This window comes from Myiozetetes cayanensis, unplaced genomic scaffold, assembly GCF_022539395.1.
Source record: "Myiozetetes cayanensis isolate MyiCay16 unplaced genomic scaffold, myiCay2020 scf21, whole genome shotgun sequence".
NCBI lineage: Eukaryota > Metazoa > Chordata > Aves > Passeriformes > Tyrannidae > Myiozetetes > Myiozetetes cayanensis.
Genome location: NW_026087423.1, coordinates 11,570,669 through 11,631,869, shown reverse-complemented (window position 1 = coordinate 11,631,869; position 61,201 = coordinate 11,570,669). Strand labels below are relative to the sequence as shown.

The window sequence follows — 61,201 nt, the reverse complement described above, 5'->3', positions numbered from 1 at the left end:
AAGGGTCAGCTCCTCAGACAGAGGCTCAGAGACCTTTCTAAATCATGGAGAGAAAAAAAAAATCACATCCCTTGTTGAAAAACTATCCACTACTAACATCCAAGGAAGCAAACATTCTTCTGAGATCATCCTGTGCATGAAGGAAGATAAAAAGAATTGTTGTCACTTTAAAAAGCTAAAGAAAAAGCAAATTAATTTGTAACAAACCCCAACAGCAAGCAATTAAGGACTCCACAAAACCTCCAGCTAATGAAAGATGTTTCCTTCTTTATTATTGTGTAATACTTTTCACAGAAACATAGTATTTACAAATATACACATATAGACTGCTGATCATAAAATGTTACTGAAGAATTAGTCAAAAAAATCAATTTACAAAAACCAAAAACTTTCCAAAGATATTCTGCCTGAAAAAAATCCCATGAAATTTCAAGGAGATGCTTCTGTACACAAAGATAGGTTTTAGCTCCTCGAGTTCTGATAAATCAGACGAGTTGTGAACCAGGTGAGCCAAGCTCAGCTGTACATTTGAGATGAGGCAGTTTTTGTTTTTTTTTTCCCAATTGTTCTTTTGTCACACAATTTCTTGATGGTCAGTTCAACAGGTCTCAGGAGGCACTAGTTTGGATGTTTTTGGAAGCTGCAAGCATTGCTCTCACTTTGGCCATAAGATCCTGCAGAAAACAGAAGGAAAATGATCAGTGGTGTCTGAGCTAAACCTGCAAGGAAGGGGTAGTTCATGTTCCAGTCACACTGAAAACCTGGATTTGTGATCATTAAATGTTAAAACAGTCCCCAGGCTAAAGGAGTGAAGTAATCTGGAGAAAGCTCCTGTGACAGCAACTGAAGTTGGGATTTACCACAACGCTACAAAGTGCTCTGCATAAATATTTAGAGCAGTTTCTACACAACAAAACACAGAAATCACATCAACTGAAAGGGAAAGCAATCTTAAAAAAAAAACCCTCCTGTAATGAGCACACAACTAACCACTGAAGGCTTAAAAAAGGAAAAAGAAGTGAAAAGAGAGATGGAGAGTGAATGTCACAATTACTCTACAATAGAAAGCTTTTTTGCTTGCTTTGTAAATCTGAACCAAAAATTTACACAGCAGAGGCATTTTCACAGATGACAGTGACATTATTCTGAATTTGTCTACTTGTACCTGAGTGATTTTACTCTGCACTGAAGACACAATTGCTGAAGAGATTTGGCCATCTTTTTCCTGAGAAACTCCCCTAAAAAAATAAAACTAGAATTAGAAATTTAGAGCAAGTGTTTTAAAAATGCATTTCACTCACCACCACAATTTTGGGTTTTATTTTACATCTTTCTCACATGTTAAGTCAACAGCTCTCTCAATCAACTAGAAGCCATAAATCAGAAGAATCACTTGTACAACTGATCAGGCACATCTGAGGAGCAGCCTGGGAATTTTTTTACAAGACTGTTCTATATTCTGTAGAAATAATTTAATTATGAGTCTTGTGCATGCATTACAATTCAAACCACTCCATTAAAGTTCTACTTCAAAGAGTCACCCCATTTAGTGCAAGTTTCCAATTTCTGACTCGGAATGAGGTTGCAGAATTTTCTGCACCAGTTTTACTGGAAGAGCACGTAGAGATGTTTACTCCACTTGGCAACAGAGATCCAAGATCTTCATCAGACTGATGCACACAGTGCTGTGCTCCCAGTGCCTTCCACTTTTGACAGGCACACACAGATTGCTCCTCACCAAGTCTGGCCAAAGGACACACTCCCAGTGAAGAGACCCGAGCACTGCAGGGTCACAGAGCACGGTACCTGGAGCGTTCCTGGCTGGATTCCCTGCTCTCCACAGGAGAGACACTGGTTGAATGTGCGGAATTTTTGTGTGTGGATGGTTTGCCTGGTGACATGGATGGTGAGGGAGACCTGGCTCTGGATTTGGTACGTGATCTAGACCGCCTCTTCTTCTTCTTTTCATGGGGACTTCTGTGGGAAGAAGATATTTTATTGAGGGATATTTAGAGCAATATTACACTGGCTCAGCTGGAGATACTTTTCACACTTGTGAAAGATGATGTAGCCCTCTTCCTCAGGATATTCTCCTGCATTCAGCAAGCATCAGCCTTACTCCAGTGCTGCACTTCTATAATTGTGCAAAATACTTTCTCAGAAGCTCCTTTTAACATATCACATTAGGCAACTACCAGCTCCTGAGGTTCGCACTTGGAATGCTGCTTCAGGGGTACACAGGAATTACTGGCCACTGTTTGACAATTTTCCCAGCTCATAAATAGAAAACCACGGAAGCACAGCTGTGTAAAACATGTACAAGGCAAATTCATGGTTTGTTTGGTTTGGAAAAGAAATTACTCCTTTCCTTGTGATCCATCTGCAATGCAACAAGCCACAGGCTCAGAATTATCAACAACCTGCTGTACTGCACTCAAACCAACCTGGACCTGGCAAGACGGCTCAAGTGCAAAATGTTTGCAACTTGGAAATCGGATACACAAATATTTGTCACTACAAGAGCCAAAACAAAGGACTGATGGGCACCTGATGTGTTCATTATTGACAGGAAGGGAACAGAGGTACTCACCTCCCAGGCAATATGAAGCTTGAAGATAATTCAATTAGTAATATATTAAAAACAGAACTATCAAAATTTTTTACCTGGTTATGAACTTATGTCTGTATGATTTACATGCCAGTATTGATATTACTATAATAACTAGAGAAATGCCTTAATTAGAGTTAGGCAATGCCTCATTGTGGGATCTCTCTCTAGTGTGTAACTGCCAGAAGTCTATTCAGAAGAACGGTGTTGAAGCTTCTAGAACATCTTAAAAACACTGTAAAACTTTAAGCCATCCTTTAAGTATCACATTATTTGTTCCTTTCTTTTACAACTCGGAGTGAAATAATTCTAAAAATAATTTATGATTTAAAATGCTGAATGGTCAAGCGGGAGACACACCAACACTGCATTAAAAATAGCACAGGGCTGTGAAAATAATTCCTGTGAGTGTTTATAGGAAGAGAAACATTTTAAGCTTCCCTATCTTTTCTGCTTAACCAAATTTGCATACTGAATTCCACAGAAACCTCTATTATCTTCAACTGATGAATGTTAAAAACTAAATCACAGAAGTATACTCATGAAGTTTTCAATTATACCTACCACACATCAATTAATTAGAGGCTGTCAAGAGATGGAAAGTTATCTTAAGAAACAATAGGAATTTTTTAATAAAGCTGAAAGTGATCTCTTTGCTTCTCATTCCACAAGAGATATGCAGAAAGGATTTAAAGACAAAGTGGCTTTTTGGTAATAATAGGTTAAAACAGACTATATGCATTGTGCTCTCAAAAGAGGTACCTCGATTCATACCTCACATTCCACTCTGTCAGTAAAATAACTGCAAAATGTAAATCAAACTGTTTGCTAAATCGCAGTTGCCCTGATTTGTGCTGATGTGATATCAAGAAAGCTGACATCACACTTGCACTATGACCAGTGCAGGCCACAGAGCTTGCACGAGCACACCACGAGAAAATGACCCAACAGGAGGGAAATACAACATTCCAAGCAGAACCTGAACTCCCCTGGCCAGGAGGCAGCAGTTTATCAACATTCACCAGTGTGGTTGTACATCTGGTGTTCAAACACATGCAGGAACAGGGAAGAAGGACAAGAGCTTCTATTACTACATTTATCTGCACAGAAGTTTTTTTTCTATCAAACTGAAGGCCCAGAACATAGAAAGGTAAGTTGTAGCTGGGGAGTGTACAGCACACCAGGCAGTGTTTCAGTGTGCCAGGTGCCAGCCCTCTCCAGGCCTGGGCACACTCACTTGGAGCGGGGCCGTTTCCTGCTGTTGCCGGGGCTGTTGCTGATCCGATAGGCTGTGGGGACGCTCCTCTCCTCCCGCCGCCTCTCGGGGCTGTGAGCCCTTCTCCTGGGAGACCTGGATCGTGACCTGAGCACAGAAGAGACACTCAAAGGTTTGCTTTTTGTCACTTATTTCATTCCTTCTACCTCAGTGGGATTGTGCTGTCACCAAATGCAAGTATAACACCTTTCAAATGCCTATTTTATACCAGCAAGGGGTATTAAGTCTCCAGGACTTGTCAGCTGCATAAAAATTTCTTGTCCATCCAAGACATTTTAAGATGAAGTTACCCACTGCTTTTCACTCCCAACAGGGAGGTTAAAAAAAAGGAGTTATTTTTTCGGTATTGTCTGTAATGACAACTTCTGTATTAGTTAATGGAAAAGTTTTCCTTTAGTCCAGCCACCTTTTGTGGTAACAAAGATCTAGCGTGACCCAAAAGGTTGTAACGTGTCAACACCTGCTCCTGTTAGTGCAGTTAAACAAACAAGGAAAGCACAACGAAAATACAAAATGAGAAATTTTGGCACACTGCCACTGGGGGCTGGCAGTTGTTTTTCAGGAAGGAACATGTGCCAGAGGCATGGCCACAAAGGGAAGGCAGTGCACAATTCCACATCCTACTGACCCCAATGACTGCTCTGTGGCAGGGCATTCAGATGTGACAAATTTTACAGATAGCAAACTTTAGAGGTGCCTAAATCCAAATAGCTGAGATGGAATTAACAGTATCAATGTAACACAATGCATATCATCTTATAGCTGGATAATCAATACAGTGCATTTAATCCCATTAATCATTAAATACAGAGTTAACTGGGTTACATTCTTGTGGTCTCTCCCTCATCAACTCTGCTTTCACCCTTCTTGAATTCCTGTCATATCTCTCCTCCAATTCATCCATCATATTTTTTCACATGCCACCCAACTGCTTTGTTTCCTTCTGAGCTTTGATGTTCAACCACTCAGTTCTCTATTCCCCATCTTAATACTGTCTACTTATTTTCCTCCAGCAACAGCCACAAATTTATTATCCAAGTTCTCTTCTTGCTATCATCTCATTCCTACATATTATCACCAAGTATTTTACAGACTAGAGTGAAGAAGCATTTATTGAACAAGTCTACACTCTGTAATTAGAAATTAACGATTCGTTATTTCATTAAAAATGTTTTCCAAGACCTGCCACAGTTGATGATATTTATTTATTGTCTTCAGGGTGATTGTATCAATGCCTATGCATATTTTGGTATATATCTCTTTAAAATATCTTTGCACTTCTTAGTGCAAAGATATTTTAAAGAGATATATACCAAAAAAGACTGTTAGCCAATTGATAGCCAAAAGTTTTAAAGAGATGTATAGCCAAACATAAAGAACATAAACAGTATTTTTGAGCACAAAGAACACGTTTGGCCTCCAAACACACCTTGAATGCCTGACAGTTCTGTAGGCAGTGGGAAGTGAGTGCTTTGCTTTTGAGTGTGACCTGGATCTGGACTTAGATGATGAGTGATACTTGAATGGCGATCGAGATCTCGACCGAGATCTTTTCTTGTGTTTTTTCCTTTTCTTCTCCTTTTCTTCATCCCTGGGAGGATCTCTGCTTCTGCTTGAAGGCCTTTCTGCCTGTTTGACTTCCAAGGTGGGTAAAGTTCTGACTGCAGTCACAGGACATGGTATACTATTGACAGTCTGGAATCAAAGGTAAACAAAGAACAGTGTTCACTTTGCAAGTCAGTCGTGCTTCATGGGGATTATGTAAAGGGTGCATAAATAAGGCTGACATCTTCAAAAACATCTATCTAGCAGAATGTACCAGAGGCCTGTGCAGTTCCCCAAAGATACATATGCAAGTTGGTGTATGCATGCTAAGACTGTCAGCTTAACTAGGACATAGTTCTGAAGTTTGCGTCTTTAGTTTTCAGAAGAAATGTGTTCTAAAAAGTGGGTGCTATCAGATATCTTTTATTTAAAAGGATGAACCTGAAAATGCAATCAGGAACTACTGACATTCGAAGTTAAGTTTTCTTTCTGAACTCTGCAAAACAAATGTTTTGAATATAAAGGGTTTGGGAAGATCACAAAAATTATTAATCTCAAAGACAAACCAGCTCCACGCACAGTTAATGATCAAGTGAGGAATTCCAACTGCAGGAGGTTAAGCAAAACCACCCCGAGACATTTTCAAATTATCAGCTGGTACCCCGGAGAGTTCTGCTCAATACCTTGTTTAGAACAATTCAAGTCAGGCACTACAGATATGCTCCTCATTTCAAAGCCTGTCATTCCCCCAGCTGCCGTTTCAAGGCAACTGGAGAAATCAGTTTCCCTCTGTCATAATTTCTGCTCCACCTGCTCTGACACTTTCACCGTTTGATACAAGGATACTTACCATGACTGGAATAAAAAATAACACGTTAAAACCTGAAATAAGCAAATTAGAAACAGGTGATCTGTTCCTTTCTTTTTGCCCTTCTCCCACCATGAATACATCATGGCAATAACTGGCCACATTTGAATAATCAAAAAGCCAGCTCTGCTTCACATTACAGAGCCAGGACACTTCTCTGTGCTGTAATAACTGCTGTCACAATACTCACAAAACCAGCAGTAAAGCAGTACTAAGGTAGTTTGCTTCAAAGATCAGAAACATTTTACAGCATGATCATTTGAGTGACTGGTTTACCAGAGGCCCATTTCCACTTTCACATATTCCACATGTAACTGCAGACACCTCCTCTCCAAAACTTCAGTTTCCTAAGAGGCCACCGCTGCTGACTTTTGTTCCCTGACAATGTTATTCAGCTCTTTATACAGCACCTGATCCTTTGCTTTGAACACTCCTGAATATGTAATAGCCCAGTTTGCCTTGAAGTAGACACCTCTAATAGCTTGAAACAAAATAGCTGTAGGCAAAGTAGAGTTAAGAGGAAAACAAGAGAGGGAAGGAAATCCCAAAGGTTTTCGGTGCCCGAGTTCATTTGGCCGCATAAAACACAAGCTCTCATTAACTCCCTTTTCGGCAGAGGTATAAATGAGTGACACATTTACTTTTGGTTCTGCAGTGAAATTCAACAGGTGACACACAGGGAGAAGTCCCCCTCCTTCATCACTGTGTCCAGGAGCTGCGGTGACAATTGTCAGGTCACAACAACAGGATCACCGGAACAAAAGGGCTGCTTCCTTCAGGGACAACTCTGGTTGCCTTCAAACTAAAAAGCACCAGCAAAAGGACCTGATTCACCATCAGAGCAGGAGAGAGAGGCAGTGAAAGCACGTCAGCAAGTTGCTAGGCCACAAAGCAAGTTTCTAAGTGTATAAATAATGCCGGTGAGTAAAAATATTTGGAAAGAAAATAGACTGTCTGGAGCGTCTGGCAAAGAGACAGCGTTGTCAGTGGTTTGTATTTTCTCTTGTGGAACCTCATCCAGGCAAAATAAGGTAATGGGAACTAAAATTGAAGGCATGATGCAGCAAAAGATAACTTTTGAAAAATGAAAAAAAGAAAAAAAATCACATGAAGCACAAAAGCATTTCCAAAAGGCAGGAACACTCTGCTTTACTGAGCAGGCTCTGCCAATTCGCAGCTCATTAGAAGAGTTTTGGAAAGCACGGAAACAAACTGGTTACCTGATGAATTTTATTATGCATCTCAAGGGGTAAGAGATTGACATTTTTTGAGAGCTCTTCTAAGAAGTTAAACTGCAAATGTTCAGATAGCATTCACTGAATCTCACTTGTCTGTCCATTTTGGGTAACAGCACATTTTTCTGGGCCATTACTAAATGCTACAGTGACAGACAAATTCACTGGCAGAGTTGTTCTTCAGCATTTTATTTGCATGACTGAAGCAAGTCTGACTAAAATAATGCTAAAAGATGATTCAACAACTCTTGTTTAGCAGGAATGGCTTAGGAAAGAGCTCTGTAATAAGGAGAATTTATAGCTATATGAGAACAGAAACGAGCACTTCAGTTCATTACAAGTCATTTGCATATTTGCAGTATTCATAAGCCCAGAACACACATTAGTTATTCTGGGGTTACAGTACTTAATCAATACACAAAGCCAAAATTAGAAGTGAACCAAAATGTGCTCATTGCAACAGAACAAAACACCAGTATATTCAAACAAAACCAACTGGCAAAGAGCATTGTCGATAACATTACTAACACTGCTATAATTGGCTAATACTTCTTTTTCAGTAATTTGAATCCTATATTACATCAGAACTGAAAGAGTTAATAACAGTTCTTTTACTTTAGTAAAATCTGAAAATACTCCAGATTCTTTTCTACCACTGTATCTTTTTTTACTGCAGGTTCCCCAGAGCTTACAGTGAAGTATTCTCTGACTGAGAATTAATAAGCAACTGTCCACCAGAAAATGGGAGTGTACTAAGTTTTGTATTCATTGCTCTGAGCAATAAAGTAAGCAATTACATCTTTTTAGAAGTCTGTCAGTCCTAGTCTCAATTAACTGGCCCAAAATTATTAAACAGAAGAGATAAAAATATTTCCTGTAGAACAAATTCAATCCTCAAAGACTCAACAGTTCCATCAGGGTTAAGGTGCTGCACTGAAACCCAGCTATTGACAGTACACTGACCATGGTAAGGTCCTCAAAAGCAGACAAAATTTGGCACCCTCGATTTTGAAGGGCCAACTGTAAAGAAATTGGTGGCTGTGAATCAGTTTGCTGCATGGATCAATATATGCTTTTGTATCTCGAGTGCTCTGAAGACTAAAAATCAACACATAAACATTCTTAACTCCTCACCTATCTTAATTAAAATGGCAGATCCTGATATTTACCTTTTTCTCCCTGTTAAATGATGATTAAAGAATTTATACCATGAGGAATTACAACTCTCAGGTAGTTTTTGGTGGTAGGGTTACTGCAATAAAAAGAATTTCCAAATGCCATCAAGTTATCTACCCCCCAAATGCCACATTAGTATGTGACATTTTATGTTTTTCCTTTATCTCATTTTTTCAGACAGATAGATTTACAAGCAAGCAAACCCATCCTCCCCTTTCATGCTAAACAGAAGATATAGATACCTATAGATTCTGAAAAAAAAAAAAAGAAGTAAAGGTTCTGAAATATCCTCGAGCATTTTTTCTTTAAGTACTTATTGGATGGTTTTCATTAGACAATTTCATTTTGCTCAAAAATTAACATAAAGAAAACAGGCAAACAGAGAATGGTGTTCCCATTATTTTTCCAAAGAGAGGAATGCAGCAGCATCTGCAGTCCACTGCTAAAAAAGTAGGATCAACTACAGCAATCAGTGTGAGAGACATGCACTGTCTGCAGTCGTTGATTGCCCTGTTCTGCTTGACAGAACTAGAGGAGCATCTCATTTTTAAACATGGCACACTTGTATTTCACTCGTAAACAGACTTCTTTCCACAGGAAAAAAAAAAGAAAATTGTTACATACAGGACAAAAGTAAGGACAAGCCATCTAAAGAAACAAATGATAAAACAGGGCTTCAAAACAGAGAAGATGAAAAAGCCAAAAGAAGGAAAGTTTTGCTTTGTGCCACAGAATCTTTATGTTCAGAGGCACAACAACAGATGACATTTGGGACAAGGCATTAAAATACCGTCACTTTCAAATCAGGTGCTTGTCTGACTTTGCAGTGTTATGACTGTGGATTTCTCTTCTTGTTTAAATTGGACTCGAAGGTTTATACAGGTAACAGTTGGGTATGACCAACTGTCTTACAAGCCTATCAAAGCACTATCAGCCCTGACACAGGACTAAATATGAGAGATTAGCAGGATAATCCATGCCAAGGCCTACTACCAAGGATACACAAATATCATCTTAGTTTTAAAACTGTAAATTAATTTTAATAATTTTGAATGATATTTGCATTTCAGATTCTGAAACACCTTCCCTCATTTGTTTTAAAATGAAAAAAGCAGTTCAATGCAGCACTCCAGCTAACCTGGAGTACTCCAGCTTGGCGTGTCTAGAACTGCAGTAGTTGGAAATACAATCTGCTTCTGTTGGAGGACAAGGAAGCTGCTCTCACTGCAGAGTGACAGCAGCTCCTCTTCAGTGACACCAGCAGATGTGCCACTTGGTGTGATTTTCCTGTCACAGAAGAGTGTCCGTGAATGATCCACGTAAACACAAGCAGGGAAGTGTCACCCGGTCGCTGTTTACCCACGTCCTCAAAAAAGGGCCCAAACTTCACCAGCCACAAGGTCACTGGGAGTTGATCAGCTGGGCAAACTGAGCTAAAGCTCCACGTTTTCCAAGTACAGGTTTGAGGAAATATTCTGCACCACTGTACTGCTGTAATAATGCATGCAAGAACAGAGAGGAGCCATTTGTGAAAAGCTGTGCTGCTTCACTGCTCCAGCTCATTTTTCAGCCTTTTTGTTTCTCTTGCTTCATTTCACTTCTAGAAAAACAGGAAACCATATATAAGAAATAATTCAGCTATGGAAAATGTAGAACTGACTATTTTAAAGATTCAGCTGAAGCCAAACCAGTTTAAAAGTGCTCTGCTGTGTGGTATTGACTGTCCTTTACCTGCAGTTAGAAGAATGGATTTCTTTCAAAGATATAATGTATACTCAGTACCAGCCTTTCTTTCATGAGATACAAGGTATCAGGAAAATGTGAGAGAGGTCACAAAAGCTTTGCACATTTAATGCATTTCTGCACAGTGTGATAAGCAGATTCTCAGCACCAATGTGCACTGTGTGTACACATAAAGAGCATTACTAGTTTTTACACAGCTATTAGGCTGGGGCAATGTCATGGAAAAAATGCTCCTCCCATGGACATTCTCAACTCCTCTTCACTCTTTATTGTACATCTCGGTCCTTACTCAGTTTCTGAGACACATTTTAAGCTACAAAAATCACACCACTCCATTAACTGTAGGACCAGTGCATACCAACCTTTTGTTTCCTGGATTCCTCATCGGATGCTCCTTCCACAAAAACAGGAGATGAAATACAATAGAGTGACATCTTTGGTGGATGCAAATATTTAATTTGTTCCTCTCTTTTCAGGTTAATTAATTTTCTGATTTAATTTCCCCAACTAGTTCCACTGGCCAAACTACAAAACTGATTTTACACTTCTTTCTCTCTCACCTTTTTACCCAATTTCCTTTTTATTACAGCCACTGTAGTCACCCTCTTGTTACTTCTGCAATGAGCGTTTTCAAATGCATCTTGTTTCTGAAACACAACTGAAAAAGCTTCCAAAAAACCCAAACCAGTGGTACATGTTTATTTACAAGCTGATTCAGACATCATGAAGCTGCTTTCTGGACTCTCAGGGTATATAAAACAGAGGTTAACAATCCTGCAATATGATTTCACTCATCTTTCCCCAGCACAATTCCTTAACTCCAAATGGGCTGTTACAAAGAGGCAAAAGCAGGCAAGGAGGGCAAAAGGCAGATTGTTTGGAATGAATGGAGGTGGAAGCTTTTTCAAACACGGCAAATGGAACAACAGCTTGGAAAACATTCACGTTCCAAAATAAGCTTTTATATGCAAAAATCCATATGCATATATCTACATAAGCAAACCACACTTTGGAATATTACTTCCCAAGACATGATGGCATTTTAGACTGTTCATTGAAACAGGACTGGCACTCCCAATGCAACAGCCAATTTTATTTTAAAAGGGCAAGGTCACATCACAACGGAAACATTTAAATACAGGACTGAAATTCTAAATACCATTTAATAAAGAAAGCACCTCCAAACCATTTCTATTGGTGAGAAGCAGTGAAACAGGTTATTTTAAAATTCTCAAATACACTGGAATTTTTTGTGTAAGAAAAAAATAGATGCCTTCTCTGAAACTGTACGTATGAGGGAGAAGGAAAAAGAAGTTTCTAGAAAAACAGCTTTCTGAGAAGTGGGAAAGGGTGTGTTTTTTTGTTGAGAAGTTCACTTGCTTTTTAGTAAGTTCAGCTTAGAACTTCAGTAAGTTCAGATGTGAGCAAGAACATTCACCTGCTCTTCTGAAAAAGAGTCAGCTGTCACTGGTTATTTCAGGCATTCTCTTAAAGAAAAATATCAAAAGAACCTTAGCTTAGAAATATCTGTCCTTGGTAAATTCCCTTGAGAAGGGGAGCAGAACTGCAAGTCTGGGGAGTTTTGCATTGTCACTGTCTCTTTGCATTCACTCTTCGGTCTGTAACTGAGAATATAACTTGTGTCAGGGAAAATTGGTCAGCAGGAGCAATGAGAGACCCAAGCAGGATCTCTTTTGGGATGTGACCACACATAATTCTTACATCTGCTACTCTGTGCTGATATGGATCATCTAAACTGCAGGTATGTCCCTTTCAGTTGTTCTCTTGAGAGTGTTTTCAGGGGTAATCCATGATTTATTTGGAAAAGAAATCAAGAACTGGGAAATTATTATTTGTTAGGTACTGGAATTCTTGCTGTGGGAAAGAAAATGATGGAAATCCATGTCATCATCCTTGCAACCAGTCTGTCACAATCAATATCTAAAATTTTCTATCAGTATCCAGAGATGACACTTGGCTTGATTAGTGCAACTGGATTCTTTGTTTTACTGGCTTTCCTGGAAGCAATGCAATTCCAAACTCCAGGGAACTGAGGTTCTACTTTCCAGTAATGTTTGTATTTGCAACATGCATCAAAATCATCAACATATACATTAAAGAGGTATCACAACTGATACCCAACACTCCTGAAAGGTGAGCACTCTAATACACAGACCACTAGTACAGAGTTAAAATGTGGAAGGTCCTTTTCCTTTGTGTACCTGCCTAACTGACCTCAGAATTTGTGCAGCACATTCCCCTACCAGTTCTTTAATGACAGATGAGAGACATAAGTAAGATACCTGAAGAAGATTAACAGTGTTTAAAATTCAAATTTCTCCCCATTTAGAACCCCTTCCATGTCTTCAGTCACATCCATAACACGCTGTCAGATTCACACTGCAGAGGGAAGTTTTCTGCCAGCTTTATGGAAAAGAGAAACTTATTTCCTGCTTACCTCGTTACTGAAGGAATTCTCCTCCATTTTCTCAGTCTCTGCCTCTGCCAGAGGGTTTTTCAGGGTCTGCAAGAACAGCGCAGCTTTCCTTTTGCGCTCTGCTTGCAGCTGCTTCTCCTTGGATTCTTTGGAAGCCTGGGCAAGCTTCTCCCTTGCAGCAGCTGCTAATCTGTCCTCTAGTTTCTGCTTTGCTAGGAAAGACAATTAAACACAGAGTGAGAAACAAAGATCACAAACCAGCAAACAGCCTCTCCAGCCATTCTCAGCCCTTTCTAATGCATCCATTCACCGACACGATAAGGACACATCACATTGAAATTAGGAAATTCCAAGCACCTTAATTCATAGATATACATCATTTGCTTGATGAAGAGCAGTACAGGGGAAGTAAAAACTTTTAAAGTTAAAAAAAATCTCGAATGGGGGAAATTTGATTCCTTTAAAACATCTTTTCATTCAAATTCACACAGCATACCCTTCTGCCCTTATACAGCAACAAGAAAAACCCACACAAAGACTTAATGGCATTGCATTATCAGAGTAGCAAAACATCAACCAGGTGATATTTGTCTATATGAGAGTGCTATATAACTGAAAAACAGCTTGAAGCAATCCATTGTTCTCTGAAGAAAATGAGAAACAAGATATGCTTTTGCTTGGCTCTGTTAATGCAATCTGGAAACCAAAAGGTTAGTGTTTTACTGAAGGTTGTAATGGAAAACTAAAACAAAATTCAGAAAGATCAGGCATTAGGGCAAAGCACTCGACACCAGTCCGTTAAAAGCTTGATTTTTAGATGAAGATTCAATCCTTAACAATAAGGAGGAAACTGTGGTAGAAGAACTCTGATTCCTGTTAATATCAGACAGAAAAGATTCAACACACTAAAAAGTCACACATTCCCATGACAGTTCTGCAGCCTCCCTGAAGGACTCGATGCTTCATTTCGTTTCCAGTGCCACATGGAATACCTTGTTTAGCTTCCAGCTCCTCCTGTGTAAGCTGAGGTTTCTTCTCTTCTGGAGCAGCACAAGGGGTGGTAACTGCTGGGGTGTGGTTTGAAGCACTGTTTGCATTCTCTTGGCCTTCCTTTCCCTCCTCTTCCTCCTCATCGCTGTCATCATCTAATTTAACCCGGTTTTTCTCCAAAGGAAGGAGGTCGTTTTCTTTGGCCTTGATTGCAAAGCTTATTGGAGCAAACGATGCTGTGAATGAATGGGGGAGAATTCACACATCATTAGACAACACAAGCATTTTTTTCTTTTTTTTTTAAACAAATTTGGTTTTAAATAAACGCTGGAAACTTGGTTTGTCGTGTACAGACCTGAAAAAAAATACAGCCTTAATTTCTAACCCGTTTATGCAAAATGAAACTTCTATGAATAAAGAATGGAATCTCTCACACATTTCAAGCAAAGCAACCTACTGCCATATGGTCTGCTGCAATGTGTATGTTCCTCAGGATGCCTTTTGCATACATATCCTATAAGATTTAAATACAGTCATTAAATTACATACCAAGGTCTATAAAATATATGCTTTCACTTAGGTTATTCTGCATGCAGGAAATATGCTCAGAAACAGAGAACTCGAGCATTCCAAGAGAAGAGATAACAGCGATTTTCCAACCTTTTCATGTGGCAAAACAAATCCTAAAAAGGATTTTACTTCCTCAGAGGCAGAAGAAAAATCTAGTGCCAATGTTATGTCTGTCTCGCAGCCAAGTCCTGTATTTAGGTTACAATAAAGTGGTATTTGTACCATATTAAAGGAAATGAAAATAAATATTTATAGGAGCGCGACTGTCATGAAATGACTCACTGGTTATATTCCATCCTCAGAATTTGAGCAGATTACTATTATTAAAGCACAGGCTCCAGTTTGCCTTTTATTAATAACACAAGAAACAAACAACTAAGTGAGGTGGCAGGAAAGCAGCTTCCATCCATGGGAACACAGGTCAAGAGTGATTTCTCTGTGTTGTTTTTTCCCCAATGGCTTCCAGTTCTAGTTAAAAGATTTAATTTTCTAGTTTTTACTGCAAAAAAGGGGAATTTTTAAGGTATCTTTTCCTGATAGGCCAGGAAATCAGTTCCCAGATATCAGTTCTCTCTTCCAGAGAATCTTCCCATTCTGTCCCCCTGCTGCTACAACTGGAAAAGGAAAAACATTCCACTTAGACATGAAAAGGGGTCTTTTTTTCCACCATGACTGATGTCCAACACAGGAAGACTGAGCAACAGGCCTAAAGTACTTCCTCCATATGTATGATTTCAAATCAGACCACTGCTTTTATTCCCAACAAATGACTTCTTTCTTGCACAGAGCCTTTAACTGTCAAGTTCAAAATGACAAAAATAAGATTCTGCTGGGGTCAGTGATGAAAGCCTTCAACGCAGCACAAAACTGAAGTAAAACAATTTATTCTGTCACACCATAAATACCTGAGAGTCTGATAAGAAAGAAATATGAAAGCAATCAAATTACTTATTTCAGTCCCTTTTTGATGTCTTCAGTGCAAATGTATTTTTTTGCATGATGAAATTCTTGTCCCTACTTCCCCCCACCTCTCTCCCACCTTCCTTTTTTCCCTTATATATATATGTTAACAAACACTTTCACGCCCAATAAATCACTTTAACATACCTTTCACCAGTTTGCCATCACTGACAGCTTTAGGAGGAGGAACATCTTTTTTAGTTCCTGGAACTCCTTTAGAGCTTGGCTCAGATGCATCCTCAGGTGCATGTTCATCTGCAAACTGAGTCTCACTTGGTGTATCACTGGCAGTGTCTGCTGGAACATCTTCAGAGGAAGATACTCCCTTTTCAAAAGAAATGTGCAGAATTACTAACTGGGTGGTTATGAAACAATTAATGCAGTGTCTGTGGAGCTGCAGTTTTGCCAGCCATTTCAAAAATCACATTATCAGCTAATCACATAACAGCTATTTTTATATCACTGAGCACTCACGACCGTAAGTCTGCCTCACGTAAACCCACAGGCTGTAAAACCTACAGACCTACTGTAAGAACATGTGATTTTACAGCAAAGAGAATGTTCTTCAGCTGATATACTTTTGCCAAAAACTGCTTTCAAAATTGCATTTTTAACATTAGTCCCTAAAAGCATATGCTTTTTTTTCCCAAAGATTATTCTTAAGGTCTTGACCTTCAGGGTCAGAGACCAAACCCATTAACATTGATTCCCAGGGACAAAACACAAGCTTCCAACATGTTTTTCCTAATGTACAAATGCAAGATAACTTCTTCAACAGAATTAAATTTTACAGGGGTCAACATAGGTTGATTTGTTCCAACATCTTGCTGAAGAACATTGGGCCTAGCAATGTTTTTTGATACAGTACAGATGTGCTGAGATCTCTCAAGGGGAGTAAAGAATTCCTGGTTGTGCTATTACATGACTGAATCATTCAGGATGATCTCTGAACTCACAGGATAAAAATTTCAAGATGGATATTACAGAACATTCAAAATATTTGCATGGTGAGTCAGGTGAAGACATTAAGTAATTTAACACTGAAATGTGCCTCTCAGTAAATAGGTTGGTTGCATTCCACTGTTGTTCAGTGCATTTGATGCTGAAATTGAGGCACTGAGCAGATCTTCCCTGCAGCCACTCCCTGACCAACAGAAGTAATTTCTGGAAATCCTCGAAGGGGTAAAACACAATGAAATCAAAGACTTTGTCCTGTATTTACTGGGGCCAGCAGTACAATTTCTTATTAACTTTAATGGCCAGAAGGAGAAGCATCAATTGCATTAGTTGCCTGTACATGTATTACTAAAGCATAAAGATAACATTGAAATCATTACTTTTAAAAAATGAAGAGAATGGCATTATCTACAAAGCCATGCAGTACAAAAATGTGCATTGCTACACTTGACCTCGAGGGACTTAAGTCAGCTTCTGTTGCTTCTTAGCTGTACTCATCTGAACATTTAAAATGAATCCTTTATTATTATGCTTTGGTTAGTGTACAATTTCCCCCCAAATAAGTGTTAATTAGTCCCTATTAATTACACAAGTATTAAGAATTCAACCCACTGGTTTGCAAATAAGACATTCTAGAATAACAGTCGACATTGTGGCACAGGACAATTTTGCTTGCAATTTATCAGCTGAGTAAGATAGTATTTACCACAGCTTATCTTTAAAAACAGTATTTTCACAACATTGTTCACTATCAAAACAAAACATCAGACACAAGTGTTTCAAACAGCAATGAGTATTGAATTTCTTCATTTTCCACAAAGCAATTCCGAGGAGTTTACCCACAGGCCTACCTTCTTCAGTTTAAGGCTCCCCAATCTAAGCCTTGAGATGACAAATGACATAGGGCCTAAAAAAAAAATAGCTCTTTCCCATGAAAAGTTAACATCAGATAATGTAGTTCTGATACTATTTGCAAATTTCTTTTCAGTAAGAGAACAATCTAATGAGCTAGCACGAGAATAGTTACAGACATGGATGCCAAGTCTGGCTATCACCTTCTAATAACATGGACTAGGAGAAGCAAAGCAAGTAGGAAACTGCTGTGAGATTCTGAAGCTCCAGTATTGTTTGCAGTCATGACAGGACTCTTTAACAAAACCTTTCTTAGAAAAAAGCATGTCAGAAAACTAGTCCAGCCTCTGTGCTACTGTGGTAGAGACAACCACGAGGCACATGAGAAGGCACGGGTGGTTAAAATTCGTACCTCCCCTTTCTGACAGCACAACACTGATCACAATCCTCCAACAGCTCTAAAGCTCCACAAACATACATCCCCTCCTAGAGAAAGCCCGAGGATTTTAAGGTTGTCATTTTATATTGCAACCACAGTGAAGTGGCTTATAGTAAAAAAGAATTAAATACCACTCCACCTCACTATATCCTTACGTAAATGACGTACAAAACTGAAAAACAACAAAAAAAAGCATCCCATCCTTTGCTGCACAATCTCTCCATAATTCAGTGTTCCATTTTTAAAATGTCTCATGGTAACATAACAGATAAACCAGTCCTTTTCCCACTTTCACTGCATTTTTAGTAGGAGTATATACAAACACACATGTACCTGGCAGTTGTCACTGCTCTCTTTTTGAAGGAAGAACTGTTTTTTAAATTCATAATAAGCATTATACTGGTGCCATGGTTGCAGGAACTCAAACCTGTGAAAAGAAAACCAAGTATGTGAAAATGCACGTGAACATAGTGAATACCAACAATCCCTTGCCATCTACTTTTCTCTAGCAAATGGAACATTATTTGGTGTTTGGAAGCACTCTTACTTAGCCCTGAACTTCAGAGGATATATATTCAGAGTATGCTTACTGGAGACATTTTTGATAGGCTGGGGTTTTTTTGAGAATTTGGGCAATAATGCTTTGGCATTACTTTTAAGTAGGTCCCTGAATTTCAATTTAAAAAAAAAAAAAAAAACATACAGTATTTCTCTACTTGAAACCCACATGCCCTGGTAATACACTTAAAAACGAAACCCTCAACTTTTCAAATGCAAGTTTAAATAACATTTTCTCTTACCTGAGATCATTCTTGGCACGAACACTGGTTTCAAATTTTACCCCATTCCTAGCGACATACTCAGCCAGCTTATCAATGACGGGTTGGATATCTGGAGGCGGAGGTATAATGGCAACCACTGGAGCAATTGTGCTGAAAACATCAAGAGTAAATGGTTTTTATAAATAGAACGTAAATACCTTTCAGACTCTTGCTTTAACAACAACAAAAAGGTACGCAGAGGTTTGTTCTCTGTGCGCACTCCATTCAGTAACAGAACACTCCATATACTAAATATTCCACATTGAAGGGCAGGAAGACCCCTGATACGGATGAGCAAATCTGCACAAGGTACCTTGTAGATGTTGTGGTGGAAGTCAACCCACTGCTGCTGTCACTCGTGTCTGGGGGAGGTGGGGGTGTGGTGCCAGGGGGGAGGCACTGCTGCTACCCCTGTAGTGCTGGACACAGTCACCCCTGCGGGCAGGGCGTTGTAGTAGGTGGCAACATCTATTCCTGGAGGCGGAGGTGCGAGGCAATAGGTGCCGTCAGGGAGCATGTAGTAGCTGTAATACATGGCTGCCACCGTTGCTGGAAAAAGACACATTTAAGAACAATGTTCTAATTAGAAGAAAAACACCCAGTTAGAAAAACAGTTATTGCAACAGTACACACGCACAGGGAATCCTGATTCACACCACACACACTAAGAAATGGCACTCGATCTCTTGTGTAAAAAGAAAAACTGAGAAAAAGAAGGTGGCTCATATTAATGCACTTAGGCTGACTAAGAAATAGGTGGAGTAAGGGACAGAATGCACAAGTACTGAAGGTTAGAGGTAATAAAGAATGCACCTTCAGGAGACTGAAAAAGAATAAACACACAGGATGAACGTGAAGCCAACGTGTTCTCTTCCCACCAGCATCCCCACACAATTCATCAAGACACTCCAGCAGCTGCCTAATCACAAAGCACTTACAATCAGAGGAGTATTCTGCCTGTGACGTCTGCACAGCTGCCCCGTCTGCTGACTGTGCTGTGGAGGAGTTGTTGTCTGACTGCGCTTTGCGCACCAGCGCTGCAAGGGGGTGATCGGGGTCTACCACCTTCAAAGGCTGGAAAGGTTTTCAGAGGAGAAAAAGAGATTAAAATTGGAAGTACATATTTAAGGCACGATAGCACCAACATATTTGGGAAGGCATATTTGTCTGAGTTAATAGACACTGACAATTCTGTGCAAACTTCCTAATAGAAGTTACTCTTTTTGTAGCTCTCATATCAGAATCAACATTTCTGAAAATTAGTGGAAAACGAAACAAAAATAATTCCACGTGAACAGAAATGCATGGCATAAAAAAAAGTGGTTATTTCTGTTAGCCATTTACTGCCATGGCTGGGATAAGCCACGGAACTGCCTTGTCTGAGGCAGCACCAAAGCCATTCCTCTGAAAGGCTCAAATACATCCAACCATCTGTCAGTCCCATTATTCTATCACTGCCCAGACTCAGAAAATAAAAATAACTAACACATCCAGCAAAATTTACATGTAAAGAGTAGTAAATTCTAGTGAAATATTATTTGCTGAAAGTGCTACTTCATGTCAATATTTTATTCACTAAAATCTAAAAAGAAAAATTCTCAGTTTATATACAGAAGGCATTAAATACCTTAATCTCTTCTGCTTCAACACAGGTTCTGTGGGATAAATCCTTGAGTGATGCCCTCAATACCAGAGGGCATCAAAAATAGAAATATAATTCCTTACAAATGGAAAAATAACAATTTATGTACTAGAGAAAAGATAACTCAAAAGCCTATCAAAACAGACTTCAATTACAGTCTGTAAAAAACCCCAAACCTTTGTCAATAAAAGACACGAACATCTGCATATTGTAATTTCTGTGTCCATGAATCAGGTGTTTTACAAAATAGAAAGTAATTTTATTATGGTCAAGTACCTTCATGAGCTCTTCGAGCCTACTGCATTTTTTTGATGCAAAGAGACTCGGATGCAGATAATTTCCATCATCGTCGTCGTCATCATCATCATCTTCCTCAGATTTGACTCTCGAGTCTAAATAAAAGCAATACCTGAACTGTATTTGGGTTTGCTCTGAGTTGGCATTGGGAGAGAAAGATGATACAGCAAAAGCACGAATTCTTAAGCAAGCCTCAATTATATCAATTGGCTTATCCACAACAACACAGATACAAGAAGATACTGCCAGACATCAGCAAGACATCCGTAAGACTAACACCAAAGTGTTGAGTCCTTCTGCTGAGCTATATGAGAGCTTCTAAAACCTCCGAAATAACAACAGCTCCAGTAGCTGAAAGGTTTCCAAACCAGTATCTTTTTTAAAAAATCTCCTCCAATTTAAGGGAGGTTTTGAATCATCCCCTCAACCTCAGCTGGGGGGTAACACCAAAGGGACGTGGCCCCAGCGGCTGTTCGGCTGCCCCAGGCCAGGCAACAACTCACGTTTCTTGTCGTCCGCTTTGCTCTCGGAAGGGGCCGCGTATCGTCCCTCCTTCATGGCCTTCTGGATGAACTTGTAGTAGGGGTTGAGGTAGTGGTCGAAGCGCAGGAAGTCGAACTGGGAGTTGCGGGCCTGCTTGGCCTTCAGCATGATCTCGAACTGCGCTCCCTGCTTGCACACGAAGTTGGCCGTCCGCTCGATGATGGCGTGCATCTTCGCTGTCGGGGGCTGGGGGAGGCAAATACCACATATCTGTGTTTCCACAGGCAGCTTGTACGGCGTGTTACAGCTCCAAAGGGAATTAATTAGAAAGAGCAGGAGTTCCCCGCCCTTCTTAGATTTGTTTGGCAGCTCAGGTTTCTGGGGGTCTCACAGCTAATGAAAGCAGGTGAGCACTACAAAATCACCAACACAGTCTCAATCCTTCCCAGCTGCTCGCTCAGTTCCTTTGGCAAGATCAGCACAACTGTTTCTGCCACCGCACACCAAACCGAAGGGGAACAAATCCAGGGTGAGTTTGGTGTTACAACACCTCAAGGTAATCTGAAGACTCACAATATATGATCTTCATCCCCAGAGCTCCCCTTATTTCTGTTATCTCTAAGCGTGCAAATATTGTTCCCTAACTAGAAAAGTTTGTTACTTTGCATTTGCTTGGGAGGAACACGTCGCCTCTCAAGACCAACACAAGAACTGTAATTCCTATGTGCTGTCACATTGCCCTAAAGAGTCATCAAACACCTTAACAATTAAAGAAAACGTAAAATTAATAAAGTTAGGCAGCATCCATGCATTCCACTCCTGAAATCCCATCTAGGGAGCACTGCCATATCAAACCCAAGAAGAGAAGAGGAGAACAGTTAAAGAATGAATGAACATCATTCACTGTCCTTAACTTCAAACTCAGCTGTTTGTCTTGTGCTTACTAAACTGCAGAAACACATACTCTGTGTGCCTACAGAAACTGAAGTGTCACACTAATGATTCGGTTTAGCTTTGCATTTTTATTGGTTTAAATACAGAACTATGCTGCAAAGCCCAGAAAATGCTTTTCAGAGGACTGGAAACATGGTGCTCCATGTAGGGAAAAAAATCTGAATATAATCAAACAGCCCATTTTTAAAGGCTCTTTTCAGACAACTGGATCCACCAGGACAACACATTCACCATGTCAAATAACTAGTTGTTACAAGTTTTACTTGTCCCTTTAAAATCCTAGCACAGATTATTTTAATTAGACGCAATGAAGTTCTTAATAAACTGATAACAATTTGTGCATTATCATTTTCACCAGACATATCAAGTTTTTGTGATTCTATCTCTCCTCAGAAGTTATTAACTGATAATTTCCTCTCGCAGCCCACTTTCATAGCATCCACAGACTACTTGAAATGCACCGGTGAAAAAGTCATCTCTGCCCATAATCACAGTTTGAAGCAGTGGAAGAACTCCAACTGCTGCAGTTGGGGTTGCCACACACTCAACATTCTCCATCTCACTACAGCCTCTGGACCTTTTTTAGCAGTTGTGCTGCCTGACTCATCTTCAATATTTGCATTTTGTATTACAGAAGATATTTCATATCTGTCTTTGTTGAACTGCACCTTGCAGGCTGTGAGCAAAACCTCCACATTAGCAAGCTGACTCTCAAATTTTAAGTTATTTCCAAGCAGCTTCCTCCCCAAAACGATTTAAAGTCTACAAGTGACCTTTACCAGGCTTCTGTTCCTCCCAGCAGTCGAAATAAAAAAATACAAAATAAATATGTTCCCTGGTAAAGCTGAATGACTAGAACAACAACAACAAATCAAGGCTTGCAGAAAACCAAATCCTCACAATTCCCAATCCAAGGTCAAGTATACACTGTTTTCAGAGCTGCTGTCTGGACATTTTGATGTTTGCTGGTTTGTTTTCTTTTTACTCAAAACCAAATACATCTACATTTTGCTTTCTGTTTATGTGAACATACTGCAGTTCAATAACTGACTGGGAAATTACTTCAGTAAGTCCCACACTGCATTCTGCAACATGCATAGAAAATATACCTGAAGTTTCAGAACAAAACTCGAGCCAAGCAGCTGCCTAAACCAACAGTTACTGCTTGGAAACAGCATCCAATTGCAAAATAAGCAGCTTCTCTCTGAGAACTCAAGGTTCTTATACATTATAAGGCTAAAGTGTAACTCATTATTTAAAGGTAGCATATAAAAATCTTCCCTGAATTTAGAACTAGGTTGGTGAGCACCTCACTAATGAAATGCATTATAAATTGTAAAGAGGAGGAAGTAAAATTAGAGTAAGTTGCACATTAGTTTGGTTAAATAGCTCTTATTTCATGTAAAAAAAACACAACAGGATAAATATTTTTAATTAAAAGCTAATGAAGTAGAAAAACACTCTTACACAAATATCCTGTGCTCACTATTAGTTATTCTGGCAGAGTGTTTTGAATCCTTACTGGTCAAGGTTATCAAGATGAGAATATCAAGTTGAGCCCACACATAAATTAACACTTTCATGACCATGGGTATAGAAGAATGAATATTATTTGATTTCCCAGTATCTTTTACAAAAATTGATATAAACTGAAAACCCTCATGGTTAGAACTGTACTCAGGCAGGTGTCTGTTCAACTCCCTTCAGGTAGCAGGAAAAATACACAAGTTGTAATTAAGTTTAAATTATGTAGCAAATTCTGGTGACATCACAGGAACGAAAGAGCTTCTATAAACTTCTACAAGCTAGTACTTTCAAGTTATTTCACACTTAGGCTAGTTTCAAACCCAGCCTTTACACTTGGCCAATTCCTATCCCCTTCAGATTGGGACTCAATTAAAAAGAATCCAGAGAAAACCTCTTGAACAGAAGCAATCTTTTGGTTTAATGGTCCTTTACGTTCAGAATGTCAACCCTGACATCTCAGCAAGAATCCATTCCAAGAGCAACTGCCCCTTCTCTGCATTATCTAAAAGAATATCACAAGTGATACTAAATGCACTCAGAATAAGCCCTGCAATCATTTCAGCGAAAAAAAGAAGATTCAAGAGTGTTCACAGAACTCAAGAATTCAAGAAAGAACATTTGAAATTAAGCCACTCTTTTAGAATAATTTAAAATATACCACAGTAAAGTTAATGGGAAAAAACCAATCCAGTCACCAAACCATTAACTCCTCAAAAGTTGGCAGAAGTGCAGCTGAACTAAATTTACACACTTACCAGTTCCACATCAGAGGGTACATTCAGTCCCGGAGGGGCAACGAAAGGTTCTTCATTTTCCTCTATATTTTCTGTCTGAGCTGCTTCTACAAGAAACAACAGAAGAAAATACTATAGGACAAAACATGTCAAAGCACCCAAATGTTCAAGAACAGTTATTAAAATAAAGTATATCCAAAAGGATGTGCAATAAAGGAATTTATCAAGTGCAACTGTAAATTTGCACTGAAGACATTTAAATATGGTTATAAAGGACAATTTGTTTAACGTTCTGTTATTTGCTACAGCAAAAATGTCCCCCAGAAAATATTTTGCTCTGCAAAATTTTATAATAATCGAAGTGAAAAGTTTACTTTAGAAAGTAACTCGTTGTATTATCTATTCTACTGGTTTTAAGAGAAATTGTAGTCCAGTTTTCCCCTCACAAACTAGGTAGGACCAAGGACACCTGACCATGGGAATTCCGGGCACAGCAGAGCAGCCTCACCACGCACACAGAGCAGCCAACAAAGGGGTTTTTGGTTGTTTTCTGGTGGGCTGGGTTTTGGTTTTTTTTTAAATGAACTCAATTAGTTTAACTCTCCAAAGACACAGAGAAATTTTAGCATTAAGGAAAGAAGGAAGAAGCAGACAAATCAGAATGGGAGGGTTTCTTTTGGTAGCAGCTCCTGCTAACACAATTTGGGGATGGAGTCTAAAACAAATGAATTAAACCCCAGAAGAGAAAATGCAATTCAGCATGAGATAAGAGTACAGAAAAAACCCTCTGTGGAATGCAAGCAACACAGACACTGCCCTGACACAACCTCTCCCACACAGCAGCAAAAAACACTGAATAAGCTTTAGCACCTAAAATGATCCTGCACTGCAGCACACACACCTTGGTAAGAAAAGCACATCTCATACCACAGAACACATCCATATGTACTTAGGCAACCCAACTGTTAATTAAACAATCCTCACTCAACTTAGTTCAAAAACCATTGAAAGCTTCTTTAAGGCTTCATGCTAAAAATACAAAGTCATTGTAATTAGAGATGGGAACATGAGAACTTAATTCTGTACTTTTTAGGTCATGGAACAGGCCCACTGTGTTGAAGACAGACTCATTTCTGATAATTAAGATGACAAAATCTAAACTTAAAAAATATATATTCTTATTAATTACTATTCTATGTTGACTATTTTATTTTCCTTCTTGACTAAGAAACACAGTGTCAACAGACAGCCATGAGAGGAATTATTAGCTTTTTCTTCATAAGAACCTGCAAGACAGCAGAATTAAATTCCCTGACTGCTGCAGTATTGACTGTGCTGTAACAGAAAACATTTAAGCTCATCAAGAACAAAGTCTGCAAAAACTCAGTAACAGAGTCCCACAAAGACTTTGATGAAGTGCTTTGAGAATTTTTAATTGCACTTGAATGACACAGATATTTTCAGCCTGCAACTGCAAGACACAGAGGTGCAGAGTCCTCCCTCTCAATTCACCCTTGCTATTTTTACCCCTTACCTCTTTGTTTTGCAGGCTGGTGCTCCTCCTCCTCAGTGGGTTCTGAAGGGTCATAATAATCACTGCCATAACGGAATCCCACTGCATTATAGGTACCATCCTCTGCCAAAGCTTCACTCAGTCTTTTATATTCCTCCTCTTGAACAAAAATGCAATTGCCAACATTAGAACACATTTGGAAGCTAATTGATTAAAAAAAAAAAAAAAGAAGTAATAATTCTTACTTCAGTTTTAAAATTAGAAGTTTTCACCTGATCATTTTAGCTTTCATTAAAACCTGAACAGAAAAACACAGCACGTAACACGTGCTGACCACTTAATTCTTCTTGAAGAGACACAGGCTGCGGATTAAGACACTCTAATGCAATTATGCACATAAAGCACGGAATTTCACTTATACAACACTAAAAAAGAAGCACAGTGTGTTTATTTTGGGGCATTTTGGGGGGAGGAGGGGAGGTCTGAAATCCCAGCCTGCTCTCAGAATCTGGGCAATTTCTGTATGGCTCTACAGTTAAACTATCCTGAGGTCCTCTCCCATACGCAAAGCCTCCCGCTTTTCGATTCCACTGGGTACTGTCAAGATAACATCAGAAAAAGAGAGTATAAAATTAGGAGTAAATTTAATTGCACCATAATTTCTTTCAACAGTGTGCTAAACTCAGGAAGTTTCCTTGAGCAAATACCTTGCCTTGCCTCCTCCTCAAGCAAGTCCGTATGCAAGGCTAAATACCTCTCTTCATCACAGAGGGCTTCTATTCTAGCCTCCTCTTCCGACAGCTGATAATCTCTGTTCCACGTGGAATACTCAGCATCGTACTCAGAGAGGTCATGCAGGTGACCACGCCCATCATACCTGCAGGATGAAACAGCTGGTCAATGCAAAGAACTTAGGGCTTGGGTTTATGTGACTACTTAAAATACTTACCCATAAAAAATGAAAAAAGAAAAAAAAAAATAAAATACTTATACGTTAACGCAAACTCTCCCTTTTTAGAAGTTACGATTTAATTTTGCTAATCATTTGTCACCAACTATTGAAAATTTAACAGTCTAAATTCCTCTCAAAGAAACTACTAAATTATTAACAATTAAAGGCAAAAAAAAAGTTATCCTTTTAATAGTTTTTTTTTTTTTAAAGTGGGATCCATTTCCTTAACAGCTCTTACCGTACGTGCTTCAACCAACCAATCAATGCCACTTGCAAAATACGTTTTTTTTTTTTTTTTTCTGGAAAGTCAAATAGCTTACATTCACACAAACCCGAGTACATAAATACCTATCCGTAAGAACCAAACGGTCGAAATTTCCTCGCTTCTTTCCTGCTAGTCCCGAACTCTCAGGAGAAATCTTCACCATAGAAACTTGCGTCCATTGGAGGTAAAATCATGGCTAGGCTCGGCCCCTAGCCATTTGGCTGAGGAAATAAGTTCTGGGTTATGTGATAGAGAGACACACATACATAGGAACAGTAACATAAACATGCAACTTAAGGAGGTTCAGCGCAAAACCGGCAGAGATCGGCGACGGACAGCGCCCGTCTGCCAGGAGACGGTTTGGTTTGGTTTGCAGGAAAAGCACTGCCCTGGGATAATGTTTGTGCACCAGCAAGAGAAACTGATTGGAAAAGCAAAGTGACAGGAAACTCGACTCCGCTGAGGCGTCTTCCCACACACACAACTCTTGACTTGTGCCAACTCGCTAGACCAAAAACAAAGAAAGTAAAATATTCTCGTGGCAAAAAGCGAGCGGAACGCACGGGTCTGGTTAATCAAGCTCTGTCCAGAGGCAAACTTCAACCCAAGTCTTCTCATGGCAACGTGCTTTTCTCAGAATGGTGGTAATGGAGGCTTCCTGCTGCTGGAGATAAAAGGAACCTAAGCTTCCAAAGGAGTTTATAGGATTAGCAATTGCAAGCTGCCTCGGCTCACAAGTGTAGGTTGTTCGGGTGTTTCGGTGCTGACGTGCACATACTCAAGTGTTTGCTCCCTACAATTTCTGCGCCATCTGGGAACGGGGCTGCTGCTGCACAGGACCCCAAAAACATCCTCTACCTGCCCATGAGATCTGTCACAGACGTGACCTGGATCACAGGGGTGCGGTGTGACACCTCCATCCTCGTGTCACTGAGAACGGAGCACAGCCACGAGCACTGAGGGCTGCTTTTCCCTGTGTTTGTGCTTATTTCAATTTATCAAACTGATTTCAATGACAGAGAAGTCATTGACAGTACAGACACCAAAGCAGTGCAAGGGCCACTTCTTTTTTCCTCCAGTCTTACGGAAGGGAGTGGAAAGACCTTCCCTTACTGACATTTTCCCAAGCCAAATGCAGCTCTTAAGTCACAACAAGAAAATCAAGTCCAGCACCAAAGCAATAATGAAATCGAGGGAACAAATATCTACAGTATGTCATGTGATCCTTTTCAAACCAAAATCCTTCCCACTGAGGTTTTCAGGGTCAGCCACAACTCTTAAATTATTCTTTCAGCGCTCCACTGAAATACAACCAACCTGACCTCCCATCTTCCCTCTCTCCAGCAAAACACCCAGAACACTCTTTCTGAATGAATTAATTTCTAAATCCCAACCTGCACCGCTGAAACAACAACTCAGAGACCAGAAGGAACATCAAAGCAGATTCTACTCCTGCCTCTGGCCACCAACCTGGACCTACTGCATGAACAACCACCAAAAAAAAAAAAAAGCCACCTCTCACACAAAACTTGAGCAGCAAGCACCCAAAATCAACTCCACTCTGACTAATACAGTGAATCGTGGCACAAGGAAAATGTAATTAGGCCAAGAATCGCTTCTGGGGTGTCCCACCAACAGCCTGCAGCCAGACCATGTAGGAGAGATAAGAAATTCCTCTTTGCTCCGAGGTGGGTAAAAACACCCCTGCGCTGCCCACACTGCGCCGTTCTCACCCAGAGAACACGCAGCGCGCCTAACAAGGTATTCCCAACGCAGCCGGGCTCCCCGGGACTCCGGGTGAGGAGCAGAGGATGTTCGAGGTCCGCACTGAAAAGGAACAGCCCCTTCCCCGCTCTCCGCCGCGCCCTGCCGGGAACCTCCGGCGGGGAACGCCGAGCTCCCAGCGCAGCCCCCGGAGCGCTTCTCCAGGGGGAGCCGCCCTCGAAGAACATCCCCGCCGCTCATCCCCCCCGCCCTCACCTGCCCACAGCACAAGGGGGGGAAACAGAGAGAGGCTATCACAGGAGGAGGGCTCGCAGCACGGTCTGGGGGGTTGTGTTACACCGACCTATCGATCATGATCTTGGGGTCTCCCATCCAAGGAATAAGGTGCCGCCCCTGTTCCTGGTACTGGGCCTTCTCATCATCCCGGAACAGCTTGCAGGCATAGCCGAACACCAGCAGCTCCACACGGCTATTCCCGCCTCCACCTCCGCCTGCTCCGGGGGGCCCGGGCACCGCTGCCCCGCCTGACAACAACATCAGGGGCGGCGGGCCTGCTTCTTCCGGAGTCCGTCGAGACCCTCCGGCCCCTCCGTACATGGCCGGGGCCCGCAGCGAGGCGGCGGCGGCTCGCAGGCACAGCGACTGTCCGAGCAGCGAGTGCGGCCAGGGCCGGGCCCGCGCTAAACCCGCCGGCCCCGCAGCGCCACGGCCGCCATCACCCGAGACAAAATGGCGGCGCTTCCGCTTCCGCTGCCGCCGCAAGGGCAGGGCCGGGCTGGCTCTTGGGGTCAGCAGATTCGCCGCAGGCTCCGGCAGGCAGAGCGTGAAACCCGGCGGGAAAAGGCAGCCTAGGGAGGTTCTGCGGTACCAGCGAGACGCGGCGCGTTCGACAACAACGGCTACAGGACTCGGGGGGCCGGCGTGGGAGGCGGCGAGGGCGTGGCGAAAGTGCGGAGCGCGGGGGGGCGGAGCGGCGCGGAGGCCCCGCCCCCCGGCGCGTGGGGGCTCTGAGGGGCCGCCTGAGGCGGCTCCGGGGAGTGGGAGCTGCGCTCGGTCCGTCTGGGGAGAAATGGGCCCGTGGGGGGTAAAAACAACAACCCAGAGCAAATTTTGATAAATAAAAATTCCCAGGGGGAGACTGACAGGCTGAGGGGGCTCGGCCCCGTGTCGGGGCGGGCGTGCGGAGGTGCAGCAGAAAGCGGGGATTCACCTCAGGCAGCGCCCAAGGAGCTCAAGGGGAAAGCAAAGCCTGGGAGCCAAAGAGGGATTCGCAGCATTAATGATGTTGGAAAAGGCCTCTGACAATGAGTTCAACCTGAGTCCCACATCCAATATTCCCTTAAAAAGAAGAGGGGATGGCCTGGGGCACTGAGGGATATTTAAATATATATATATGTACATGTGTGTGTATATATATATATATATACACACACACATATGTATATATGTACACAAAGGACTATTTTAGCTAGAATTACGTCACCTGGCTTGAAATTTTCAATATCGTTTACCTCAGTGTTGTCACTTTCATCGCTCTTCCAAGCAGTACTGAGAAACATGTTGTTTTGCCTATTTCACACAAAATTCTGTCAGGAGGCACAGGCAGGTTTGGGTGGTTCTCACTGAGGGTTATTCCACAGCCTCTGTAACCCGGGGTTGGGGGTGCTCCCAAAGGCAGGCAGAGCTGCTGGGGTTTTCCTGTGGAAAAAATGTCCTGGCTTCATTGTACACAAAGGAACAAAACATGTGAGATAGCGTGGGCAAAACAAGGCAGGAGCAGTGGAAGAGGCATGGATAGTTTGTATCAGCATCTAGAAATACCCCCTAGCGTGTGAACCCGCCAAAGGAGGATTCCAGAAGCGTCCTTGGACGTTTTATTCATCTGGAGTAATAAAATCTGAAACAACAATATGTGGGAGGTTCCTCAGTGTCTTTCGGAGTGAGCTAAAAAATCTGAGTAAGCTTTATAACACTGCTTTTAGGCAGCTGTGACTCGTATGCAGTTCCACCTGCCATTCCCCAGCCTTGAAAAGATGGTTAAAATTCTACTGAAGTTAACATCTCTACCCCTGAGTATGTGGAAGGTGCCAGTTATCATCTGATGCTTCAAAGTTATCAGCGAACACAGGTTGATGCTTCAGAGAGATCTCGGTGTGTGATAAAAATAATGACTTAAGTTGTTCTGACGAAGACAGGAGTTCTAAGTGTAGCAAATGTCTGATTTTTGAGGAACAGATGCAGACCTGAACACCAAGTATTACAGGTGGGAACACGCTTTGACTATTGTGCAACAATTTTATACCAGCTGGGAAACATCTGGAGTAAAGAAAAAGAGCGGGAGAAAACTGTGGAAAGAGCTCAAAAAACAAAAAGTTTTGGATGGGGAGTATAAGAAAGCAATGTGTGCTGAGGATTTTTTGTCTTGTGTAAGTCCTCTGGTAATGCAAATGATTCAGCAGAAAGATGGTGTGGCACAGAAAGGGCTCTGTGCAGCTGAAGTGGCAGCGTAATAAGATAACTTCAGACCATGTTAGTGAGATATCAGCCTTTGAGACAAGGACATGAGCTGGGCATGAGTCAGATAAAGGACAAAATGGAAAACTTGGTTACAAAAAAATGCAATTACAGAGAGATGGAGAGGGTGATCTCTTTAATGATGAGCTGGGGTTTTCCAAGGCTGGGCCATTTGTAGGAGAACCAAGAGGCGACCAAAGCACCCAGGAACAATAAAGCACCAGGTGTTGATAATGTTCCCACTGAATTATTAAGAGCAGAAGGGGGTAATGCTTTAAAAATTAATTTGTGGGAGTTCGGTGGTTTGTAAATAATGGAAAGAAATGGAAAAGGGGATGTATGTGTAAAAAATTCTTTTCCCCTTTTTTTTTTATTTTTATTTTTTTAACTCTACACCAGCACTGGGAAGGAATCTTGGTGCTGATCATAACATATGGTATGGGTTTTTACCACGTTTAAAGATACATCCAACTTTAATACCTACTACTATTACATTGAACTTACTATAGACTTTTAAAATCTTTATATGGTAGAATGCCCGTTTTTATTTCATTCAGCACCCTGGATTAGTCCCAGCTGTTCTGGCTGTGTTGAAGAAAGGGAAGGTGTAATGGGGAAAATGTACAAAATTAATCTGCCTCCCTCTCACTGTTTGTATTTTCATTTTGCTATAGGTAGGAAAGCAAGAATAAAGAAAGTAAAATGAAAGCTTTTCTTTCCTAGGCTGTCTTTTTTTTTCCTCTGTCTTACTGGGGGTGTAGGCATCTAGTACTGTTCTGCAATTTAGCTAAAAGTGTATAATAGCACTTACTATTTAGTTTTGAGAGAAAAGTGTGTTGAGCTGTCTCTAAAGAAAAGCCCCATTTCTGTCATCTTTCAGTGACATAAAGGAATTTTCAACATACCAAGGGAATGCATCAAATGTTATTCCAAGCACATGGGAGATATGAAATCTGTAGCTCTGGAGCAGAGACCCTGCAGATACAGGATAGGGTAAGCAGTTCAGTGCAGAAGCACGTGCAATTTTTTCAGTAATTATGAAGCTGTAATTTAGGAATGAGATTTGATACAAATTCAAAGAACAGCCATTAAGGGGAATCCTATCTGCAAAAGAAGAAAAGGCTATAGCTGAGCAGGTTTACTGAATACAAAAAAATAAACTTATTTTCCCTGTGAGCAGCACCATTTGTCTAATGTTGTGATATCATTCCTTGATGGACTTTCTAACTGAACCTTGATGATCATTGTTCTGCTCCCTGAAGAGACACTTGAGACACAAAGAAACAAATGCTTTCTGCCTTTTTTTTTTTTTTTAATTGTACATTATATCATTTGGAATACACAGATATCAAAATGTCAAAGTCTGCCCTTGTGCAACAGCCAGATTTATAACAGTGGCATGCTTAAAGAACCTGAGACAGATCTGAAAGCTTTAATGGATTGTCAGACTGTATTTATTACTAGAAACAACAGGGAAATACAGATTATTAAAGACTGTCATTTTATATGATAGAATGAACATAGAAACCAGGGAAAGGTTTACTTGCAAACTTCATGGCTCTGACAGTTTGGGGGTTTTGCAAATGAAATAAATGTTGCTGTTCAGCAGCCACTGCTTTCTTGAGGCTTCTCTCCAATGATGCTGAAGCACTCCTGGCCCTCTGTGTGCTTTAGAGAAATCAATACTGCACTCCTGTGAGCAAATAATTGCTAAAGATATGGGCTGGGAGGACTCCTAATCATTCCTAGAGGAAAAAGGGGATCAGCAGCAGTTTGCGTATTTTACTGGCTTCTTTAATGTTCTGCAACCTTCTGTTCTGCAGGGTATTTTTTGAAGACTTTATTTGCACATGGCTTTTAAATGCTTTACCAAAGAGGAGTCGTTCAAGACAACACATTGAAAAGTTTCACAGGTAGGAGACGTCAGAGGAGCTTTTAAGCCTCCTGTGGTGGGGGCTACACTGGCTGGTGATCTTGGCTTTCTTTTAATGCTGGTAGTTTAATGTCAATAAAGTCAGTTCATTACTTCCTTTATTCCATAAGAAAAGCCCCAGGAATGTGTCAAAAGATAAAACAAACCACCAAAAATTGGTTTTCCCTCCCTTTGTTGTCCCAGTGTTTGTGAAGGAATTGGAATATGATTTGCTCCCCTTTAGCTTGGATCCTTTCATTGCTGTTTGCCTCACAATTACTTTCTAATTCCTGAGAATGTTCTCCAATAGCAATTTCTTAAGTGTATCATTCTGTGCAGAGTCATCTGCCATTCATACCACGGGGGGTTTTGGTGATCCATAATGGAAAGTAAAACCTTCAGTCCATATTATAGCACATGAGCCTTGAATGCAATTATAATTTACTCAGGTTTGATGGAAAATTAACTTAAAATGTGACTGGGTCGAGCTGTAACGTTGATTTTGTCAAATAGAAACCAACTGTTCCTTGGTGTGTGGGTGCAGAGGAAAGAAACCTTTTGAAAGGAATTGCTGATGGAGTCTGCCCAGACTGCAGGAATCAGGACACAGACAGTTTATCCAATAAGCCTGTGGGCAGCAAAGTTGCTCTCTTGGTATTTTGCATGAAATGATGTCATCATATGGACTTAGGAGGGAAAGTTGGTTTGTGTTCGTGTTTAGGCATAAAACATTCAAAAAATGCTTCTTGAAAGAAACATTTCTTCGAGTCAGAATATAACTTTTAAAGCTGGTAACTTTTGGGAAGACAGCTTTTACAAATCCAAGCAGGCTCCAGTGGTCCTATCGGTCATGCAACTGAGTAATGGCTCTCCAGGAGTGTGGAAGTGTGGAAGTGTCCCTGAGAGACACATTGACCTGCAGAGATGCCGAGGAAGAAGGCTGAAGGACCTGCATACTGATATTGCCAGTCTGAGTAATCAAACCCAGTTATTTTTTTTCCCCTCTGAGAATTTGAATTTTCCTGGATGAAAAACCCCGAAGTTTTTCTTTCAGTGTTCACTGTTTGGCTTCCAAATGTCTCAGCAGTGTCAAGTGTTTTATACTGAGCAGCTGCTGCTTTCAGAGTGTGCTACACGCTGTGCCTTCAAATCAGTCAGTGTGAAGATATGTGTAATTTGCCAGTTCCTTCGTATGGTTTTTCCCTCTAGTGCAATTTGCTGTCATCCCTGGCAAAACTCCTGTCTTTCCTGTTCACACATCCACTGGGATCAGGTGAGGCACATGGGAAGGCAGTGGGACTGTTGTCCTTCCATGGTGGATGTGCTGGGTGTAAATGTTTTGTGTTTCCACGATGGCAACACCCAAGACTTGAATCCAGAATATAAAAAAAAGGCTCAATGCCATTCTTCACTGAAGTGTAGTAAATACCTTAACCTCTGCTGTGTATGACTGAGATAATGTCCATTTCTGAAGGTGGATGAAATTGGAAAAGACACCTGCACTTAAAAGTGTGTAGTTGGATCCAATGATTTATTTCAAATACTTCAGTCTGAGTTACATCTGAGTAGAAAATGCTAATTAAGAACTGAAGGAGACATCCTATATCAGAATTTATTAGTCTAAAATTCATTAACTTTTTTTCCACAGTTGTGCCTGTTGTGCTTTCTTCCTCTGTTGATGTCAATTCCCACCTCTTCTTCCTTTTTTTTTGATGCTGCTTTTTGTAACACACAGTTCAATGTACAAGGCTCAGGACATTATCACCCTGAGAGGAAAAACCTGAGCTACCAAATTTGGAAGCAAACTCCAAGAGCTCTTGATGCTTCAGAAAGGTCCTTCTCTGCTTAATGCAACCCTTAAGGTTTTTCTAGTTTGAAAGTCTCAACTGCATAAGACATTTCAGTCAATACAACTTGTCTGTGCAGGAGAAGCCAAAACAAATACATCTTTGTGCTGGGTGAGTTATTAAAATCTGCTCAGATTAGTCAAGACACACAGATGAGTCGTATTTGCCATCTCCATGCTGTGTGCAGTTGTGACACGAAAGGAAAGAGCACACAGCAAGGAGACAAGATTGATCAGTGTGATAAGCTGGAGTCTCAGCACAGAAGCAATCCAAGCCTTGTGATGTTTTCCCTATTTTTGCAGGCTTTCTAATATAAGAAAACTTCAAAGACAGAGATGTCAGCCTGGCATCTGCCTCTATGCAGCCAAAATGATCTGTGTATCAGTATAGCTGCTCAGGCATGTCTATGTGCTGGTCTAGTCACAGGATGGGACTTTCAGTGGTGTTTTCTTTCTGGCTTGATGCTGTTTGTCATCCTACCTCTTTATTCCTTCACATTTTGTATGGGAGTACACTCATGAAGACATTCATTTGTACCTCAGAATAAATTGATTATACTGGCATTGTGGTTCTTGAGTTATCTGGTGGGACAAAGAGAAACTTTACAGCAATAATTGTGTTAAAGATCACTTCATGTTACAGTGAGCCCAAGGGTTTCTACTGCTCTGGACCCGAGGCAGAAAACCTCAATAATTATTGTTGTGTTGCTTCTATTCTGATCTGCACGATCTTGGTCATGTCCTATTGTGTTAAAAATGTGTCAGACTGAAGGAGAGCCCACCAAAGTGTTTTAACATGGGAAGAAAATAAACCCTGCTCATCATTCAGTCATTCCTGCTGTTCCTGAAGTAGTTTATGTTCAATATCTTGGTGGCTTCTGTTTAAGAACATAAGGGTTTAAAATATTGGATCAGACAGCTGGTTCCTGTTTCAAAGGAAAATAAAGCAATAACATCCTATAGGGGTTTTTTATGTCTTGGGAAATAGAATTAATGCCTTGGAGATCTAATTTATGGTGTAAGTGGCAGTATTTTGGTGACAGGAAGTCAAGTTAGGATGGACAAGAATAACATACAAACTGAAATGCGAATGTTGATTATACACATAACACACTATGTTGGGAAACTGCTTTAGATCTTTGTCCTAATAATAAAAGCAAGGAAATAGAATCAGCCACACAGTGATTCCTAAAATCTGGAGTAATGAACTCCCCTGTGAGGCTCAGGGTTGATATTTCATAACAAAATTGTTATTTTCCAGGACAGTTTACAAACAAGTTGATTTTTTGAAGCTTCACTCCATGCAGGTTCCCTAAATTCAGTTTCTGGAAGGGGGAGTGTCTTCAGAAGGTTATAACATACAAAAATATGAAAGACATACAATAACCAGGCAAGGATTTGCTAAAGCCTTGAGCAGTTTGATCTGACTTCATAGTGACTCTGCTTCCAACAAGAGGCTGGACTGATAACCCCTCTGGAGGTCCTTCCTAATCTGAGTCACCCTGTGAATCCAGACATCTCTTCTGCTGACACATCCTCAGGGTGAGGAATCAGTGATCCCATTAATCTCAGGAGGGTCTGTCTGCCCTTTAGAGGTGCAGGCAGTGTCGGGTACAGGGTCAGGGCTGTAGAGCTGTAAACCCACAATGTGGATTTTGTTCACTTTCAACTTTTCCTCTCTAGCCACCGTTCCACTTGTTCTCCAGCATTTTGGCCTGGGTTGTGCTGCTCTTTATCATCATGGCTTCTTAAATGATGTCATGCAGGAGGCTGTCCTTGCTGAAGGCTCCTCATTCTTTTCCCACCTCTTCAGTGCCATTTCTTACTCTTTCCCTGTTGCATTTCCTGGGAACTCATGATGAGATGACAATCTTCAAAAGGCCAGAGGCATTTCACTGAGCCAGCCAGACAAGACAGCTGTGTGAATCACACTTGTACCCTTCAGCCAAGAGTGGATCAATGAAAAGCTTTTCATTTTAAACAGCATGTGTGGGTGTGACCCTTGCACATCCAGGAGGGTGTGACTGCCTTGCCAACGACAGAGAATGAAAAGCAATGGCTTTCTTGAATTTCTGGTCTTGTCTCATAATCTTGGAGTAGATTTAAAGGGCCTTGACAAACAGTGCTAGAGGAAGGCTGTGGGTATTAAACTGAATTAATTATTGACTGTGTTTGACTTCTGTTTGACTTCTGATCCAGTGTGGAGTGCAGGGAATTGAAAGACTTTGAGCTAATTGAACATCAGATAATCTTGATTATTGAACTGAAGGTTAGAGACCTGAACTAGGCACAGAACAGAACACACAAACTTTAAGCAAGGTGTAAACATAAAACTGAAGACTTAGAAAATATTTTCTTTTAAAGCAAAGACTCTGACTAAAAAGCTTTGAAAGCCTTTGTGGGAGAAATTTGACAGCAGAGCAGGTGTCTCAAACATAAGTTTATATCAATTTATGTAAACAGGACATCAGGATTAGAGAAATCCTAAAACTCCTAAAAAGGTAAAATCTCCATTTTGAGCTCAGACACTGATGAATTCACACTGGAAAAAGAACTTAACGCTGTCAAATCTAGCATTTGCTTAGCAAAGCTGAAGGAGCCAGTATTTACTGTGCTTAAAAAAGCTGCATGATTTGACAGAGGTGGAAGGGGGATCACCTTCATGCTGCAGCAGGGCACAGACAATTCTTGCTTTTTTGGTTGTTTATTTTCTGGGTGACTCCTGACAACCTGTTTTCCTTATAATTTTTATTTCTGGATCACACTACATTAATTTATTATTTGCCTCATTATATCTGCAAAAGATTCTGGAACTTGTTCTAGGAATGTGCTGCTTTGTTTCCTCACAACTACAAAAAAATCCATGGGTGACTCTCATGTTCCCACCTAGTTCCTTCTGGTTTGCATGGAGGGAGAAACAGTGCTTATTAAAATAAAGTCAGACCTTCACCCATGTCAGAAACACTCCCTTGCTGCAATAAGAAGCTTGAGAAGGCCCAACAGGTGTTTCAGAAGTGCAAGAAGAGAATGCCATTGTATTCTCAGAGGGGTGGTTGTCTGCAGAAACGCCCCATCTCACAAACCACTGCACAGAGTTTCGCTGCTGGGCAGGATTTGACCACACAAACCTTTCCCAAAAGCGCACTCTGGGCAGGATTATTTAATGTTGACTTTCCCCTGGGACACTTCTGTCAGGGCAGGCTGGTGAAGAAACACTTCCCTTTCTCCCCACAACAACAGATTCTTGATGCAACTTCCCCAAAGTTCACTTTGGGGTTTTTTTATTGGTAATTGCATTAGTGTTTTTCAAAGGTTTATGCTCTGCCAAAAAATAGGTTTTGTTATCCCAAAGGAAGACTTCTCTCTATTATGAGTCTTAAAATTCAGGCTGCTGGAAATATAATGCCAGAAGTGACTCTGTTCTGTGCCTTCCTCATGTGTGATAATCTACTCCCAACACTTTTTTTTGAAGTCTAGTAAATTTATTCCTTCTTTGAGACCCAAGCGTCTCACAAGACACAGAAAACGATAATCTTTTTATCCCCCCTCCAAATCAGTTCCATGTTTCATCTGATCTTAGTCTTCCTTTATAAGCAGTTTATTGATTAAAAAAAAAAAAAAAAAAAGCCTTAAAATACATCTTTCCTTTACTGGTCTTTGTATTGTTCTGCTATAAATCCAGTACAACCCACTTGCTCCCAGAAGAGCATATCTTACTCAGATGCAATGAAACCCTCTCACAATAAATAAAAATAAAATTCCCAGATGATTCATTGTATTGAACCAACACAATGTGACTACTTAGTGTGAGACAGCACCGTGGGCTTTAATTATTTTCCCTGCAATTTTTTTGGCATTTTTACCTGGCTCCCTCCTTAGGCAAAAATCTCTGATGTTGTTGAGGTACCGCTGAGAGAAGCCTGTGTATGATATGAGTATAAATAACTTCAGATCTGAATAACTTCAAAATTCCAAACCAATAAAAATGTGCTACATTCGCCTTGGGCTGCCTAAAAATTTATCCCGAAAAAATAATTTTCAGCTTCAAAAACTGCTGTAGGAAATTTTCTTCTTGCGTGAAGTTTTCATCCTGAATTTTTGTTACCAGAAAACTGATCCAAAAAGTGACATGGGACATGTTTTGGCAATTAGGTTCTTTTTTTTTTAGTATATGTTAATTTTTTTTTCTAGGGTAGTAACACCCCTAAGTTTTGGGAGAAGGCTAAAAGGAAGATAATTTATTTATCTCACGTGCTATTTATTTCATGTGCTATTGTGCTGGTCTGGTCATTAAGCTGCAATATTCCTGAGACTTCATTTATGCCTTCACAGCAAAGGGCCTGTCTGCAACCAGACTGAATTAATAGATACATTTTCACCCCTCTTTCCTGAGTAAAAAAAAGGCAGAAGTTAGATGTTTTGGAAGGCGTGTGGAATTTTAAAACTAACCTGCAAGCTTGAATCTCTGAGATGCTTCTCATAATTTCACTGTATTTAGTGCAATGACTCCTTCTGTGTTTACATAGAAATCCTAAGAGTATTTGTTTTCTTCCTAAGTGTTTGATAATAAAGTCTTTGTGGCGGGATGGCTTTAATCCCCTGTACAGGGAGGAGGAAGGCTTGGCTGGATTTCCAGAGAGATGGGAAGCTGTGTGCTGTAGCTGCCAACTCTTACAGGTTTTTTTTTCTCCCCCTCAAACCATTATGTTTCAGAAATATTGCTATACTTTAGTAGTGCTTCATGTGGGAAGGAGTCAGTATTTCCTCATTTTGGCCTTGGTCAAAGAGGCCATTGAGAAGGTAACCTTTGCTTACAACTTAACAGCAGAAAGCAAAAAAAAAAAAGGCCAAAATTTTTACTAAACTCTGTCATCTCAGAAGAATATTCAAGCTGCTGTCCTTCTTTGATAACTTTCCATGTCACATCTACATTATCCTCCTCAGCTGCCTTTGCCAAAATCTGAGGTCTGAAAAGCGTTTTGTGGGCTTCAAAAGACAAAACTCCAGGTACATTTTTTTTTTTTACCTCATATCTCAGAAGAAAGGCAAAAGTCCCAGACAAAATTAAACATTAGTGTTCCTCTCCCCTTTCTTCCTTTGTTTCCTAAGTGAAAGTTATTCAGCTTTAGTAAGAGCCAGTTTCTGTGTAACAAAGGACACCATTGTAGTCTGCAGTATAAAGAAAGTGCTGCTAGTAGAGTGTTTTCTCTGTTTCAACGAGTCAGTTACTCTTAGATTTCTTTTTAACTGTTGAAAAAATAAAGCTCTTAAGCAGAACCCACTCACCTTTCTAGAATTGTGTGGAGGGAAAGCTATTAAAGAAGCACTTTGTCTGTGTCACGAGGTTAGGTATTAAGAACTTGCCATTGTTTTTTGTGCTTTGGGGGAGTTTTGAGCAGCCTGTTTGATTTCTGGGCTATGTGGGCTCTTCGTGTCCTCTTCTCCAGACCCTAGATGGCTACAAGTGTCCAAAACCTTTTCTGGACGTGGAGAAAGCTGCTAATTTAGAGGGTTAAGTTATTCTGCCTTGACTGTGGGCTAATCCCTGATGCTTAAGAGGGCAGAAAAAGTGCTAATTTGATCCAACATTCCTGTGCCTGGAGCACACAGCTGTTGGGATTGCACCAAAAGTTAAAAAACCCAACCAACCAACCAACTAAAAATCCCCCAAACCCGACAACCTCACCCAAACAAACAAACAAACCCCAACTCAAGTAATGCACAGAAAATACCAGGAGAGTAACTTAATTTTCTTCATTTTATTCTCCTCTTAGAGGATCCTGTGTTTGTCTGAAGAGCTCTGTTAGCTACTTGGGTAGGTCCAAAAAAAAAAAAAAAATATGTGTCCCTATAATTAGTTACTTCATTCTTTGATGTTTTTTCAACTAAATGTAAATTTAAGGCCAGAATCAACGGTGTTTTCAATTCAATTAACATTTGTAAAGCAAATATTTTCATGATTATGCTTCAATGCACGCAGAGCCAAATTTCAGCCTAAAATTTTTGAAACGCCAGATAAAAGTTCCCAACTAGAAAGGAGTAGTTTATCAGCCAATCATGGCCCCTTTTGATTTTGGATGAGCAGAACTGATTGCATCCTTAACATATTATTATGGAACTGCCCTGTAATTAAATGCTGCTTTCGTGTTTGAGCAATATAAAAGCCTTTACTAAAATGGCAGATCCTGACAATGTGATGTGAAAAGGTTCTGTTGTTGAGAAACACTTCCTTTTATATGCAATATGTGAAAATTATCCTTTCTTGTCCCTCTAAAAGCCTCCTTTTTACAGTCAGCTCTGGGAGCTGGGGCCATTACACGACAGCCCACAATACAGAGCTTTTTGGATGTAAGTGGGAGGAGTGGTTGATACCCCAGAGTGCTGTGCAGCCCTTCAGAAAGACCTCAGCAGGTCGGTGAGATGGGCAGAGAACAGCCTGGAATTCAACCAGGGTAAATGCAGGATCCTGCATCTTGGCAGGAATAACCCCAGGCACCAGCACAGGCTGGGGGTGGCCTGCTGGAGAGCAGCTCTGGAGAAGAACCTGGTGGTCCTGATGGACAATAAGCTGCCCCTGATCCAACAGTGTGCCCTGGGGGACAAGAAGGCCGATGGGGTCCTGGGGGGTGTTAGGAAGAGCACTGACAGCAGGTCAAGGAGGTGACCCTGCCCTTCTACTTCAGCCCTCATGAGGCACACCTGGAGTGTTGTGTCCTGCTCTGGGCTCTGGAGGACAAGAAGGACATGGAGCTCCTGGAGCAGGTCCAGAGGAGGAGAACAAAGATGATGAAGAGGCTGGAGCATCTCTGGGATGAGGAAAGGCTGAGGGAGCTGGGGCTGTTCAGCCTCGAGACTGTCTGTCATGTCTGTCAGGGTCTGCAGGGAGGATGGACCAGGTGACCCACTGTGGTCCCTTCCAACCTGACCCATTCCCTATTCCATTCCCATGCCCCTCACCGGGAGCTGCTGCTTTTGGCTTGAGGCCTGACCTCACACATGTGCACTTATCATGTTGCTGAAAGTGGCCCTGTCCAGTCAGTGGTCTACACTGTTTTTCCCCCTTCTCTCCATGGGAAATTGCAGGACAAAATACCCCTCTTCCAAACACTTTTAGTGTGCTCTTACTCACCCTTGATGTTTGTCAATGAAAATGAGTGGAATAATCAGTAGTTATTTTGCAACCACTCTGCCTTTGTCTCTGGACAGCTTTAAACATGCAAAAAGAATGGAAGGTTTCCCTGAAATTTCCACCAGTGTCTGCCAGAGCAGTAAATGCTGCCAAGCAACACCATCCCTGTCATGATCTGTAAAGATAACTATCAGCTCCAGGCAGGACCTGGTCAATCAGACACTCCCTGGTTAGTGCTCTTTTATCTCCAATCACAAGAGTAACTGCTGGAGGATTGCAGTGAATGCTCCTGAGCATCAACTGGAAACTTGTTGTCTGAGGAAATAAAAGCAAAACAAAACACATTTGCATAATCCCAGTCTGGGTCAGGAGTGTGGTTTGGAAATGTGCACAGTCAGGATTGCAAGTGTAATGGGCTGAGATTTTCAACTTCTAGTCTATGTATTTATTAAAGAGATTGAGAGAGGTTTCATTTGCAATGAAGTGGTATTTTCATGGGAGAAGAAGTCTTGGGTCCTAAATAGTGTTTTTGTAAGGATCAGCAGATGGAAACTGAAGCAAGACATATGCCAATTGAGAGAGATTGAACACACATAACAACTGCTGCAATAAATCCATAGTTATGTGCCCTGAAACGCCTTTGACCTAAGCTTAAGTATCTTTTTGGAAGATTAACTTTAACAAAATATGTGTTAAGCTTTAGTCAAATGTAAATAATTGCACTGAGTCTAGGAGTGATACTTTATCCATAAAGCCATTTGATAAGACTTTCTGGGTAGCTGGCTCAGGATGCAGCACAGCTGCCTCCAAGGGGGCTGGGAGAGGAGTTCAGGACTTGTAGTGTCAGGCAGGTGCATGATTCTGAATGAAAAGTGTGTTTCACATTAGATTTGAGTAAAATGCGAGTGGAAAATTGTGATGGGCCCCAGGATGCTACTGTGTGTACGAAGTATCTAATCCGAGAGCATTTTGGGGAGGCTGAGCAACGTACAAACTGCACATCACGCAGAAACAGTGTTAGCACAGCTACCAGGCTAATAACCTACTGTGAAAACAGCTTGAACGTGATGGGTGATGGGAACATTGCAGCTTCCCACTTGTGTAAGCTGATGGAGTCTCCCAAACAGAATTCATCCCCATCAGCCCTTACTGGTGAAGAGCGATCGCTCCGTTCTAGAGACTCCTTTTCCCTTTACGAGTGGCAGTAATTGGATGGCAGGCATTTGGAAGACACAGAAGGAATTTTTACAGGCTTGTCTGTGAATCAAAGCACTTGCTCAGCTCTTCTACTGGTGATGTGCTCAGCCTGACTCAGACTAGGCATACAATGCCCCTCTGTGACAGGGTGTAACCTCTGCTATCTCTTCACAGCCTTTGATCAGACTTTCGTGTCCATAGATCTAAATATGTCAAATACATCACTGAACACTCTTCACTGGTGATTTATTGGTCTGCATTCTCAAAGCTGTACTCAAGAAGGCAACAGCATAAATATAATGAAGGTTCTTAAGGTGCCCACTGGGGCAATTCAAATGCTTCCGTGCTCACACAGAGCAGATGAGGTGCTGTGCCAACACCCATTGTTTTGTTTTTATAAGAATGTATTCTTGTGCTCTGAGCTACTCCTTATTGTCTTCAGTGCTGATAGCACAGGGAAAGAATGGTACAATTACCATAAATCAGCACGTGGTGCTGGCTTTCTGTTGGGAGAAATATTGTTTATTAGAGGAGCAGTTGGCAACACTTACTGGCAACTTTTCCCATCTATTTCAGTGATAGATAGTAGAAGTCTTGCTGCATGGCCAGGTGCATCTCTGGTTGTGCTGTTTTATTCTTTGTACAGGAATAATGGACGGTTTGAGTCGCTCATGGTTGTGTTGTAGTCATCCATAAAACCCAAATTTCCCAATAGCTGAAGCATTTAATTTCTTTTAAGGTTTGTTTCATTGATAACACACAACCTGTGGGAATTAATCCCTTGTAAAAAAAGTAGCAGTGCTTTGTACAGAGAAATCTGATTGTGCCAATATATATATTGTGTCATTACAGTTCCTTGATACTGAGGTGCACTCTGACAGATTATACATAAATCCTTCCCTCCATTGCTATGGCTTTGTTAGTGATGTGATCCTTGTCTCTCCCACTTGTGTGACTGGGTTGGCTGATGTGGGTGAGAGCTTTGATGTCCCTCAGCAGAGCAGCAGCCCTTTTCTAGGAACTGCAGAGAGGTGCAAACAGCATGAACAGAAGTTCAGGAAGGGTCATTGTGGAAACCAAAATCTTTCCATTTTTGGATCCCTCAAAAGGAAACCCTTTGAAGTCTGAGTTTTGGATCCTTTATCACCACTTCTCAGAAACACTGGATGGGAAATGATGCACAACACTTCAAGGCAATGGTTCTGAAAGAGACTGAAAGCAGATGCTTATTTATAATTTTTGGCAGCTGGACAGTAAAACCACATTACAGTGAGGAAAGAGTCTCCTTAACAATGCAAGGGTCTCCTTTCACTGGACTCTTGTATACAGAAAAATTCACAGTGACACTACCAAATGTTCAGGGGGCTGAGTCCAGCCCCATTTACAGATGTGAGGTGTGTAGGTGGAAATTGCTGCCCCTGGACTGCAATATTTCCTGCCTAGGCCAAGAGCATCCCTTAGGTGTTTGTTAGAGACACACGATCAGGGCTTGTTTGGTCAATATTCCGTGCCTGTAAGGGGATGAGCTGAAGTAGATTAGCTGGCAAATAATCAGTCCTGAAATGCTTATGGGAAACAGAATTAACTGAGAAAGTTTGAGCCTGCACCAGCCACACACAGCTCCTTGGAAACGGGAGCGTGAGAGTCTCTGCCGGCTGGGGGGAGCCCTGTGGGAGGAAGGAGCTATTAATGAACATTGAATTGCTTACTAACTATGGATTTCTTGCTTGGCATGATGCTTTATTTGTGCCTCTTCTACAATCTTCCAGTCAGACAAATTATGATCATGTTGAACTCTCAATCATAATCATTTCAGAAAGAGAGGACTGGTAGAAATTTGCATAATTGCTTTATGCGGTGGATCAGGAGAAGATTTCATTATTTGAAGTACCAGTTGAGGTGCAGAATTTTGTGCTGTCTTAAAGAGAAGCTTTTGCAATAGGTGTAATCTGTGTCTGTGTATACATTATACATCCATACAGTAGTGACATTTCTTAGGCATGAAGTACCTGAAAATATGCTGATTATAGCAGTATGTTTATCTGCAACAAAATATTGTAATCTGCCTGAGGGTTACATATTAAGGGACTTGAATCAGAGAAGACAAATTAATCTGGAAACTCATGCAGATTAACACCACAATAGGGATGATACAGTGCTTACATGGTGTGGTGCCACTCTGACCCTCCTTCTCAATTCTAGTCCTTCTCTCTGTTGCTGCTTTTGTACCTCCAGCCTGATTATTGTCTTTGCAATTCTACAACAAGGGTAGAAGCCACTGGTAATTCATGACAGTATTTTGGAGTAGTTTGAAGCTATCTGAGTTATTCATAGTAAGAACGAAATCCTGATTTCATTAAAGTTGATGGCAAAATTCCCATTGACTAAAGTGGGACCTGAATTCTCATTCCAAATAGGAAATGAGATGTCCTAAGTGGGCATACTGTGAATATGCAAAGCACTTCTGAATGACTCAAATGGCATAGGATTGCAAATAAAATGTCTCTTCAGTATCTCACAAAAATTATTTGTGTAATACACTTTTAAAATAGCATCAGTTGATAACCTCTCTTCCAGTAGTGTGTGGGTTGTATTTTCTTTGTACTGCTTATTAGGTTAAATAACCTCGATGTGATGACAATCCATTCACAATCTCTTCCAAACAAATGGCTTGAAAATACAAAGTGCATTTAATCTCATTAAGGGTGACCACATGGGGAAAAAAATTGCCATGCCATGTAATGAAGCTGTCAGTGATGTCATATGGAAGGTGAAGTCAGTGCAAGTTGTTCTTATCAGCATTCAGGAAACAATTATGTTAAAACCTGGCATTGAAATATTAAAATATAGGCAGGTATGAATTGAATTTTAAAGCTATTAATTTCCCTGTCTTACAGTAACTCGATTTAGCCAGATTTGTACCCAGCCTATTACTAAGTGCAGAAGGGAGAGCTTTGGACAGGGATATGAAGTGTCACAGAATAACACAAATAGGAACCAAACCGAAATTTCTTTGAATTTCACAGCTCCCCAGAGTCACCTGCTCTGCTTTCAGGTGCTGTATCGTGCACAGAGTAATTATCAGCTGATAATCACTGTTCCCATCAGCGTACAGTACTCAAATGAAAAAGGCTCAGCAAAGTGGCATTATAAAAAAAAAAATCACTGAAGTTTTGTAGCTTTGACTTTTGAAGTTTTGTTTCTGTGAAGGGGATTTCCTCTCTTGCTACCCTTTACCTTCATAGCTTGTTCTGGAGCAAACTATGGAGTGATTTTCAACAGCAAAAGGAAGGACCTCATAATTGAGTACTGCATAAATTAACTTCTCTGAGTCAAAAACCCCCCAGAAACCACTTGAATGACATCCTTGGAATAACTGTTCTTGAAATAACTGAATAGAAAGAGCAAGATGACATCAATAAATAAATGTTATGATCCCTAGAGCTGGAGTCCTTTCCCCCTAAAAAAGGTGTTTTTCTCACATCTTGTACATATGAAAGAGCTCAGTTGGATTTATACCTTTATCTGCTCTTAGTTAGGTGATATTTCCACTCTCCTTCTCATTTGCCTGCTTTGTATTATAATAAATATTATAATAAACCTCTCCTATTGTTATGCTGTAGCTCAGCAGTGTTTCCTTACCCTCCTGGGGCTGTAACTGTAGAAGCCTCAGCTCAGGAAGGAAGAGAATTTGAGCAAACTGGGAACTGGCTGATCCTGCAGAGTCCTGTCATGGAAGCAGCAGAATCAGGGCTCTGCCTGTCCCTGCGACCTTCATCAAAGATTTCTAGATGACAAATTGTAGATCCACACTCCCATTTTGCCCTTTAGTTTAAGTTGCAAAGGGCTGTTTTATCAGAGTTTTAGCTGAGCTCAGATAAAAGTGCTAATAAATGGTTCTTTATTTGAAGGAGTGATTGCTGCTTTCAGCTGTGGAGCAGCGTTTGTGTTATAATCACTGTGGTTCAGATTTGATGGTGACATCTTTGTGCCCTATGCCAGGGTGATGCTTCTAAAAAATGAAAACAAATAATGGACATGTGGACACAAAGAAGGGAGGATACAGCAGCTGGACACGCCTCTGTTTCTTTGTTAAGGGGGTGGAAATAGATCGAGTCCACTAAAAATGTAACCGTGATACTTATCAGCTTTATATCCAAAGGACTTTGGAGGCTTTACCTGAGCCTATTCACAGGGACAAAGCTGTGGTGAAGTAGGTTAGGAGGTGAATTGGAGTATAAACCTTTCCTGCCCTACTGCATTGGAATGCTTTTCCACTGGATGACATCTAGAAGTCCAGCCTGCTTCTGCAGCTGATCTGGACAGAGTGTGGAGGATCCCCTGAGCCACCTGAATAGTCCTTTTCTGATCCTTGTCTTATCTTGAGACGTCTGTTAAATCCACACAGCTCTATGGGTTTTCTCTGTAGAAAGACTACAGAAAAAAAAAAAAAGCTGCTGCGTTAATGCCAAGAGAAGAGACTGGAAGGTGTTGGCTCTTTTCGCTGACACCCACACAAACTCACACCCGAGTGGAAAAGACTCACAAAGAGCACTGCCCTCATCACCAGTTAAGTGGGTTAATATTTCCCAGGCTTTGTGGTCTGTCCCAGCCTGCTTTCTTCTCTAGGGTTTGCAAAACACTTTGTGCAGTTTAAGAATACAGAGGTGATGACTTTGCTGTCAAACTGCTGTCACTTGTCAAGCAAAGCTTGACAGCTGCTTTGCTGCTGCGAGCAGTGCTGTAAAGTGCCATGGAGCAGCCAGCACAGCTGCTTACACACGAAGGGATATAGCAGATAAGTAGCAGGTAAATTTCTTAATTAGAAATTTAAGATCTTGCTAGAAGGAAGTCATACACCGTGATGAACTTAAATGTCAGTGTAGGAGCTGTTGCACACAACTACATAAATCTTTTCGTGGAGTACTTGGCTTGATGGATCTATTATTTTTAAAAGTAATTTGAGATGCTTAATGGGTATCTCAAGTATCCAGTTCAAAGGGAAACAACATCATTAGCACAACATACGAATAACCAGACTCGGATGACAAGTAATTTTACCAGCTATTGTGAGTTTACAGTTCCAGAAAGTGCTTAACACAGAGTGTAGGAGCCTCCTACTCATAAGTGGTACTGTCTAACTCTGCTCAGTGGGGAGGTCTGAGTGATTTGTTACCCTCACTGGTGGGCTGCACAGTTTAGACAAATTGGTCTCTGACTCTTAGAGAGGAATATTTCTTTTCTCCCTGACTGTCAGTTTTTACAACTTTTAAAATGTTCACATTTGTAGCCAGGCAATTATCATTCTGTTATTGTGGTTAAATGGAAAATAGCTTTGTATAGAAACGACAGCACTATGTGAGTTTCAGCGTTGCTGAACCTAAACAATATGCTTTTCATCTCATATCCATATCCATCTGCAATCTTCTTTCTCTCCCCTGTCTCTAGAGCAACAGCAGAGCAGCTGTTTGCTCACACATGGAGGGCATATTGTAAGTCATCTAACTGGTATTCAAATCATGAGATGATGTCCTGCTTGCAAAGCAGAGGGTTCCTTGGGCTGCAGGCTCTCGTGTAGCTGGAGGCAGCACTGCAACAATAGTAAATTTATTTTTGCGAGCAGTTATTTTGTGCTTATTTGCTCTTAGATGGCAGCATATCTGAACAAAAACACGCCAGCAGCTAATCATAATCTTTACAAAACTAGGAGCCTTTGCAAGAAGGCACTTAACAGCTAAAGGACTTTCACCACATGAAATGTTAAGAGCCAAAAATTATTAGTCCCTATTGTGATCTAAATTGTCGCATCTCTGACCTTACAGAGCGCTGATCAAACAGCAGCAACACACGTGACGTGTCTGGTCTAACTACAGGTTCTCACCCACTGATGCTGCTGTGATGCTTTTGGGTGCCAGGCTGGTGCTTGGGCATGTTCTGGGCTGGGCAGGCTGTTTTCTCAGTGGTCCTTGCACAACCAGACTGGTGTGGCCCTCAGAGGAACAGAGCTTTTCACTAAATCTCTGAGTAGCAAATGAATTTTAAATTTAGTAGAACAATTCTCACTTATCCTCATTTATAGGAGCAGCTGGAGTGATATGGGCAGTGAAGTGTTAGCCTTCCTTTTGACACTTTGGCTTTTATCGAGTTCTTTTGGGAGCTAACAACTACAGGGAGGCAGAATTTATTAAAGCCATGATGGTTATAAATCCCTTCCCAAAGGTGTGAGCTATGTGTAAATTAGTTCCCTGCTGTGTGTATCTCTTTTCTAATTCTTTTGAATCAGAGAAATGCAGGAGCTCTAAGGAATTATATATATTTTCATGGCCATCAGGAAGGTTAGAGAGAAATTACTTCTCCTCCTGTTATGAATAATCACTTCAAATGAGAAACCCGGTCACTTCAACACTTGCCCCTTAACCACACAGTGTGGAACAGAGGCAGGAAATAAACTGCTTTGTGGACATGAGAAAAAGAGGGTGGGAGCTCATGACAGAAGGATTTTGGAACTGTTGCACTGTTTAGACCTCTAGATCCATGTTGTGTTCAAGAGCAGATGGGAGGCACCAGAAATTGAGTACAGCAGCTCAACTTGGATTAACCTGGATCAAGAAGTATAAAACCCTGCAGCCCACACTGGTTATGATTTGTCTTTTTTTTTTCACTCTGGGACGTTTGAACCAATTCTGTCTCCAGAACTCCTTTGAGGAGGAGATGGGTTTAATTTGGTTATCTGTTTTATAATGCACAATGTTGTCTGAGCATGTATTAAGTTACAAGAACATCCAGAGCAGCATTTTACAAACAGAAAGATCTGTTAAGATCTTTCTCCATTCCTCCTTGTTTTTTTTTTTTAGTTTTCTAATTACTAGAGCTATTTATAACATGTGTGAAAGGAGCGTAAAATATCCAAACAAACCACAAACCCCTCAAAAAACACTCAAAACAGCAAGGAGACCTTGTGTACTACAGAAAAATAAGATCTTGTAAGTTTTGAGGTTTTTTAAGTGAAATGTTCAAAGAAGATCTCATGACATTTGAAAAAATTTATAATGAACTATACTAAATTTCCCAAAACTCTGTGATTCCTGCTCCTTTTATATTTTTCAATAAAACTCTGTCATCATGCTGGAACAGCACAGCTGAGGAGGCTTTGGTAAATGCCAAGTCTCTTTGTTTCAGCTCCCTTGGAGAGGAGATAAGACAAATGTCTGCTGTGGTTGCAGCACCAGCAAGGCCCAGTCCCTGCCCTGGGAAGGTCAAACTCTTCCCTCCTTTCTCCTTTCCACAGGCATGGAGGGAAATCCCTTCCCTGTGTTTCTGTCACATCCCAGGCAGTTGGCAGAGCTAATGACAAGTGTCCTCCCCGCTGTGCCACACTTTGCAGAGGATGTGATGGGAACAGCCCTGGGTTCACTTGGCACGTTGTTAACCCCGCGATCAGCTCGGGGGGTGCAACGTGCCTGCTGAATTCCTGTGTTTTGCTTTTCTCAGCCTGCTGTAGATATGTCTGTGTAATGAAAACTCAATAAAACTTTAATGGTTAAAAAAGCCCCAGACAACAGCCCACCCCTTTCATCATTGTCTCATTGCAGGCAGGTCATGCCAGGGTGTCACTGGCCCAGAATCTGAACAGTGTCTAACCAGGAGAAGTCATCCTTCACACACGAATCCCAGAGTGAGCCACTGCATTATATAACATTCATGAATTATTCATTGGCTCTGGTTTAACATTCCTCCTGCCACTGAGGCTAAAGTCAGACGTACACTTGCTGGTAAAAAAAAATAACAATTTTCATTACAGTGGATAACAATGCAAATTGTTATTTTATCCTTAGCTGAAGATATCATTACCATGATAACTTTTATGTACAGATAGAAATTGTATCACTTCATACTTTGAAGTCCTCTGACATCCAATAGTCATTCTTGTAAAGTTGTTTTATATATGTGTGTACGTGTGTGTTTTTATACGTATTTACACAGTCGTGCACAGCAGAGACTCTGCCTTTGGAATTTGAATAATACCAGAGAGGCAAAATAAAAGGACTGTGCACATAACAATATATCCAAGGAGCCAGTATTGCATTATACTTTGGGCTGTGTGCTAAGCAATCCTTCATGTCGGCTTCTCTTTCGTTCTCCATTCGTTTTTCAGCACGACTTTCCCGCATGCAGCACACACTGAGCACTCAGCACCTCCTTTTTTTTCAGTCACAAACGTTACAAATTATATTCTTCGACTTCTTCCCTTTGTTTTTGCATAGCAGTTGAATGCATTGGCTCTGAGGATAATAACCTACAGTGGCTGGCTGTGTCTGGACTGCTGAACGTATAAATCAATATAATTGACTGGTGGTATTAATTATTTCAGCAAATTTTCCCAGCCTGGTGTTGCAGCTTTCATTCAATTACGTATTATTTAGTCCTCCATAGTTATGTGGGACAGCAACAACATGGGTTATGTAACCTAAAGGACAAGTTCTTTTTTACTTGCAAAGTAATTAGAGCTTTCTTCCTGCAGTGCAAGGGCCAAACCTTCCCCCCCAGGCCTGTTAGGCTGACTGCACAAGGCATGAAAGGCCTTGCAGTTGCATTGCACTCTCTGAATGTTGGTCCACCAACTTGAGCAGAGGTGTTCCAGTTTTGGTCTATTTCATTACTTTATGGCACCAAAAGACAACAAAATTAACTCTCTGCAGTCTGCCCATCTGGTCTCATAGTCCACATCTCCTTCCTCAGCACCTCCAAAAAACTTGTAAAAGTCCTCGAAACAAAGGTCTGAGAGCAAAGAACAAAACCCTACTAGACCCAGATGGAAGTGAGGAAAAGTGCGATGTTGGCCTTATGAACCAAGGTATTTTTTTATTCTAATGCCAGCTGGAATTTATCCAAGATCCCCAAACACATCTAGCAGGACTTAAAAAAATTGAAAAATTGGCAAATATGGTCAACCAAGGCCTCCATTTAGTTGTGCTGGTGAGTAATGGTGGAGACTATCACAGCTTATTATGCTTATCACAGTTTATTATGCTTTTCCCTTGCCTTCAAAGCAGGATTCTGCTTTTCATAGCATCCACTGAGATTTTGTTTTCTTTGACTTTGTGTGGAAGGCTTTGTGTGCAGGGTGTGCTGCAAAACAAAACCTATTTTGTTTGGTGTGAGATAGAAATGTTTGTAAGCAGAGCCACTTGTCACCAGGGCAGGGAGAATTCCATTTGCTGGTAGAGGAAGCCCTCCAGGGACTTATCAGTTGGCAGAACCCAAAGGAATGACCCCCAGAGTGATACCCAGGTTTGGGTCCTGTACAAGCAGCTTGTAGTTTACATCCTGAGGGATTGGCTCCCTTAAACTCTGGGATTGGATGTCCCCAGTGCCCATGCAGACTATTCAAACCCACCTTTAGGATTTCAGAAGAGGGCTGGAAAATGGGGAGGATCAATCTGTGTCATGCATTCATGAGACCTAAAGTTTAGCACTAGTAGACCTTGATGTATGAAACAGTGAGAACATTCTTTTATGTGCTAAGTGTGCAGCTTTTGAAGATGCCAGATATTGTCAGTGCTTTCAACAAAGTGGAAAAAGTCTTCAAATTTTCCACAGTGTTATTCTATGCAATTGCTCATTATGGTAGGACTATAACTCTTGCTAATTAAAATGGGTACTAGCAATTAAATTAAACAATGCCTTAAAATGCTCAGCTTCACATAATATTCAATGATGGCTCTTTCTGCAGGGAATATTTTCTCATAAGATGATTATGACATGATTTCCTTTGTTTTAGAGCAACAAATTCTTCAAGAGCTTGACCAGAACCTCAACCTGCTAATGAGATAAGTGTAGCAGGAGGGGAGGAGGGGAGGAAAGAGTCAGCAAGTGGAACAGCTTGCAGAATAAAACCAAGGGGATCACATCCTCAGATTCTTGGATAACCACCTCATTTCAGTTTTTATTAAGCCCATTTGATCTATGAGTCAAGGATATATAGAACATTTTTCTTGATCTCAGTACTTTATTATTCATAAAATAGCCAAAGACTTTTTCTATTATTTCTCAGCTGTTATAGTGGAGTATAAAACAGCAGAACATTAGATAATGTGTGTATCAGTATATCTGGAAGTGTTGTAATAATTTTTATGTTATTTCAGATTAGAATCCAGATGAGTACTTGCTGCTAAAACACATTTGAACTGGCAAAACTGAAGTCTATGCAAATGCTCACTGCAGAAGAGAACACATATTCCAAGCAGGTCTTGGTGTCCCCTTCTCAGTTGTTTCAGAAGTTGCCCATCAAAATGTGTCTTCCCAGTACTGAATAAAATTACATTCTTCCCATCTCTTCAACATACAAAAGGAAGCACAGAGTTAGATGAAAAACACAGTTTCACTTGTAAGCTCAGCTTACAGATGAACCATCTGTAACTACAATTACTTCTTCTGATTATCTGTCTTCCAGCACTGACCTTAGGACTAGACAGCTACTGTGGGTCACCTGGTCCAGGTGTCAGTTCGCTGGCCAAACTCTGCTTTGTAATCTCCTCTAATTTCTTGCTGACTGTTGATTGTGTAAATTCAGCATGACTTTTGTGGGTTTAGAACTTCATTAACACAGGAAACAAAACTGCAGTTCAAGCCAAGTTCTCACCTGACTTTGTATGAATGTCAGAGGGTACCTTACCAAATTTGAACTGAATTTGTGGAAGATAAAAAACCTAGCAGTGTTTATTTTTTTTTCAGTACAACTTTCCAGCCTAGACCACCATTATAAGATGGGGTGAAGTTACTCATTGCTGGGCCCTTCTCTGATGGACCAGGTGATCTGTGTTCTGGGGTTTGTGCCCGTATTTTTATGAACCAAACTGGAATTCTGAGTATTAAGAAGTGAGTTTCACACCTGCATTTCACTTCTTCCATTTGTGCTGTTTCCTCCTCCCTTTCCAATTGCATTTACCCTCTGATATGCTGTGTTGTGCCTTCCAGTTCACTGCCACTGGAACTGAATCCTGGTTACCTTTTTCATATTGCTTTGGAAGCAGAGCCAGCTGCTGCAGCATCCACCATGAACAACTTGGCACTTAGAATGCCCAGCTAGGAGAAACAGCTTCTATGTGAATGCCTCTACCTTCCACCCCATTTTAAATATTTTGTTTTGTTTCTCTTCTAGATGACCTCAAAAATACACACAGAGTAGAGAAGTTTATGCTAATACTTGCAGTTATAACCTCCAGGAACTCTTAGTATTTGTCTCTTTGCAGACCTGTCCTGAGAAACAAACTGCCCACTCTCCTGTTCAAAGCAGGTTTCAGCTCCTGCTCTGAATCCTATTTATTTTAGGAAGAAAATGCAAAGTTGATGGGGTTTTCATTGTTGGGTTTTGGTTTTTTTTTTTTCCTAGATCCTTCAGTAATCAGCAAGTGCCTGGTTTTGTGTCTGGCATTTTCTTGGCTCCTCTGTTCCACTTTCTGTGCAGTTGCTGGAGAGCTGTGAAGCTGCCTAGAGGTGAGAGAGCGTGAATTTACTGCTGCACCATTGCCATTTATATTTTGGATACGTCTTCCTTTAATTTTCTGTGCCACAAACACTTGCATCACCCTATCTAGGAGTGCTTTATGGTAAAAGCAGCCAATTCTTCCTCTGCTCACTGTTATATTTTTTATAAAAGCCCATTTAGTGTGCCATAAATGCCTCCAAGCTGACAAAAACGGTGCCTCTCTCATTGCCTGGTGAGTGCTCATTACTGCATATCTTGGAGATGATTTTACTCTCTGCTTTGGATCACCAGACGAGAACACAACTTCTCCAAGGGAAATGTGGATATTAACTCCCTGCATTTGTGCCCCGAGTCCCAGAGCAAGCAGCTTGTTGAAAGTTGTGTGCTCTACACAGGGGGTCTGGCACTGCCTGGCAGGACAGGGATGGGGCCTGGCTTTGGGTTTTTCTCTCTGTTAGCTGACAGTTTTTTGCTAGGCCTGGAGGCATTCACTTAGAAAACTTTTCCTCCACCAATTTCCTTTGAAAGCAGCCACCAGGCTCAGAAATGAGGTGGAAGGAATATTAACAGCACATGAATAGGCAGATGGCACAACTGTATATGTTTAATTTCCTGTGGGAAAGCAGGCACAATTTTCCATCAGAAACTTGCAGTTTCAAAACATTTAATGGGAAGTCATTTGAAGCAAACTTGTGTAAATTGCAGGAACTTCAATGCAGTGCCCTAATCTTTGTGCACAGTTCAGTCCCATGTGAGTAATACATATACTGAAAACCCCCTGTATCTGAAGTGACTCATATTTTGCTAAATTTATCACTACCTCTGTGCTGGCATTCCCTGTCTGTGAAATGGGAATTGCACTACCTCTTACCTCCTGGAGACTGAACTGCACAGAAATCCTGTAAGAAATGTTACTGAAAAGGTGGCAAGGGAGGAGAATTTTGTTTGCAAATTAGGATTTGCCCATGATGCAGCAAGAAGGGCCAAATTCTGGGTAATAAAACAAAAATCCCATTCTGGCATTTCCAAGTGCCTGAATGCTTGACTTTTTTACTTTTCTAACACTTTTGTAACCTTTGCATGTATGTCTACACTATAACAGCTGACTTGGAATTCTCTTAACCCATCTGTGACACATCTTCCTGAACATAAGCAGTTCCAAATCCAAAATATCACTGAAACGGTCAAGTAAAAATCTCTGCAAAAGTACCAGGAACACCAGCTGTCCTCTGCTTCCTCATACCAAACACATTGGAAGCAGAAGCTGTAAGCAGTTCTTTTGCATTTCGTGGTTGGAAGTGGTTTGACACTGCACTGATATGATAAAAACACCCAAGGAACCACATGCCACAGACAGAGAGCAGATTTCAGGAATGAATAACTCACTATTGCACCTGGTTTCTTTATGTCAACAGTTTGTCCAAGTCCCAAGACAGCATTTCCAGAAAGCAGTGAAAAAATTAGTCTTTGGTAGCGTCCTCCTAACTGACTCTGACAAACAGTGTTGCCATCCTGAAAACATCTACTTGACAATTCCTCTGTGTACCTGGAGGGTTACCAAATGTGTCTGCTCTTCCATGAGAGCTTAGATCTCCCTGGGGCTAACAAGCCTCATCAACTTTTTAAACCTGAGTTTTGGAGATCAGTTTGCCTTGAGAGAAATGATAAATAAGTTCTGACACAGGAAGGAGTTCTTGGGTTCCTGTTCTCGTTTGGCTGTCAATGCGTGATGAGGATATCTTGAGAATGCAGGATTTCTTTCAAACTAAATAACCCACCTGTGGTCAGGACCTGGATGGATTATGGAGGAGAATGTTCATGTCAGTGTATGTCTGTGAGAACTTGTTAGAAAGTTTCCAAGATCTTACTAGAACATGGTAGGTACAACTTTCTCACTGATTTCATAGCCAGCTCTTCTGCTGAACCCTTCTGTACGAGTGTTCTTTGTTTACAGCCTTCACACATTGTACCCTATGGTTCAAAACCTGACACTGGATTGCTGACACCATCTGGAATTCAAGAATGCTTGATGAGTTCTGGGATGCCTTGGGAACTCTGTTTTGGTAGTATGTGCCTGTTGTGTCAGTGGCCACTTCTGAAACGTTGGAGAACAGCTGTGGGCTGCCAAAGGGACACAACTCTTTTTTTAAGGACTCCTTATTGCTTAGCAATATACTCAGAAAATAACCTTGCAATCACTGCCCTGCACTGCTGAGCTACAGTGGAGCAAAGACACAAATGTTTAGATTTTATCTTGTTAGTGCTCACTGCTCTCTCTTATTTGCCTTCATTTTGTGAAGGGCACAAGGAGGAAGAAAAAGGTTAAAATTGTGGTGGTTTTTGTGCTCACTTTGACGGAACAAGAAGGCTAATCTGAGCCATGATGTCAGTTCTTTGTGGCAGGAAGGAGGACTGGGTGGTAGGAATCTCCTGTGAGAAGAGAAATAGTCCAAATAAAGGTTCAAAGAGCTGTTCTCTCCCGTTCCAAGGAACACATCTGCTCCATGGGGACTGTTGTTTATTAGAGCTGTGCTGGAACAGGCCTCTGTGGCTGTTTTGCTTTCTCCCTTGCTTAATGTCATGTACAAATTTCTCTATTAGACTTGGAGTGATTGTGTGCCCTGAGATGCTGGAGTGTTCCAAGCTGTCAGTGTTTCAGCATCGTGCCATGCACAGGGACATCCATAACGAAGTAAATGATGACCTGAAGAGACAAAACAGTAGGAAATGAGGCACTTCAGGCAGGACTTCCAGGTGTGACTGCTGAGCCTGTGGTACTCTAAGTGTTTTGGAAGCACAGAACATCTTCTGTGCTGTCTCTAAGTTGGTATCTAGAGTTGGAAAGATGCACTGAAAGTGTCTGTGCTCACCTCAAAGGCTTGAGACGACAATAGAGAAGATACCAGGGAAAATCTGAAAGGGAGAATATGGCAAAGGCTGAAAAAGTTTATTCATAAGGACTTTCCAAAATTCATCATTGTCTACACACCTGAAAATGTGACTGCTGTTTTGCCCTTGAGACAACAGATAGACTAAGTTATTAGACAAAGCTTTTATTAATGGGGAAAAGAGGGAATGGAGACACCTTAAGAGCCTCCTGTTCTCATTACTGGAGTGGAGTGTCCTTTGTTTTCGTAATCGTCGTTAGAGTAAAAGGTGCAGCTCCTTGATAAGAAGCAGTATCTAGTTAAAGATGCACCATCACTCCTGCCTTTCCAGGGAACTGTTTCAAATGAAAAGGCAGTGTCTGTCAGCTCTCTGCGAAGAAAGGTCAGGCCATCAGCCACCTTTGCTTATCTTCTGCCAGCCAAATGTATCACCAACAGACTGCTGCTGCCTCACGAGTTCCTCAAACATTTTGCAGCTTCTTTTGCCAGTGAGGAGGCAAAGATAGGTCCCCAAACTGCTGATTGCTCCTCACATTGGACTGTGTGTTACAATAGCTGTGTTTTCCTCTCCGGTGATTCTCTGTCTGTATGGTAAAAGTGCTTCCCTCTTCCATGCACTTTGGGGAATGAAGTCATCCTGCAAAATCCTGTGATGTGCTCACAACCAGTGTTTTGATTAAACTGTCTTTCCACTTCCTTGGCACTCAGGCTACCAGGATTGTGTCAAACAGACTAAGGCAGCAGCTTGCACACTCAGTGACACCGTGAAGCCTCTGGGCTCTCAGGCACTGTGTATGTGGTACCAGTTTTGTTCCAGGCCCTACATGTCTCACACTGCCCTGTGGGCTGGTCCTGGTCAGTGTGATGAACTGCTGGGGGCTCAGCAAGCTCACCCTCTTACCTGGGAATCTGGGTTAACCAGTTGCTCCCAGCGATTCTCTGTTTTGGATGCTGTCAGCTCCAGTGTAATGGTTGTTTATTTTGAAAATTGAAGCTTGCTTTCCAGAATGGTGTGTTTAAGTTCACTGTGAATTAAGAATGACAGAGCACCAAAGATGAAGATGGCATTTGGAGGCAAGAAATCAAAATTGACAGCCTCCAAAAATGGATTTAAGGGGTAGTTGACTCGTTGTAGTGCTCAGGAGCAACGAGAGGCAATGGTGTTCACTGGAGGAAACTGAATAATGAGAATCAGTCAATGGAGAAAGGGATAGAAAGCAATAACTGAATAGCAAAGTCTTGCTAATTCATCTCAGCTTTTCTCCTCATTAAAAAGCAAACAGCCAAAAAAAAAAAAAAAAAAAAAAGCCCACTTACTGCTAAGCAGCAATAGCTATGAGGCTGCAATTTTAAAGGAACCTAGCAGGCTATTAGAAGCTTTTGCTCTATTATTTGGAAAGGTTAATTTGCACCATGTTCCTGTGAACTAGAATGAGTTTTATCTCAGTATTTGGGAACTAGAGGCACAGAGAAGTGAGAGCATGAGGTGATTTGTTTAAGGTCACACAGGATATGACTCTCCCTAGCTTGGACATGGTCCTTGGCTAATGTGTCTAAATGACTTTTCAGTGCTGTTTTCTGCTCTGCCACCTTCCAGGCAGGAGAGCTCTGACCTTGTGGCACTGCAGCAAGCAGAGCTGGATAGCAGTGTCATGCCCAAAGTGCTTTTTTTACTGCCAGTGATCAGGATGGGTTGCATTAGAGCAAGGACTAGAAATTTAAATATCAGCTCTAATTATACTGTGGGACGTCTGGTAGGAACACGGGAAAAGTCATCTGCTTGTCCTGAAGGTCTCATGCACATGATCTGAAAAGAGTGGCAATGTCTTCACCCTGCCAAGAGGGTTTACTGTGCAACACCATGAGCTGCACCTTTGCTTGGGTGTGGATTTTCACCCTGGGTGCAGAGCAGTGAGGATTTGCCCATTCAGTCGGTGAATTTACCACAGGGGATGGACAGAGCTCTCCTCAAACACAGAGGAGTGAGGTCTGTGTGCCCTGCAGGTGGAACTGCTACGTGGGACACAGCACTTGGAACTCAGTGCCTGGTCTGCAGCATTTTCCTGGGGACACCAGCAACTAGAGGAATGCCAGTCAATGCATTGGGTGACAGAGGCATTAATCAGAATTGTTGTTGCTTCTGTGTTGTCTAATGACTCATCTGTTCGAGATAAATTATGCACAAGTAGAGGGGACTGTTAGTGTCCTTCATGATGTGTGAAGCAGAAAAATACTCCAGTCAACTCCCAGAGTGTGAAAACTATTTTGTATTTCAGTAATTCCCTTATTAAAAATGAGTAGAACCTAAATAATGCAGAATTGACTGCTCTGTTTTAATTAGTTCCTTCTGTTTGCGTTTGTTTGCTCAACCACAGCACTCAGTGCCAGCCATTGACTGCACAAGTGCAAGGGATAGCAAGAGTTTTCTTTATGTGCTTAAGCCATTTGTTGAATGTTCACTTTCCCTTTTTGTCCTTTTCCTTAAAATAGTAAAGGATTAGATGCCCTGCTCCATTTGAAATTCAGTGGATGATGGACATCAACTCCCTTAGGCTTCTTTGAAAATCCCATTTGCTCTCTCCAGTGACAATTATCAAAAGTCTGTGTTTCAGCTAACAAATACAGCTGGGCAGCAAACAACCTGTTTGTTCTGTGACACGAAGGAAATGGCATCTTTCCATGGAACTGTGGGAAAACTGTGCAGGCAGAACTGGGAGTAAACAATTGGAAAGGCAAAGATATGGAAATTTTTGATACTCCTTGTCCCACCTTCCCTACATACATGAGCATTGTTTGCATATACAATGAGATGATTCTGTTTAATATAAACTGTGTGATGGAATGTTGCTGTCTCTAACACAGTGGTGTGTACAGTGCTTGGCAAAATATTTGTGGAGAAGGCTTTAAACATAACTGTAAGAAATTAATGACATAGTCATAATCTGGAAAAAACAGATAATAGGGAAGAATTACGAAAGTATGAAAAGCCTTGAATGATTTGACCTTATTTGGGACATTAGGTGGCAATGATGTTGTGGTTCCTGCCCCCTGTTCCCAAAAAGTCTATGCTCTGGGAGAATGCAGGTGGTTATTGAAAGTCAAAGCGTAGGTCAGAGCATGTCAAAGAGAAATAATGATTTGTGGGAAAGCAGAAAATCTGCTTTCCCACAAAAATGAGAGAGATGAGAAGAACCTCAAAAAGAACAAGGAATGTTTTGTATGGGGGCTTAATAGACTGTGCCTTCTCTTTGTTAAGAAGGTCAGATAAGAACATGCATCTCCATCTCCTCACCTCACCCCTTTCTCCTTTTCTTCCCGTGTGTTCTCTTAAAGTGACTGATCCAAGTTAAAAAGAGATGCAGAGATATAACTGAGCTGGATTGATTTCCAGGTTTTGATGTTGTTTTTGCATCTCTCAGTCCTACATTCAGCAGCTTTCCAGTAAAATCTTGTCCATCAGCTTCCTGGGGTTTATGTTTCCTCAGTGTTTGTATACGACTAACATGCAGATTTCCCAGAAACCACGAGCACACAAAAGAGAGCTATTTTTCCTTAATTACTTCATTTACTTCGATTACTTTAAATCATACTGATAATGCTATTATCTGGATATTTGTGCTTCTAACTCAAGATTTAGGATGAGATCTTGTTTTCTCTG

At 41.1% G+C, this 61,201-nt stretch overlaps 1 protein-coding gene across 1 annotated transcript; it reads right to left on the bottom strand.

Annotated features, from left to right (window-relative positions):
- Nucleotides 1-542: 542 nt before the first annotated feature.
- SFSWAP (splicing factor SWAP) lies at nt 543-29,290 on the bottom strand. The gene is given in 19 exon segments (XM_050318674.1): nt 543-674; nt 1,166-1,238; nt 1,807-1,977; nt 3,846-3,971; nt 5,314-5,579; nt 12,910-13,100; nt 13,881-14,114; nt 15,556-15,733; nt 17,990-18,083; nt 18,457-18,588; nt 18,791-18,871; nt 18,873-19,026; nt 19,416-19,551; nt 20,396-20,511; nt 20,920-21,145; nt 24,136-24,221; nt 25,649-25,786; nt 26,335-26,504; nt 28,913-29,290. Coding segments are annotated over 19 exon segments (2,892 nt in total). The 5' UTR covers nt 29,167-29,290; the 3' UTR covers nt 543-608.
- Nucleotides 29,291-61,201: the final 31,911 nt, after the last annotated feature.